The sequence below is a fragment of the Lipophrys pholis genome (genome assembly GCF_963383615.2).
Source record: "Lipophrys pholis genome assembly, chromosome: 2".
NCBI classification, from domain to species: domain Eukaryota; kingdom Metazoa; phylum Chordata; class Actinopteri; order Blenniiformes; family Blenniidae; genus Lipophrys; species Lipophrys pholis.
In genome coordinates, this window is record NC_137636.1 from 3,966,719 (window position 1) to 4,038,656 (window position 71,938).

Below are 71,938 nucleotides of genomic sequence, written 5' to 3' on the forward strand. Positions count from 1 at the left end.
AAAATGTTTTAAATCAAATTAATTAGTGAAAATGTATAAATATAATGATATTTATTTTATATTCAAAATAATAATAGTAATAATAATAACAGTAATACTTGGGGAAAGCCACCCCACACCATTAGAATCACGGGGGAACTTTTGATGACTTTATACTCGCCAATAAAAGTAGTGACATTTTGAAGTATATATATTTGAACAGGCATTTCACGTGTATTTCTTTTTCCTGACGTGGCTTCATTCTTGTTCATCTGAAGTCTGTTTGAGTCTCAATGTGTTTGATTTCAAAGTCCCACCTGAGCAAACTGATGAAGGTGAGGATGAGGATTAGCCATTAAGACACTCCTCCTGTCACATCAGACATTAACCCGGGCGGCTCGATCCAAAGTTACTCTTTAATCAATTCTCTGCAGCATTAAAACTTCTTTTACTGACTTTACTAAACGACGAGTTCTGACTGAACTGAAGCGACAGAGAAAGACAGTTTTAAGGAGCTTAATATTTACAGCTTACGGCTTTCTGCGTGCATACAGACGTGGTTTTATTACAGAAAAACAGCTCCCGCTAGTGGCCCCGCAGCAAAACTACATCGTTTTCAAATCTTTTCTGTGTAAAAGCGAAAATAATGTGACTGAAATGACACAATGGTACAAACATGTCAAGTATGCGCCACATCCCACTGTTCCACTGTGTCACCTGTTGCGTGTGCCCTTGGTAGTTCCTTCTTTAAATACTGTAGTAGTGGAGTAACTTCACTCGTTCCTCTCTCTCTCTTCTCTGACTCGATTGTTGTGTTGTGATTGAGTCTCGGCTCCACGGCAGCGGGCGTGACTTTCACATCCCAGCTGGAAAAACTCGTCCTCCAGCGGCAGCAGGTATGTGAGCGTGAGACAACACCTGAGTGGAGGAAGAGGAAGAGGAGGAGGAGGAGGAGGAGGAGGAGGAGGAGGGGCACAGGTAGGTATTCTCTCTGGGTATGAAGGAGGGAGGAGATCGAGGGGAGGAACCTGGAGGACGGCATGGCAACACAAAGCCAATAAAGAGCGAGGCACACCCGGCCTCACACCAGATCTGCTCCTCACACCTCTTCTCAGCTCCCCTCAGCTCTCCTCAGCTCTCCTCAGCTCTCCTCAGCTCCCCTCAGCTCTCCTCAGCTCTCCTCAGCTCCCCTCAGCTCTCCTCAGCTCCCCTCAGCTCCTCAGCTCTCCTCAGCTCCCCTCAGCTCTCCTCAGCTCTCCTCAGCTCCCCTCAGCTCTCCTCAGCTCTCCTCAGCTCCCCTCAGCTCTCCTCAGCTCCCCTCAGCTCCCCAGCTCTTCTCAGCTCCTCAGCTCCCCTCAGCTCTCCTCAGCTCTCCTCAGCTCTCCTCAGCTCCTCTCAGAAGAGCCATGCTCAGCCTCTTCCGACTGCCTCGAGGCTTCACCATCAACCAGGTTCCCAAAGTAAGTTCACTCTCACACGTGGGATTTATCGAGAAAAGTACAGATTCCCAGAAATCCTGATAGAAACCAAATGACTGAACGGTAAAAGTGATTATCGCTTTATTAAAACGCAGATTTTTCTTAACTGAATTTATTGAAAAATGCTCGGTCTCCATGGAAACAAGGAAAATTGCAACTTCTCTGAAACGCTGCTACGGCACATGCACACCTCTGCCGTAGTAAATACTTGTTCTGCACATGCTCAGTAGATGGACGATAACAAGTGTCATGACTCCCAGTCCAGATTCTCTTGGGACTTGATACTTTTATTTTGAAAGTCACTATAATAACAATCCAACTTGGTCATCTGTCCACTAGAATGACTGTGTTCTCCCATTGTTAATGCTTAAAGCTTATTATTCTCTGCACTCTTGTGTGTGTAGCTTCATTACAAAAACAACAAACAGCGCCATCTCGTGGCCCAACATGCTAACTACATCATCGTGTAAACGGATATCATTTTCAAAACGTTTCCATGTCACGGCTAAACTTTCTTGAAGTTAAAACACAAAAACATCTTCATGTATTCGGGGCCTAAATGTAAAGATTTAGAGGGGATTTGTTTTGTCTGTGGATCAGAACACTTTGGAACGTTTTTTAACGTTATAAAATATTCTTCTTTAAAAGTCAAATACGATGTTGGCGAAACGTTTTGGCAAAGTTTCAGTGAAACGTTCAAAGGATCAGAATGAAGTTCATCCGACCGTCATTGGATCAGGCGCTTTCAGTTTTCATCATTTTTAAATGAAAATGTTTCTCAAAAGTCTTTAAAGGCTGAAGTTAAAACGTTTCGTTTCACACGGATGTAGATCCCAGGACGGTTTGCAGTTTTCTTGTTTTGAACCCGTTTCTGGCTCGGCCTTCTCGCGTTGGAAAAAAAACGTTCCCTGAACGCTGACGGCGAGTTCTTCCGTTCTCTCCAGGTTTTCCACGAGGACAGCATCATGTCTGGGTACCGACACCCGCGCAGCTCGGCCACGGACTGCATCCTCAGCCTCTTCCAGCTCACCAACGAGACGCTCAACATCTGGACGCACTTCCTGCCCACCTGGTACCACTGCTGCACACTCAGTACTGTGGAGAGTTTTCAGTTCAGCTCTTCAGAACCTTCTAGATGGCAGGAGATGATAAATGTCACTTTTATGTGTTCAAACCTTTCGTTGCCTTTTTTGGTGTCTGTTTAAAGTTTTGGTAGCCAAGATTAACTGTTTAGATTAATCACAGACAAATTACACATAGAAAGTAGAGCGACACTCGGTAGAGCGCATGACCTCCGTTGACGCCACATTTGTCACCATGGAAACCAATGGATACAAATCCACCACTCCTTCCAGCATTTGTTGTGGTCGTTTGAGTTGCTTCATGTTTTCAGTGTTTTCACAGATTTACACACATTTTACAATTTCAATCAGACCCCCACACTGACCTTTGACCCCCCAACCACTAACCAGGGTAATGACGTCACTATGCAGTGATGTCATTATCACTGCATCATGTGGCATATCAGAGGATTGGGAATTGAAAACTGAAGATGTTGGCTCTGGTTTGACGTCAATCAAATGAAAACTGACGGCATTGTGACGGAAATATATTTGTGACCCTATTGTGACCTTTGGCCTTTGACCTTTGACCCAACTGCTCTCAGTAGTCAATGGAACCATTCTTTGATGAAGACAAATCATCAATCATGCAATTTGAATCAATAGTTGTTGAAAAAAGTTGGTAAATACATACAGCAATATGTAAACACAAACCAATAAATAAACAGATGAACAAATACACATGGCAAAAAACATAACCTTCAACTTTCACTGGCCAAAGTAATAATTTTGAGTCGAAAACCACAAGTGTAAGATGCATTCCTTAATTCTTCATGTGGCAAGAAGACCAGTTTTTCTTGTTTCTATAAAACTCACTGTTGTAGGTTGTTAAGTCACTTTTCAGATAAAAACACACGTAGTGATCAGGAACGCTTTTTGAAGACATCCATTCTTATTTACTTTTTTTTGACCAATTTAGATTTTTTTTTTAAGTAGAAGGTGCAAACATGCAAAGACTAGTTTCTTATGCACTTCCTTTATTTTGGACGGGGAAATGGCAGATTTCTTTCTTCTTTTTATTTCAACACATTTTCTAATTATTATGCACACAGACCCCCCCCCCCCCCCTCCCATCAGACAGCAAGTTATCCATTAAAACATGAAGAAATGCTAAATATAGTCCACGTAACCACTGTTACACACTTATTTTTCTTTAAGTTACTTCAAGTTAATGTAATTTGAGGAAGGACTGGTTTAGTGCGCTCTATTAGTAAAGTGATAAATCTAACTCCTTTGTGGGTTTCGATTCACTTTAGAAACCTTTTTTAACAGAAATGCGCAGTTTCAAGAACTGTTCTGTTTCTACTTTTACCAGATTGGTTTGTTAGAGTTTACCAGCTCTCCTCCTACAGACTGAACGTTCACTCCCGTTTACCACAACATCATCTGCATAGAGGGATACCATTCCTCACAAACTGATACTGAGTGGAGCGATACACGACAGTTTAAAGGAGTTTGAATATTTCCATTGTGTTGTTCTTTGTGTGCATGTGTGTGGCTGTATTACAAAGTCACAGCACCAACTAGTGGCCTGACACGACCAAATTTTGCCGTCTTAAACAAAAATGTAGAAATCGCCCAGGATGGATTCTGTAAACGGCTCCTGATCAACAGGCTTTTATTTGTCTTACGGCTTCTTCTGACTGCAAACTTCATGTTGTGCGTGAAGGTTTTTTACATTTGTGTCGTACAATCTATCTGCAAGATTGCACAGCGTGTAGGAGTTTGTGAGTTTACACACCAAAAATACACACTCGCATAACAACAAGACATATTTCTTTGTAAGTGGGATGTTTTACTGTGGCCAGACGGAGCCCGGAAGCAGCTTCATGAAGCAGGAATCCTGCAGAGCTTGAAAATCGTGTTTTTGGACATTTGATGTTAAGAGACGCAGGATTGAATAGACAGTTATAAGCATGTGACGCTCTGAGGAGTCGGCGGCTCTCAGGTGAGACTTGGAAAGTTGACCTTCAGTCAGTTTGTCTTTTATCATCCCTTATTTAAAGAGAAGTTTTCATTCAGTAAAATTCAACTAAAAGCAGCTTTGCATGATAAAACCAGAGCTTGACCCTTCACCCACTGACCTACAACAGCTGGACTCAGTCCTGATCTTGGTCTTGGTCTTGGTCCTGGTCTTGGTCTTGGTCCTGGTTTCTGTCTGGTCTCCTGTTTGATGTTTGTGTGTTTTGTGTCTCAGGTTTAAAGTGACACTGAAGGTTTGTGTTTCCTCCCTGAGAGCAGGTTGCTCTGGCTGCAGGGTGTGTGTGTGTGTGTGTGTGTGTGTGTGTGTGTGTGTGTGTGTGTGTGTGTGTGTGTGTGTGTATGTGTGTGTGTGTGTGTGTGTGTGTGTGTGTGTGTGTGTGTGTGTGTGTGTGTGTGTGTGTGTGTGTGTGTGTGTGTGTGTGTGTGTGTGTGTGTGTGTGTGTGTGTTAGCTGCTGCCTCCTGGGTGTGTGTGTCGGGGGGTTGCTCCTAATGAGCTCATCTCTCCTTCAGGCTTCCGCCTCCATGTAAAGCGACACTGAAAACACTGAATGAAGTTGATTTGGTTAATGAGGCGTAAAGACTCCCGTCACAATAAGCATCTTCCTCCCTCTATCTTTCAGATTATAGAGCATCTTCCTCCTCTAACAATCAGATTAAAGAGCATCTTCCTCTACTAACATCCAGATTATAGCGCATCTTCCTCCCTCTATTTTTCAGATTATAGAGCATCTTCCTCCTCTCACAATCAGATTAAAGAGCATCTTCCTCTATTAACATCCAGATTATAGAGCATCTTCCTCTCTCTATCAATCAGATTATTGAGCGTCTGTGGATGTGAAACATGCAGTCAGTGGCACAAGGCTAAACAAATGTTTTGGAATTAAGCCAAAGTTCTTTTCTACTGTTGAAACAGTGAAGCAGTGAATATCAAAGTATTAAACACAGTATTTAATCTGGAATATCGAGTTGATTTAATCCTTCGGCAAACAGAAGAGTACAAACAAGTTGTTGTGTGTTGTTTTTTGTGTGTGTGTGTGTTTGGACTTTCCCTCCGTCAGCGCTGCAGTGTGAAGCTGACGGAGGTTTACTCTGAACTCACACGTGTTTGGTGAACAAATATTTCACACTAAACGTTCAGATTATTCCTTCGTGAACCGGCGTCTGTGCAAACGGCAGTGAAGACGAGGAGCGACGCAGCAACAGCAGCTGGATGTAATCCCTCTGACTGCATGTGTTTTACTGAGAACACCAAATCTGAGCTGCCGAAATGTGACGCCATGTGAGTCAATACTTGCAATCGGAATCAGAGAGAGACGACAGAGGGGACGTGAGGACGGGTCAGCGCTCTGGAGTCTGAGTCACAAAATGTCCAAGAGAACCACAATCACACACTTTGAACTTTGACACTCTTATTTATGATAAATCACAGTTCTGAAAGGGGTTAAAAACTGGGAGGAATGTCCTCTTGTCTAAAATTGGCTTGTCCTTTCTTGGTGTTCCTTATCTGGTCTTGTTTTGTCTAGTCTGATCCGGTCTTTATGGTCTTGTATGCTCTCATCTGGTCTTATCTTCTCTGGTTTGAGTGACTCATGTTATGCAGTTGCTTCTCTGGCCTCTTTCTTGTCTGGCCTGGTCATGTCTACCTTGCCTGGTATGGACTGATCTTGCCTTGCCTGGTATTATGTTGTCTTGTCTTGTATGGTCTTGTTTGATTTGATTTTGTAAGGTCTTTCGTCATATTTGTGTGTCTAACCTTGTCTTATCAGAACTGGTCTTGTCAACCTTTTCTTGTATGCTCTTGTTCAATTTTGTCTTGCCTTGCTTGTTCTGATCTTGTCTGGTCTCATCCGGTCTGAATCCATATCTTCTAATCTAGTCTTTTCTGGTCTTATTGGATCTTTGGTAAAGTTTTCTGCTCTACTTTTGTCTTGTGTCGTCTTGTCCGTCCCGTCCGGTCCTGTCCCAACTGGTCTCGTCTCATCTTGTCTTGTCTCATCTTGTCTTCTTTCGTCTCGTCTCGTCTCGTCTCGTCCCGTCTCGTCTCGTCTCGTCTAGTCTCTTCTCGTCTGAGCAGGGACTTCTACACTCGGTCCAGGTTGCTGGCTTGACAGATACCCCTCCCTGCTGCCAGGTACTTCCTGTGGAAGCTGATGACGGTGGTGCTCATGCAGACGGCATGGCAGGACCCCTTCACCTGGCCTCTGGTGGTCTTCCTGCTGTCCTGCTGCGTCTATCCGCTGGCGTCCAGCTGTGCTCACACCTTCAGCACCATGTCGGCTCGAGCGCGACACATCGGCTTCTTCTTTGACTACGCGGCTCTCAGTTTCTACAGTCTGGGTAAGAAACAAAAACCGATTTGCTGGAGCGTCTCTTTGGGGTCTTCCATTAATTTCTTGAGGCCTTAAAACCTTGAAAAAAGTTGAGTCAAAGCAAATCTTTGTTGGTGACTGTTAGTTTCTTCAGCTCCGTTTTAATCATGAAGTAAAAAAGTGTATTGTTTTCGCATTTTTGTTTCAAGTTCACACAGCGACGTATTGAAAACCATCAATCAACTTTATTTGTATAGCACATTTAAAAAAAAAAAAACAACCACAGTTGAACAAAGTATTTCACAGTAAGAAATAGTAATAACAAAACATCTTGATGTCTGTTCACACGAAATTGGCAGAAATGCTGAAAATGGTGTAGTTAGTATATTGGACCACTAGTGGGCACTATTGTTTTGTTTTTGTAATGAAACCACACACAGAGAGCAAAACGCTATAAACATTCAATGGAAGTAGACAGACAGTCGTATGGACAGACGACTAAGCGGGACTGTTATTACGGTGACTGTCAAAATAAAACCGACCTCTCTGTTTTATTATCGTTGGGTTTCATGTGACTCGTGTTGTTTGTTGCTCTACGGGATGTCATCACATCATCAGGTTTCGTAACACATTGCCTAACCTGAGTGTCCAAAACGTTTCAATCTGAAATGAGATTAAGATTAAAGTGTGCTCGCTCCCGCAGGCTCGGCCGTCGTCTACTCGGCGTACGTTTTCCCTGATAAGTGGGTGGGCGGGTCCTTCCACCGGAGCTTCGTCGTCATGGCCGTGGTCAACACGGTGGTCTGCACCGTCCTGTCCTGCTCCTCCAGGTGGGACATTTTCTCCATACAAAGAAAAATCTGAATCATCTCACATCACGAGTTTGAATCCCAATCAAACTTGAAGTATTACCGTAATTTCCGGAGTATAAGCCGCTGCTTTTTGCACACGAGTTGAACTCCGCGGCTGAAACGATGACGCTACTAATTTATGAATTTTTACAGGTTAATGAGCTTCATGCTTCCGATACATGGGTGATGAGTTCAGGTGCATCACGTAACTCCGAACATTCTTTTTTTCTTTTCAAATTTGGAGGGCGTGGCTTAATATTCAGGTGCGCTCACTGTCTGGAAATTACGGTATGGTTATATTGTGCATGAAATAATAGAAGGTAACCTTAGTTTAATACAGTAATGTGGACATAATAATCTTTTTTTCCACACAAGTTCAGTTAATCACAGTTGTGCTTTTAAAATAAATCCACTTTATGAAAATGTTAAAATGAAAAACACTCAAAAGTCATAATTTCTTGCAGTTTAAACCACAAACATGCTCAAGGAACTGTTTTGATGCTTGAAAAAATTAAAATAGTTTCTAAATGTGTAAATTTGTGGTTAAAACATACTAAAACTACATACGATTTACATACTTCCAGGAAGTTTCTATTAAAAATGTTTATCAAAAACTTTCACCAGAGTTTTTACCAGAGGAATGTCTGGAAAAAGCTCTCAGGGGCATCGTGCCGACATGAAGCTCAATATAACGACGTGCCGCTCGGCCCATGACCTCTGCTTCCACTTCCTGACAAAGTTTTACTGAATTATTCACACATGACTTCCCTCCACATGAGCAGATCTCTCCCATCTCGGCTGCACATTTACCAGAGTGAATGTGTGACGCACCACCTCAACGCCGTCTCACCCTAATCTGAATTATTTCCAATAAACTGAGTTTGTGTAATCCCCCGGGGAGTATCGAACACTTTCACGAGTTGTGTCCCATTGATGATCATCGTTCTCTCCTCTTCTCTCCTCGCTGCTCAGGCTGGGATTCCCATTCCTCCAGTACGACCACGACATCGTGAAGAAGTAAGTAAATAAATCCGTCGCAGGCTGTCGGTTGTGGTTTGATGGCAGCCCGGCCGCCACGCCTCTACGGCCTGAAACTTTTACACAGTTTGTTGAGTAACTGGTTGCGAAAGGCGGCGGGTGTGACCTGCCCGACCTGCCCCAGCCGTTTAGGGAGCGGGACAAAGGTGTTCTGGAACAAACCAACCTCATTCCACCTGAATCCCTGAAACGCTCCCGGGCTTTACACTGGGATCGGGAACGTTTCAACTGGCGTCCCTGCAGCCGATTGGATTGTGTTGGTGGAACGTGAGGGAAGTGTTATTCGTTTCTTGTCCCGCGCACACGTACAACTGGGAAACGGGATTTTTCCAAGTCGTAACTTTAGTTTAGATTAGATGATTTGTTCAAATTCTGTTAAGTTGTTAAAAAAAAATTTTTTATCTATATTATTATGTTTATTTGTTTATTTCGTTTATTTTTCAGGGACCATGTACAAAAACATTAATGTTGGAAGAAAAAAATGCTTCGCACCAGATTTTAGCTGTTGCTAGTTTCCATCTGCAGCCCCCGGGCAGGAACACATCATAATAATACATATTTACTAATATAACATACAGTAAACATTTATAACAGTAGCTGTAACATTAATATGTAATACCTGCTTTCATAAAAATTCCTAGAGATATTAAAAATCTTATGTAACACATAATACAGAAAATACAACGAGCAGGGACACATTATAATAAACATTATAAATATAAACTACAGTAAATACAGTAACATCATTATGAGCATCAACAATAATCATTAAAATTCAACACCTGAATTCTTAAAATTCATACAAAATACTAAAATACATTATACAATACAGTGGACAATTAAAATAGTGTGTGTGTGTGTGTGTGTGTGTGTGTGTGTGTGTGTGTGTGTGTGTGTGTGTGTGTGTGTGTGTGTGTGTACTTTGAAGCTCATGTAACTAATGTGTGAAAAAAACTACTTTTTGAGAACGACTCCCGAGGTGGGATGTTTTGAAAAACGAGCGAAAACGCAACTTTCTGAAAATACGTCGAGTTAAATTACTGACGTGTGTTTTTGGATTAAATTATGAGTCATAATCCACAAAAATCATCATGGTGGATGAGCTGGGTCATAATCTGGATTTCGGATGAAGTTTCTAAGATGCTGTAATAATAATGGACGACACATCGCTCTGGTCCTGGTCCTGGTCCTGGTCCTGGTCCTGGTCCTGGTCCTGGTCCTGGTCTTGGTCCTGGTCGAGTGCCGATGATTTAATTTGATGTCCTTTTGTGTCATTTTCAGATTTCCTGAGTGTCAGAGTCCAAGGCTCAGCAAAATGCTCCGTGTTGTTGCTTTTGCCTTCCCCTACCTGTTCGACAGCATTCCGCTCTTCTACAGGGTGAGGATTCCCCCGTTTCTCCTGCTCTTCACCTTCAACCAGGCGCCAGCCACCAAGTATTTGGACTCAGTTACTGTCCTTTATCAAATAAAATAAACAGCCGTCAGACACAGTCGGCTGGGATCAGATCCAACACATCGGTGATGGATGAAGGAGCATGAAGGATGGAAGTCAAACCAAAGCACTGATACAATCTCTCTGGATTATCATCTGTGTGGTGGAAAACCAACCTGTGCTGGGATGAAGAACTGATTGTGTTTCTTCTTCTCAGGTGTTTCTGTGTGTGGGAGACGGCTGCACGGACAACGACGCCAACGTCCTGCACTACTACCACATCTCGCTGGCTTTCCTCACCGGATTCCTGTTCGCCACACATCTACCTGAGCGCCTGGCGCCCGGCAGCTTCGACTACATCGGTGAGGCCACGGAGGAGGAGGAGGCGGCGGTGGCGGCGGCGGGGTGTTTCTCTGCGGCGGACCGGTTTCCGGTCACATCAGGAGGTCGATACGTAGGGTTAAAAAAAACAAACAAACAAAAAACAAACAAACACACAACTCAGGTAGACTAATGCAGCATCCAAAGGCTGCTGGTAGAGCGGAGGAAAGGTTCTCTACTGCCCCCAAGTGGCTGAAAGGTAAAACGTTGAGAAACACAGACAGTAGACAGACAGTCATATTTAGATGATCTACAAGACACACACACACACACACACACGCACGCACGCACGCACGCACACACACACACACACACACACACACACACACACACACACACACACACACACACACACACGCACAGAGAACATACAACCTCGAAGTTGTTTTCTAGTTCATGTATTACTTTTTTATGTCAGCTTCTCAGTGGGATTGTTCTCTTTAATGCCGTTAATTATTATAATCAGATTTAATCATGTTGTAATAATGAAGGATAATCAGCTTGAGTGGCTCTTCAAAACAAGTATGGTCAAATCAAGAACTGAATTAATAATATTGAAATCAATTGATTATTCAGCCCAGAGGAGTCATCATCCTCCGTTTGGTCGTTTCTTTGTTCGTTATAATGTTATTTTGTTTTTATTCTGTGGTTGTTTGTGTGGAGATGTGTATTATATTCTACTGTGTAAACATCTCTATTTGTTTTATGTCTTTCTGGTGCCATGTTGTGTCTCTGAAGTTATTTTGAGTTCCTCGTGTTGTCTCTTGTCTCCCTGAGGTTTACCCGTTCACAATGAGTAGTGACTTAGTGAATGATCTGCTTTCTCTTGTTTCCCCTCCTTTCCGCTTGCTGTTCCCTCGACTGGCCTCTCCCTGCAGGCCACAGCCATCAGCTCTTCCACGTGTGCGGCGTCCTCGGCACCCACTTCCAGATGAAGGCCGTGGAGCAGGACATGGTGACGCGCCGCCGGTGGCTCTCCGAGAACTCCGTCCCGGTCACATTTTCCAACTCCCTGGGTCCGGCTCTGCTCTGTGTGGTGATCAGTGTGAGCGTCGTCGTCCTCTTCAGCCTCCCGCTCCTCTCGGCATCCGTCTGCATGAAGAAGAAGAAGAAGAAGAAGAAGAAGAAGCACCCTGAAGGTCAAAGGCGGTCGTCGGACTGAAACTCTGAGCCCTGCTGAGCGGCTGCTGCTGTGTGGCATGTGGAGGAGGAGGGCGTCACGGGGACGCAATACATTTTTTGTATGAAGAGACTGCAGGGAACAGAAAATGTTTAGATTTCAATTTCACCCCAATTTTTTTTTAAACATTTAAGGCCGCGTGTCCATGAGAACATTTTCAAGAGAAAACACAAAAACTTTCACTGCTTTTTGGTTTTCCGTTCACATGACAACGGTACTCGCAATCACTGCAAACAGACTTTATGAAAACGTTCCAACTCCGTGTAAAAGGTAGAAACTTTCCTGGGACACTGGAACTGCTCATGAATACCAAGACCGGAGTAAATAATCTTTCTGCACATGATCAGTTGATGGACGATAAGAACGTTTTCCTCCAGAGAGTCGTGACTCCCAGTTCATGTTCTCCGGGGACTCGGTGGTTTTATATTCGTGAGTCACTGTAATAACAATCCAACTTGGTCGTCCGTCCATACGAATGTTCCTGTACCCCTGCTGTTAATGTTTAGAGCGTGTTTTTTTCTGCGTGCATGTATGTGTTTAATTAAAAAAACCAAAAACAGCATTAACTAGATGCCTAGTAGCTAACTACGTTGTTTTCAGCAATTCTCCCTTTTCCGTATAAACAGACATCGTTTTCAATATGTTGCCGTGTGAGCGCGAAACTTTTCTCAAATGAAATCAAGAAAACAAAAATGTTTTCAACTTGTCAGGTGAAAACCTTGTGAAGTTGCTGGCCCTGAAATGTGTGTGCTTGTGTGTGGCCGATTGCGCTTAGACAAAGAAAGAGTTCTGATGGGGAAAGATGTTCTGAGCTTCTGGCAAAGCAGCAGTGTCGTATTAGTAAGAAAAGCAGGGCGAGGTTTGCTTTGCTGAACTGGATGGGATTTATTTAATTTACTGTTTTGCTATTAATTCATTCCAGACATGTCAAAACATACACACACACACACACACACACACACACACACACACACACACACACACACACTCCCCCGTCTTCATGATTAGAAGGCTCAGCTGATGATGAATTGAATTCCCTACTTGATGAATGTTTTTCTCTTTTATTTTATTTCATTTTTTTTAAATATGTTGCTACGTTGTTTTTCTTAACGCAAAACTGAAAGTATTTAAGTACAAAGCTATTTATTATAAACTTTTTCAAATAAACTGTAACTCAGACCTGACTGTGCCATCCTGTGTTTTGGGTCCAGCCACCATGAGAGAATTGATTTATTTGGGATAATTGCAGCTTTGTTAGAATGCTGCCTTAACAAAGGTAATTATAGGATTGGAATTCAATTATTCATCATTTACGTAAATAGGTTTTTAACAAGCACTAATGCAGATTGAAATGTTTGCTTTTGATTCACAACGAAATAAAAAAAGAATGAACTATAACATGATTAACAAGCAGAGGAATACCTAATTCCTTTATTTGTTTCGGCTGTGGCTCGGTTCGTAGAGTGGTCGTCTGTCTGCCGCAGTGTTGCAGGTTCAATTCCCCATATCCCTCTGAGCACATGTCAGCGTCCTTGAGCAAGATAGCGAACCCCAAATTACTCCCAATAGAGGATGGATCACCTTGCATGGCTTCATTAGTGTTTGAATGGATGAATGTGATTAACACTTTGGGGACTGTTCAAGCAGTGGGAAAACGCTATAAGTATAATATATTCAGCATTTACGGTATAAGTTGCTTTGTTTAATTATCTATTTATATAGATGGAGATATGTAGATCGATTGAGAGATTCCTAACAGTGTAAAGAGATTTTTGTTTCCTTTATTGTATGTCTCATAAATTGAACTCCGCAACCAAAGGGTTAATAGTTTATTCGTATGGGCGGGACTTCCGGTCGGGCCGGATATGCCTTCTGATTGGTAGATTCGTTCCAGTTAACGTTTGAAAAGAAGTGGCGCCGCAGTGAGCAGCTCGCGACACAAAACATGCACCGATACGGGTATGTATCCGCTTTTTTAATTCACTTTTACACCTTTAAACTGCCTCGAAACTCATCCTGAAGGGGACTCATAGTGACCGTTTGTAGTTTATCTGACTAAACTAGCCCAGCGCCGCTGCTGGTGCTAACAGCTCTCACAAGCTAACTGGAGCTAATAACATGCTAACTGTTTACCTGCTCATTTCAACAAAGTCCAGAAGACAAATTCTTTTATTTTTTTTTTTTAAACCAACAACGGAGCTTCAGATATCTCACTATAGCACAGTTTAGCTCTTCGGTTTTTCTTTTTTAGTAAGCCAGTTAGTTTAGCTCGTTAGAGTTGATTAATCAGTTATGGTGTCATAACATTGGAACCCAGGAAACACATTTTCTTTAGTTTGACAACATCAGAAGCATCTTTTGATCCATTTGGTGACTGTTTGGCACACAAAGAGAAAGGTTCATTGTTTTTACTGGGAGGTGGTTCCTTTGAACTACATTGCACACAATAAGAACATAATACAGAATTACAGGATGATAAAAATGAAAATAAAAAAGGATGAAGGAACAACTGGCAGTAAACTAAAGACCCCCACCACCACCACCACAGATGAACATGAACACCTTTCAATCATAAGGCCCGTGGGCCAGATCCAGCCAGCAACAGCCTCCAATCCGGCCAATACACAAAGCAAATGGTAAAAAATTAGAAGAAAACATTTTGTTTTAAAACACATATTTTAAGAGTAGCGACACGACGCTGAGACCCGGACTGAGATCAGTGATGCTGACAAGATAACGAACTAGAATTGGCCTCAAAGTCGTGTTGTCAGGATGAAGCCAGTTTCATCTTGAGTGAACCAGACTGGTAAAATATGCCATAATAACCTCGAAATTGAAACTTTAAAGTTTCCCTTTGCTATGATGCAGACTCAGGAGGCTTCAGCCCACGAACTTCGGTTCCATTGTCGGAGATCCTGGAGCGAGGGAGAGGGAGAGGGAGAGAACAGAACAGACTGGGAGAGAGGCAAATGTTGGTGATATGTAATAGTGACACATGGTGAGGGAGAGACGAAAGCTCAGTCTGAACCTGCGGCAGCTTCACTGGGAAATGGTCCAGGGTGTCCTGAACCAGCTCTGACTCAGATTTATTAAAAAGACTCAAGCCTGACTCAAGCCAGTCTCTACTTAAAAGTAGAGACTGTATCAGCCTCTTTAACTGAAACTGGGAGCTGGTTCCACATGAGGAGAGCCTGACAGCTGAAAGCTCTGCCACCCATAAAAATAACTAATTATTTCCTTGGTCATTATAAAATGAAACATTTATGTTGATGTTTGCAATGTCTATGTGTTGACCCATGTCCACAAATAAATGATTTATTCCTTCAAGTATCAGACATTACAGGGCTCTCAATTTCATATTTAACCGTTTAGCTTTTTGTCTTGCAGTAAAGGGAGGACTCCTCGGAGGCCGGGCCCGAGGAGGGTCAACAACACTGAGAAGGATCCGGTGGGAGTAAGTGAACAAGTTTCCTTCGTCATCTGTCAAAGCTTTCACTAGGGGTGTTCAACCTGCAGCTCTGGAGCCACATGTGGCTCTTCAGCTCCTCTGTAGCGGCTCCATGAAGCGTTCAAATATTATTTGTACATAAATATTGTGTCTTCAGGTTTGATTTATTTGCATTCCACGCTGACCCCTCCAGGCTGGAACAGCTCAATAAGGTCAAACAGCTAGAGCAGTCAGGATTGATCAAATTAATCAATTTTGTAGCTGAAATTTTTTTTATTTTGAGTTTTTCTTTTCCCCACACAGTTTGTCAGCATTTTTCACATTCCGTTCTACCATTGCTTGTGGGTTTTTGTAGTTTTTGTTGCACTTTTGCTTAAACCTGGTTAAAGCTTGAATTTATTGAATGACCGCCTCATTTACTTTTTATTTTGGGATTATTTATATGCATTTTACCTCTGAGGACAATCACAGCAGTAAACTTGCACTTGTGACAATATATCTGATGTCTGCAGTCATTTTTAAGTATATAGAGAGAGAAAAAATCTATTCAAAATTGAAAAATAAATAAATCTGAGCTTCTTTTTTTTTCAGGCCAAATTGCCCAGCCCTACTGGAAACAGAAAAACATAGGGAAACATACTCAGTGAAATTATAGAGGAAGAATGGTCGAGCTACGATGTTTAAAATTGCTATTACGGCTTTTTCTCTCCTACGAAAAAAAGATTGCTCGTATCGTTCAAATTGCTCTTAAAGCGAACAATTGGGAAAATCCATGTTAAAAAATGATTAAAAGGATGAAAATGTAATAAAGTATTTCTAAAATTGTATCTGGGGCACTTCATCAGTGCAACCTGTTTTAGTGTGTATTTTATTTTATTTATTTATATATTTTTAGATGTTTTTCATGATTTTTGGCTCCAGACAAATTTTATTTGGTCTAAAATTCAGGAAATGGCTCTTTTGGTCATAAAGGTTGCAGACCCCTGTCCATTAATACATTATCAGGACTGAACTTGGCAGATTTCTGGAGGTCTTATTGATTAATAAAAATGTTCTTGTTCTCTGTTCCTAATCCAAAGTTGAATTGTACAGATTCACAACTGGTCTGTCAATAGATCTCTGACTTTACGTGTGCTTCCTGCAGGTTTACTGCCGAATCCGCCCGCTGGGAGCAGAAGATGAAGAATGCTGTGTGGAGATGATCAGCAGCTCCACCATCCAGCTGCACGCTCCTGACGGCCTCAAAGCCAACCGCAACGGGGAATACAAGGAGGTGAGCGGGTTTACAAGGAGCCGGAATTGATTCAGTATTAAATGGTAGTTTGTCTGGTTGGGACCTGAAAGGAACTTTCTCAACTGACAAACGTTTCGTCTTTAAGTCTACAAATAAAACATGATTTAATAAGGTTGTGTTCCCGCAGCTCATCAGAATGAATCCCTTAAAGTCTCACCATTTTGGAGAACTGTATCGATGTGATCCACTTCTGGGTGTTGGAGCTGTTGGTTGTTGGATTATGGCCTGGGAGTCATGACACTCTGAATGCAAACATTGTTCTTACTGTTCGCCTACTGAGCATGTGCAGAAAATCTATTTACTACGGCCGTGGTGCAAATGACCAGTAGCAGCAGTACAGAAAAGTTTTGTTTTCCTCCGTTTGCATCGCTTTTAAAAAGTTGCGGTTTCCCTGTGTCGGCGCACCGTTGTCATGGAAACAGTTTAAGAATGACAGGGACTTTATTACAGAGCTGGTCTGGTGATCCAAGTTAAATTCCATTTTTTTCCAGGTCGTGTGTGTGTGTGTGTGAGCTTTAGTAGTAGTTTTCAATTATTTCCCTTTTGGTGGATTACTTTGTTCTTCCAAAATACTCAAATTGTCTTTTGCATGGCCGTGTTTAATCAATGAAAAATTAACCCAAAAAGACCCCACCCCCCCCCCCCCCCACCCCACCCCCCCGACTTCTCAATTCAGTGATTTAGTTTCTGCACTATACTGTCACCATATTGATATTCCAGTGCAAAATGTCCTCCAGCGTGTGCCGTTTGTCGTTCTTTTAGACGCAGTACTCCTTTAAAAAGGTGTTTGGTATCAACACCAGTCAGAAGGAACTGTTTGAGGACGTCGCCAAGCCGCTCATCGAGGATCTCATTCACTGCGAGAATGGTGAGGAAACTTTCCACACTGACATGCAGCTCAGATCGCTCTGGTTTCAGGGTTTGTGTTTCAGTGGGCTTGGGATCGGGTTAGAATCCCACAGGTGACGGGTCAGTACTGGAGGTCCCCGAGCAAGACCTTTGAGTGCCTCAATGTGGTCGCATCTCCTCTTTCTAAAACTATCAGTGCTAATTATTCATGTGGTTCTTTGGGAAAACGATTTTTCCACCTCTGTGTAGATGATAAACTAGTCTGATAACGGTGCTTCAGTAGAGTAAGATCCAGGACTGATCCTCCCCCTGGGTTCTGGGTTTTTGTGTTGACAGGCCTGCTCTTCACATACGGAGTGACGGGAAGCGGGAAAACGTTCACCATGACCGGCTCTCCCGGTGAAGGAGGGCTCCTGCCCCGATCTCTGGACATGCTCTTCAACAGCATCGGCCCCTACCAGGCCGACAGATTTGTACGATTCGTTCCTTTGCGTCTTCTGTCTCCTGAAGTTTCTATTGAGTGAAATCCATTTTTCATGTTCATTTCTGCTTAAAGGTTTTCAAGCCAAATGACAAGAACGGGATGGAGATCCAGAGCCCGGTGGACGCTGTCCTGGAGAGGCAGAGGAAAGACAGCCAGCAGGCGGTTCCCAGAACGCCGTCGTCCAGGTTGATAGGAGTGATTTTTAGGGAGCGTTCCAGTTGTGTCGCAGTCCGTAATTTCAAGTTTAAAAGAAGAAAATGTCACTGTAAGAGACGAGGTTGTTGTTTTTGAAGAGGTTCTAGAAGCTCTCAAAGTCGGGGATGCACTGTGGGTTGAAGGCTGCGTGACTGAACTGGATGCAAAGCATCTTCAACCGTTCAAATGAAAATGCATTATGTTTGCGTTTTCGTTGCTGAAAAATTATGAGTTTAAACTCGAAGGTTTTGATCTAGTGTTGTGAGCATGATGGGCCACTAGTTGGTGCTGTTGTTTGTCTTTGTAATGAAACCACACGCCAAACTTTTTGAGACCGTCTCCGTAGTAATGATCTAACTTGTCAGTGTACTCCCATTGCTAATGTTTCTACAGTATTGTTCTCTGCTGCTTGTGGTTTCATTACAAAAACAACCAACAGCACCAACTTGTGGCCTGGCATGCCAACTACACCATCTTCAGTAATTCTACTGTTTTCGGGGAAACAAACATAGTTTTCAAAATGTTTCCATGGAAACGTGAAACTTTTCTCAAACGAAATGTGTAAACGGGGTGAAAAGAGAGAAAAAAGACATTTCTTTGTTGAATTGTTGTGATGACCTGCAATCCTGTGGCATCACAGGCATCTGGAAAGGTGTCGACACATTTCATGTTCCTGTTTAAAGCGGTTCTCTTTCCCTTTCAGGCAGAAGGCCGACCCAGAGTTTGCAGACATGATCAGCTCAGACGAGTCGTGTAAATCCAACAACGTGGATGAAGACTGCTGCTACAGCGTGTTCGTGTCCTACATCGAGATCTACAACAACTACATCTACGACCTCCTGGAAGACGCTCCGTTCGACCCCATCAAACCAAAGTAAGGACACACGGAGGAAGTCTGCACGCTGCAAATCTTTCGACTGTAATTCTGGATCACAGACGTTACGACTGGGTGTCGCGTTCGTGCTGAAGAAGTTAACAAAGTCCTGTTTTCATCAGGTGGCAGGGCGGCGGCACGCAGCAATGATTACATGTATGTGGACTGAAGAACAGTGTATTCGTCACATGGTTATCGCCATGTGCGTTTCAAAATGAGGGAGGAGTTAGAAGAGCAGCGTTAAATTCATTTTAATTCAGAGGCTACAGACACCTCCAGAGTGGTAAAATAGTGGCATATTAACCTTTAATTTTAAACTTTAAAGTTTTTCTTTGTTGTGGTGCAGAGTATACAATATGGAATTGTTTATATTTTCACAAAACCAAACGATTACTACAGAAAATTACTACAATCTCAACATAAAGCCAATTTCAATGAAACCTGCTGGTGTGAAATGCTCCCAAAAGTCTCATTTAGCTGTTGCATTCTGCATGTTTTTACAAACCCTTCCTAAAAGCGTGGCTTTGAGGCTAGTTTGACAGCAACAAGGTTGCTCGCTTTCATGGCAGCACTACAAGATCTCAGCTCGGCTCTGTGTTGTCTGCTACTAATAAGAAATTTGTGAAATAAATCATGTTATTTGAAATTTGTACCATTTACTTGGTTTGTCCGGATTGGAGTCTCTTGTGGGTCAGTTTTGTCCCACGGGCCTTATGTTTGACACCCTTGATATTGACAGATTGATGCTTTAAATTTGAGATAATTGGTAATTATTCACAGTCTGCAACTTCACGGCTCGTAAATTACTTCACCATGACGCTGTCTGCTCGGAGTTAAATGTTGGCAGCTCAGATTGGGGTGTGTTTGTCTGCGCTTCAGTGCATCACTTCTTAAATGAAGCTGAGTGTCGTTGACGCACAGGCAGTGTTTGAATATACAAGTAAAATAACATGATTAATCACAATCAAAACAGTTCTGCAATTAACTAAATTAAACATTTCAGTGGATTGAGGTTACATTAATTCATGTATTGCTCTTTAAATTGGTTCAATTAAAAAATAATGTGTTTTTAAAATTGATTAAAAAAAAAAGAAAGTATCCTGAAAAAGAGAAATCTAATGAATAATTCTGTGAAAAAGCTTCCTTCTGCCTCATTAGCCCTGCTGCTGAGGCTCTGTGGCGCCCCCCTGTGGTCAGGAGGTCGACCACACTATTTGCTCAGTTTGTTTCTGGCTCATTAATCCAGAGCCTCAGACTTTGACGTAGGTGTTGCTTCCTGCTCTGTGGGCAGCTGATGTGATTCAGGCTTGTTGATGTAGAGACGCCTGCTGCCCCTGAATGTTAACCCGGCTTGCACGACTCCGTGCAACAATAACGCTTTAGCTTCTGCTGCTTGACTCGCCACATAACGACAATGCTGCGACGTGTTGACGGTTCGTTTTCCCTTTTCAGACCGCCACAGTCGAAGATCCTCAGAGAAGATCAGAATCACAACATGTATGTGGCCGGCTGCACAGAGGTGGAGGTCAAATCCACCGTGGAGGCTTTCGAAGTCTTCTGGAAGGGTGAGTGGCGATGATTTAACCTTTACTCTTTAGTCTGTTTTCTTAAGGTTGATGAATGAATCTCCTCTGTGGATGGAAGGAATTGGGACTTTGTTTACAAGTGAAAATGCATCATTTCTGCGTTTTCATTTCAGAAAATGTTTGCATTTACACAGCAACATTTAAAAAAAAAAAAAAAAAAAAAGACGCCTGTTTTCACAGAGACGGTAGAAACCATGAAAACGGTGTGGTTAGCACGCCAGGCCATGAGTTGCTGTTGTTTGGAGCATTGTCCCAAAGTTTTCTGTGGTTTTGAGCACCGTTGTCATGTAAACGGACCCCAAAACGCTACGGAAGGTTTCGCGTTTTCACTTTAAAAAATTGCATAAATGGGGCCTAACTTGGGTCATGTAGTTACTGATCACTGCTTCCAGAACATACTGCAGCTTGCATGCTGCTCGGTCCCTGCGGGCCCGCCATTTTCTCCCCCAGCTTTGATTGAGTCAATGATCTGTTCTGTCACAGGGCAAAAGAAAAGGAGGATCGGCAACACTCAGCTGAACCAGGAATCCAGCCGCTCCCACAGCGTGTTCACGCTGAAGCTGGTCCAGGCTCCGCTCGATGCCGACGGGGATCAAATCCTGCAGGTAAGAGACGGAGGAACGACTTTCTACTGGCCAGCCGCCTCCTGATAAGTCCACTTTAATTTAGTATGAGAGAGGAAGGAGTCTGGATCAGTGGTGATCATTGTGAACTGCAAAAATCCTCTTTTGTCAAACTTTTTTATAGGTTGGTTACCTTTCCAGGATTACTGTATTTTCTCGGCAAATAAAAAAAGATTAAAAGTCACATGTGGCAAAAAACTGATTTATTTACCAACTTAAGAGATTGTCTTGCTGGGAAAAGACATTGGCCTGACCTGCAGATGTTTTTTTTTTCCGGTTGTTATGCGAGACCTCCACCCACCCAGGGGAAGCCCACCCTCACACTTTGTTCTCCACTGACGTGTTAGAGAGTGACAGGATGTCTTTACCAACAGGACAAGAACCAGGTGAACGTGACTCAGCTGTGTCTGGTCGACCTGGCGGGCAGCGAACGTACCAACAGAAGCCGAGCTGAGGGGAACCGACTCCGAGAAGCAGGTCAACACTCGCACACTGTTGCCGGTCATTTGTCCATTAACCTAAAGATATAAAACACAACATTCCAAACATGAACTATGAGTGAATCATAAGCGGAGTGTATTTTTACGAATAAATAATTAAATCAAACTTTCTTTCACTAAGTGCTCCACAGATCAGAAGATAAAACTTTTCAACCATCCCATAATTTACTCCAAAAACGTGTAGCGTGTTAGGAGCTGAAGACGACTGAAGAAACACTATTATTATTTCATAAGGAGGACGTGTGTGACGTCGTGTTAATTCGATCTGTTCATTTTAGTTTAGATTAAATAAAATATCCCAAACAAAGAATAGCTACCAAATTTTCCGGAGTATAAATCAGTTTACTTTTTTTTTTCTTCGGCTGGGGATGTGTACGAGTATATTTTGATATATTAGCAGCAGCATCTGTGAAAACTAGATGTCATCGTATCCTGCTGCAGTAAAACAGAAAAAGACGTTTCAAGTGAAAACGTGCTTGAGGAAAGTTTCGCATTTACATTCGACAAAAGTCACATTCAGATCTTTTTCCATCATTTTAACGCAAAGAAAAATCTCCAGTTCTTTCAGCAGAGCTGCACAATATAACACGAACATGCAATGATCATTTCAATAACAATACAATTTGCTTCATGTCTTTTGCACTTTGAGAATTGTACCTTCCAAATACTTCTTTCTCTCACCTCATAATTTACACCATTTCTAACCATCATGTGTGTCTCGGGTTCCCACCACCATTTCATCAGTTTTTTCAGTATTTCTGATTTCCACTAGGTAACACATACTCTGCTTTTTAACCAAATGTATAATAGTTTTCTGAATTGAATTAGCGGAGCATGACGGCACAGTTCTTATAGTGATGATAATCCAGAAGTGACCAAACATCTCCGTCTCCCTCACAGGAAACATTAACCAGTCCCTGATGACTCTGCGTACGTGTATGGAAGTCCTGCGTGAAAACCAAATGTGTGGAACCAACAGGGTTGGTCTTTCTTCCTCTTCTTTCTTCAATTCCCTCACGGTTTAACATTCTTACCGTGCACGTTCACAGTCTTTGTTCCTGTCTTCCAGATGGTTCCATACAGGGACTCTAAAGTCACACATCTCTTTAAGAACTACTTCGACGGGGAGGGAAGAGTCAGGATGGTCGTGTGCGTCAACCCAAAGGCTGATGACTATGAAGAGACTATGGTGAAATAGAGCTTTTAATGAAATAAATGAATGATATTCTGTCGGATGTAGACTTTAAAGCAGAAACGTTGTTCCTGAGCGTGTTGTGTTGTGGTGCAGCTGGTGATGCGCTTCGCAGAGATGACCCAGGAGGTGGAGGTGGCCCGGCCCGTGGACCGGCCCATCTGTGGCCTGGCTCCAGGACGCAGGTACAGAAACCAGGCGTTCAGAGACGAGCTGGCCCGCCGCCTGGAGGAGAGAGGAGGTCCCAGTCACGCCGGTAAGCTTCCTGTTACACCGCAAGCTTTTACAAGTGAAAGCAGAAAACTGGCATAGCAGCTTAACCCAACTTTTTGAAAATATATATATATATGTTTTTTAATCCTTTTCTGATGGGGACCAGATCATTTGAGTTTGAGAACCCTGTCCCTGCGTTAACTCCCCTCTTGCGGTTTGACAGGGGACGACCTGGCTCTGCTGAACCTGCTCATAGAGAGCCTCCCCCCGCTGCCCCCCTCCCAGCTGGTGGACCCTGCAGACGACCAGACTCTGCCCCGCCTCATCGACGTCCTGGAGAGACGAGTTCAGATCCGACAGATGATTGCTGAACACTTCAACAAGACCGGTACAGGCTCGTTGGATCTTTCTTTTCATAAATGAATATTGTTTTTACCAGGAGGATTTAAGCCAGTTTAATGATTTTTTTTTAATTTTTCTTACATAATATTCAGTCCTCAGGTTTAACCAACAGATTACATGGACCTCAAATACATCAATTATATAAGTAATCTTAAGTTAAAAAATTATTTACTAATTAGTGCATGAAAAACACGAGTCATTTTCACATTCACACTTCTGTTCAACCCTCCTAAAACAGGGGTGTCGAACATAAAGGCCCTAAACTGTCCGCCTTTCTTTAATTCAACACTCTCAAACATTTTCCATCAGTCGTTATTTACGGTTTCAATCCTGAGACCAGCTCATTGGCCAGAGTGTTGACGGATGCGGCAGATTGAAGTGTGCCTCAAAAAGAATGAAGTATCTGATAGCGGAGCTTTCTCTTTGAAGCCGTAGCGTCACAGGGTTTTCTTCCTGCAGCCAACAGGATAACGTCCATGCTCCAGCAGTTTGACACTCAGCTCAACTCGAAAGAGACGTTCCTCCAGGACCAGCGAAGCAAACTGAGCGAGAAGGAGAGGGTCATCTCCGGCCAGAGGACCGAGATCGAGCGGCTGGAGAAGAAGTCCAAAACCCTCGAATACAAGGTGTGTCTTCGTTAGGGGTGCACCGTCCACTTAACGGACAAGTACGAGTACTAACCTTTAGCTGCTTGCCGGTACTGAGTACCGATGCCTCGGTCGTTTTCTGTGTTGCCGTGTTTCCGCGAAAACGATCTGAATCGAAAATGCAAAAACGATGCGTTTTCATTTGAAACGCTCTGGAAACAGGATCCAAATAATACAATTGAGTCTCTTGCAAAGTGGTGATCTGAAACGCTTATCAGCCGTCCTTCAGTTATTCTAGAAATGTGCTTCAGCCCCACTTTCAAGTTTCCTCTTGCATTTCCTGTCCTACAAGATCCAGTGACTTGAGGAAATCTTATTAAAATCTCTTAAAAGTGCCGCTTTCTGTCTGCTCTTCGTCGTCGTGCTCAGATGGACATCCTGCAGAAGACGACGGACATGTACGAGCAGGACAAACGGTCCCTGCAGCAGGAGCTGGAGACTCGGGAGCAGCGGCTCCACAAGGAGCTGACGGAGAGGAGGCGCATGGAGCAGCGCATGCACGGAGTCGTCACCGACACCCAGATGAAGTGGGAGAAGGAGTGTGTGAGTGGAGCTGTGGACGTAGATCCAACCCGACATTAACCCCCCAGAAATCCATAATAACAAGTACGAAGCAGTGCACAAAAAACACCAACAGGAGTATTTCTTTATGTGAACCAACATCCGATTAATTTAAGACGACAGAACTTAAAATGAACCTGTGCTACTCTGTTAATAAAATTCTAGTTTTTCTGAATTGAATTAGCCTAGGAGTTAAAATCAAAGTAGAATTTTATTAACAAACACAAAAATTCATAATATCTTTGTTATTAAGTTTGAATTCTTTCAGTCTGTCAATAGCAGCTTTCACAATCTTTTTTTTTTTTTTTGAAGTTGCGTCTCGATTTCTACATTTATTCCTTCGCGGGAGAAAAATAACCTCAGAGATCAATGTGTCTTTGGAAAGTTCCTCCAATGGTTCTTGTTGCGTTGGAACATTCCTGAGAGGATTCCTGGTGTATTTAGTGAGACTTCAGTGTTTTTAGTGAGTTTGTGGTTCCTCAATGGTTTTTTTTCTCTCCGTGTTGATCAGGAGAGGCGAGTGAACGCCAAGCAGCTGGAGCTGCAGAACAAGCTGTGGGTGAAGGACGAGAAGCTGAAGCAGCTCAAAGCCATTGTGACGGAGACCGGCAGCAGCAGCAGCAGCAGTAGCAGCGGTGCCGGCGGCTGCCCCCCCGAGAAGCCCGAGAGGCCCTCCAGGAGCCGGGACCGCAACGCCCCCCAGCAGAGGTCCCCCTCCCCCTCGCCAGCTCCTGTAAGTACTTTATTCTTTAACACAACTCACAATAATAAATAAATAATAATAAATATCTCATCTTTAATTAAAATCTGCATGCCACTGGTTGTTGTGATTCTGCTCACTGGACACTTCGGCTTCTTTTCCACTTAATCTGCACCCCCCCACCCCCCCCCCCATCACTTTTCAGGACTTCAGCCAAGCCCACCAGAAACAGTTCAGTGTTAGAGCAGTGCAGGACCCCCACCCCTCCTCCACTCCGTCCTACCCCTCAGTGGCCTCCTGCATCTCAGACTGGGAGCAGAGGCTCCCAGTAGACCAGACTATTGAGCAGGGCACCCCGCGGTACCGGAGCCGGACTCCCGGCCTCGTCAGCAGCAGCGTGGGCCGCAGGAGGGGCCAGCGCTGGGCCCCAGACTCTGAGGCCCCTCCTACCAGCCTGGTCTATGGGCTAGACCTGGAGGCCGGCACAAGGGTCAGTGTGTGTGTGTTTTAGAGACTAGATGCCCCTCGTAGATGTAGTTCCCCCTTACAAGCTTGCAGAGTTCAGCCTAGTCTTCACATAGATCCGCTCTGACTTTGCTTTGTTTGCTCGTGTAGAAATATTTCACTCTAGATCTGTTTCTGTTACGGCAGCGAACTCGTGCTTCCCCCTCGTGTGTTTTAAACTTCTGCTTCCCCCTCGTGTGTTTTAGATTCTGTTTACACAACGTTTCAGGTGGAAACACATCGTTTCTGTGTTTCATTTCAGAAAAAGTTATCATTTCCACAGCAAAAGTTTTTAAAACGATGTCCGACACAGCAGAAACACTGAAAACGATGTTAGTTAGCAGACATGGTGAGTTTTCAATAAGTTGTTTTTGACGGACTCGCATAAAATAGCGCTTTCCTCCGTTTCCGACAGAGTCCACCTGTTTTCAGAATGTCTGCGTTTCCCCGGAGTGGTAATATTTCCAAAAACTTCCACCATGGGAGCCATTTTTGGAAAGTTGCGTTTTCAGTGACTCCCAGCACTGTTGTCGTGTAAATAGACCCTCACAACACTACGGACGTTTTGTGTTTTCTCTTGAAAACGTTGTGTAAAGCGGGCCTCTGTTCTCCAGTAACAGTCACTGTCACAGCTAACCAACTAACTAAACTAACTGGTAACAGCGACGCCCCCCCCCACCACCTCCTCTAACCCCTCCCAGCTTGAACCTCCCTGACATGTGATTGACCTCTCGGTTTGTGTTTCTCACTCGGGGATCAGCAGGCGGCTCTTCCAGTTCACCACAGGCGCTCTCACTCGGCGGGTGGGGAGAAATGGGTAGACCACAATCCGCCCTCTAATTTGGACTTAGACACGGTCATGCAGCCAATCATCCCCAATGCAATCAAGGTGTCGACCCCCAGCGAGAAAGCTCTGTCTAAGTGCCACAAGTACGTGCTTAGGCATCAGGAGCTGACCTCGGACGGGGAGATCGAGACCAAACTCATCAAGGTAACGTTAATTCCAGACGTCCGACTGTGCATGCGATTGATTTCATGACATCGGGGCTCCTGGTTTACCCGCTACGGGGACACACCGATCAGTTTGTGGTATTAACACGTGGACGGGCGCTCTTCGGCGCGTGCGACGGTGTGTTGACTTTTCTCAAACTGCTTCAGGGAAATGTGCTGAAGACCAGAGCGGGAGGACAAGCTGTGCAGTTCACCGACATCGAGACACTAAGACAAGAATGTGCAACAGCTTCCTGGTACAGTAAAACTCTAGTTTCTATAGATGAGAAGGGAATAAGCCACTTCCAGTCGTCATACTTGGACGTTGTGTGTGGTGTCCCTCAGGGGTCAGTATTGGGACCAAATGTCTTTATTCTATTCATATATTACATATGTAAAATCTCAAATATACTCCAATTCACCTTGTTTGGAAAATATTTGCATCATCAGCAAACAATTTATGGAGGAAATCACCTGAGATTGGCTTCATATTAGTGAACTATTATTAAATCTAGACAAAACAAAGTTAATGTCTGCTAATCATAAGGGGGATATAGCCACACACACACACACACACTTGGACAGAGTGTTCCTTCAGGAATCAAGATCAGAGAGCTGTTTTTGCATTTTCTGTGTGATAAACGTCCAATAATGGAAGTATTTTCTTGGGTTTCTTCCAGTCGGAAGAGGCGTTCAGGTTCTGCAGAAGGAACTTCGAACATGCAGGACATTGAAAATCAGGTAAGTTCCTTAAAAAAAAAACCTGATCCGCCTTCATAATTTTAATCTGTAACAAACGGGACATTGATAAGTTTCCTTTAAGGTTTATTTAAGGTCATTTTTGTCAGAAGATTCTCTAAAAAACATTTTTCATTGCGTCGTGATGAATCCATCATCCCTTCTTTTTTAATTTTTTCTATTCAGGTTCCGCAAAGTTCAACGACAAACTATGGATACGGATATCAAAAGTAAGACACACACACACACACACACACACACACACACACACACACACACACACACACACAGAAAAAGTACACGTACTGAGATGTATTTCATTAATTTTTTATCCAACTCGTAACAAAGTGAAACTGCTCGTCGCCATGGATACGTCAGTTCAAAGCTCAAGGGATCATGATTTATAGTTTTAACTTGGAAGTTCACATGTATTTTGACTAAAACGTTGAGTTTCATTTCTCACCGGTCGACATGACGGATGCTTCAGTCCGTTTCTCTTTGGACTCTTTAAAATGTCTCTTTTATTACTTTGCTTTCTCCCCGCAGGCGCAGAAAACCTTGACTTGATGACTTGACGGGCGCTGGAAGGACTTTTTATATTTTTCCTGACTGACTTTCAGAACATTGAACCAAATTGCATTTTTCTACAAGTCAGTTTTCTACATTTATCCCGAGTAATCTTATTCTTAGAGTGCAGTCGTAACTGAATCCTTGCCCAAATCCGCTAGATAATTTTAACCTGCTGGATTCCTTCTTACATGCTGAACTAGAAACCTGCGAATTTATTTTGTAATAATAATAAAAAAAAAAAAAAACTGAACACGGCTTCGTAGCAAGTTTCCTCACATCTTTACAGAAGTATGTGGATTTAGTAGAAGTTCCTACCTGAACATTTAATGTAAGATATATTTTTTTTACTGTACTTTAGCATCATTCTGACTGTATTATGACAAACTATTGTTTTAGCTTCTATCAAGTGAATGAATACCAGAGGAAGTTTTCTATTAGTCCTTGTTTAAATTAGTTGAAGTTCAAAATGAAAGTTATAATGTCCAGTGATTCTTCTGAATGAAGAAATACATTCTGGTTAAATGTATAATGCAACAAATTAAATATTTATGGGGTGAAAAAACTCAGATTTTTGCAGTATAATTCAATTTTATTTAATTACAGGTGTTTTTTTTTAAACATTTTTATCAATCAATTTTAAGTTCTGTGTGAGTGAACATCGGCTAGAATCACATTACAATCCAATTCAAAAAGAAAATAAAAAACTTCAAACGCCTTGTTTTTCAAGTGTAAACAGTTTTTCAGATATTTTACTGTATTGAGCGCCAGAATGTTTCATTAAAATTGGCTATGTTCAGATCAGACTGTCGTCATTTCACGTATACTTTATAACCACAACAAAGAAAAACTTAAAAGTTTAAACGTTAAGGCCATTTTGGCTCTATTTTCCTGATCCACACCACCTTTAGTAGAGATTCGTCTTCATGTGGCCCCTGAACTAAAATGTCTGACATTCTTGTTTAAAGTGAAGTTTAATAAAGAAAAAAAGAGGCTGACATCAGAAAAGTAATCATTTATGTAATATACACGTACAAAAACGGGAATATTGAGGGGTCTCCAATCTCTGTCCATGTGCAGTACTCAAGTAAATGTATTTAGTTATTTTCACACTTGGTGGTTTGATCAGAGGAAAGGCCTGTAGTTCACGGTCTGACCAGCAGATGGCGCTAAAGACCTTCAGAAGGAACACAGAGGGACCAGTCACCCGTCAGAGGTGGAAGACATGAAGGAGGACATGGATTCACTGTGACGACCGAGAAGAAGATTTCAGTTCAGTCTGTTGATTGTGTCTCGATTCTTCACGGAAACAAACAGAAAAGACCGACAGTTTGAAATGTCTCACTGGACCTGCGGTCTTCTAGATCGAACCATTTTGACCATCGTGAGCTTCTGTCACCCCTCGTCACCCCTCGGCACCCCCTCCCCACCTCCACCACACTATGTGGAATTAAAAAGAAAAGTTAAAGAAACCTCATAACTCACGATAAGTCAAATCCAGTTTGATATTCTGTCATCAGGAGTTTGTTTCCTCAGAGGAGAAACTTTGGGTGTTTTATTGTTCTGGTGCTGCTTCAGCTGCAGTTTTTAAATTTCCATTCTTCAGTTTCTTTCCGCTGCTAAAGAAGCATTCAGCTCTGATTTTGTTCATTTCTTTAATGAAGCCATGTTCTATGAAGCACCTGGTACTTTTTTATTTTTTCTTTCTCCTTTTTATCCGATTTATGTCTTTATCCTGACGTTCTTCATGAGTACAGGTGCGAGTACTTATTAAATGCCAGGAGGTGAAAGACGGTTTGTAAAACACCAGCATCTTGATCAGCAGTGACATTTAGTTCACCTAATGAGCGACACCGGGTTAACGGCTCAGCTCACACCTGAACGGGGCTACACGCTGAAAAGTTTCGCGGCTCGCACCCCAGCGAGCGACTTGCTAAACATTAAAGAGACTGATCAGCAGCAGCGAGCGAGCGAGCGTCTACGGTAGTCATAGCGCAGTGCGTCGATGGACGCTGAGCACCGCTCCATGAGTAGATTATGAAGGCTCACACTCCAGCCGCGTCACTCGCTTTGTTTTAGTCTGATTTAGATTTACTTCTTGCTTCGTTTTCTTTGACCCTGGTCTCGTGTGAATCTGAAAACCTCCGAGTGAATCTGTGCCTCCTTCCCATGATGCTCTGCTGTCTCATCTGGATGGTTTCACTCTGCCTTGCCTTCGTGATGAGGTCAATGATTTGATGAACTTCTTACCTGCCGTTAACGTCTCCCAAATGATTGAAATCGCTGCGTTTTCACTCGGCGGCCAATTGAGCTGAGAAGTACGAGCGGCAACGTGGGGTTAGACAACGGAGGGTAATTTGGTTACTGAAACTGGCTCATGGAGTGTGAGCAGTTTTTTGTTTTTTCTATTTAAGGGACAGTTGAGCATGAAGTGCTCCGAGGACTGAAAGCTCATTTAAAATCGCCGCCGCCGGGTGTGTTGTTAGTTTACAGCTTTCCCTGCTCAGACATTTTATCAACTCCTCTACCTTTTTGCTTTTATTTTTTTGTCGCTGTGATGTTTTAATAAATTTTTCTTTTGTTTCCTCTTGTCGGTTGATGAAAAGCACTTTGCATCACTTCATTTTCTTGTGTTTAGTTTTCTGCAGCTGTGCGGATGCGCTTGTGCCCCATCCAAGATGGCGGCGGCGGCCCCACGGCTGACAGGAAGTTAATTAATTAGCGAAACATTTCGCCTAAAAACAAACAAAAAACACCCAAACTTTTTTTTTTTTCCGGAAGAAAATGACACACGGGGACACAAATAGCGTTATATACAGGAGTTTGTTCTTTGTGTTTGTCGCTGCTTTAGTAACATTTAACCCATCGGACATTAGCCAATTAGCTGCTAGCTATTAAACTCATAAAATGTTTAACATTTGTTAGTTAATCTAACACAGACTTCACTATTTTGGGTACTTTCTCAACACTTTCTCACATCTTCTGTACCAGAGAATACACACTATTTTTATAAACGCCGCTCCCCATTATTTCAGGGGTCACATATGAGCTAACTTCATCCTTAGTGATCCTGGTGAAATAGTGCCATAATTTACGCTGAAGTTTTGTTTTGTAATCTGCATATTAGCTGAAGTTAAATCAGTTAGTGGGGGGGAAGATGCTCTAGTGTGTGTGTGTGTCGTAGATCATTTAAATATGACTCTCTGTTTCTCAGTATTTTACCTTTCAGCCACTTGGTGTGTGTGTTTTGACAGTTAAAAGCAGGTTCTGTGTGCCGAGTAAAGCTATAACATCCTCTGCAGGTGATTGTCTCTGCTTGGCCTTGTTTACACGCTTTGCTAAAAGCCCCTCACACCCTCTTAAAACACACACACACACCAAACAGAAGTGTGTACCCAGTTTAAACACACATTAATAACGACTGTAATGCCATTCTCCGTTGAGTGCTTTTACAGGTTCAACATTGACCCCAGTGTTTAATCTTCCTGCACAAACGACCGTCACTCGATATGCAAACAAGCCTTTTGTCAGTGACGACCGACTCCCGGCAGTGAACACAAGGACACAGGCCGAGCGGAAACGCCACAGTCCCAACGCTCCGAAGGCAACGGCAGCCAACACCTGATGTTCGGATTAAAAAGTAGAGAAGGCAATTTTAAATAAAAAAAAAAAAAAACATTTTAACACGTCTTTGGGGCGTTTCTATCAAACACGTTGGCCTTGTTTTGACGTGACTTACTTTAGTCTTCAGCGGCGGCCTGAAAGTCACGTCAGCAGCTCCGCTTGTGTTTCCGTTGGCGTCCTGGCGGGAACTAATGTGTGTGTGTGATGTGAGAAAATGAGGTTTTGTTGGCGCAAAACCTTTTGTTGTACTTTGATCGTCTGTGCTCGGAGAAACTGAAAACGCAACCTTTTTGAAATCGGCTCCCAGGGTGGAAATTTTCGCAAAAGCTCAGACTCTGGCTCCGTGGAAACGAGGGGAACGCTGCTAATTGTTATGCGCACCATGATTGTGGTACGTGGTTCTTTTGCACCTGCGGGAATAGATGGACAATTACAACAACGTATGACTCCCAGTCCATATTCGTCTGGAATGGCGAGAGTGGATTAATTGGGGTGAATTGTAACATACGTTCCAAAAATAAGGCATTACTGTAATGGTAGTAGTTCCAATTCATTGATTGAAGAAGTAGTAAAATACATGGTATAACTAGCTTTAATGTCCGTGTAAGATTTATATTTAACTTCAACATAACTACTCAAGTACAGTTGTGTGAGTTTTTGTAGATTATCATTTCCACACAGCTTGATTTTAAAAGCAGCAGAGTAGCTACTGACAGTATTACATAGAAAAATACCCAACATTGTGATGGGAGTATCCTCTCCTGTCTTACCACCTGCTGCCACTAGATGTCACTGCGCTCAACTGATTCCGCCCCCCCCCCCCCCTCCGAACTGTTGATTCCCTCTCCAATAGGAAACAGATGGGAGACCTTTGCTGCGGGCTACTGCCAAATGGAGCAAATTCTCATTACAACGTCTGCAAGCTCTGTTTATTCTGCGCGAGCTTCACCTCCACCCCTCCGCGCCGCGCCGCTCCGCCATCTGACGTGCTCGACACTTGTTTCCCATGCAGACGTGTCACTTTAATGCGCCTCGTTTCGCTGATTGCAGGGTATTTATCATCTTTGGCGCAAAATGGGGAACAGACATCATTGTTCTGTGAGGCCGGGTGATGAAATGATCTCTAATTATGGCCCCCAAAAAAAAACCTCCTACAATAACAAGATGCGCGTTTCAGACTGCAGGAGGCGGCACACCTGTTAAAATGTAACCCCAACGGTACCACCGCAGTCGCGGGTCGCGGTTAGCGTCTCTAACCAAGAGCTGTTTGCATGATTTGCAGCTGCTTGCTGCAAGTCAGCAGACTTCCACTACGTTCAGTACAGAAGGTACTAGTAACAGTAGTAAGGAATATATTTTTAACAATTTGAACAAAATTTGAAATCACACACTGCTCGTGATGTATGCGTCGACTCAGCAGTTGGAATCTGATGTGCTGTTTTCACATTAATATAGTTTTCAGAGCCTCTTTTAAGTTTTGAAGTATGTTGCAGGTAAACCAAAAGTCTTATCAGCCAGATTTTAATCTGGGATGTTTGAATAGATTATGCAAAATTTTCGTCACAAACTCGGCGTATTCCATTAAACTTTCTAAAGCCTTCAAACCGTCTTTAAGTGGAAGCTGGTCGTACCCAGTGTCTCTGAGTAAATGATGACGAACTAGCCTGTGTGGCTAACATGGTTAGCATCAGCAGCTTGTATCAAGTGGAGTCATGACAGGACAGATTTTTTTATTTTTGTTGCTAAATTAAGAAGTCAGATTGACTCTTGAGCCCTGTTTACGCCATGTTTTCTCATGAAAATGGACATTTTTCGTAGGTTTACGTGACAAAGGTCCCTGGAGTCACTGAAAACACAACAAAAAAAAAAATGGCTCCCAAGGTGGAACTTCTTGAAAACGCTCCAATCTGTGGAAAACTGGTGAAAATGCAACTTTTCTGAATCACTGCTACTGTGCGTGCGCCTCATTGAGTTCTTCTGCACATGCTCAGTAGAGGAACAATACGATTGTTTGCTCCACAGCGTCATGACTCCCAGTCCATCTTCTCCTGGACTCGGTAGTATTTAGTTGACGGTCGCCGTATTAACAATCTAACTTGGTCGTTTGTTCGTACTAATGTTTTCACTTGAGAGGTTGTGTAAACGACGCCTGAGATGGTGGGAAAGGAGGGAATGAATAAAATACCATCTACTTCTTCCAGCTTGCAGAATCTTTTAGATTTACCCTGTGAGACCCAATAAAACAATCTGAGATGAGAAAATTGTTCCTAAACGTGACGGGTGACATTAGTTCATATTAAGTTATTAGAACCAGAGCAGAGTTTTTCAGCGACGCTAATTAGTTGGTTAATGTGAAATCTATTACAGTGCCGTTTCTGTACGTCACACACGTTCAGTAATAGTGCGACCGAGCATCTTCTGCTCTTCGTCTGCTCATCTTCGCACTCCTCCACTGCAAACTTTCTTTCCTCGCAGCGTTGCACTCCATCACGAACAAATCCCCAGCTCTGTTCCGAGTTTCCCCGGCTGGGAAACCAGCACCCGGACTGGAATATAAATGACATTATTACGTAATATTCAATCTGTTGCTGCAGTAATATCCTATTCCGCAGACAGCCCCCCCCCCCCCCCCCCCCCCACCCACCACCACCCGCCCCATATGCTCCCCGACTCGCCGGTCTCCTGTTCTTTTTCATCGGGAATATTAAAGAGTTATTAAATTAATCTGTGCTCGCTGGCGCATGTTATTGCAGTGCAGAGATTTGTGGGGTGAATGAAGCCGTTAGGCCGCACCCTAAGCTGATTTATTAAGGGTGCAGGGGAATCACCAAATAGACCTGATAACCTGTTTTATTTTGCATAAGTGAACACTTTGCTTCAAATCCGCTTATCCCTCCGTCCCTCCACCTGCCAACATCCACCTTTTTCACTCTTTAGCTTTTTCCTTGTATTTTGCCGCGACGCCGCATTGTTATCGTCTCTTTGTTAATTCCAGAGCTCATAATCACAACGGAACCTTTCTGATGATGTGATCTCGCTCTTCTGATGGACCCAGGATTTACTCCTAAAGCGTGACGGTTGATGAAGGGTCTTGGACTGAGTGTCGGGCAGATGTGTATTTAGTGCTGATTCAGGATTTCTCGTTTGAAGGACAATTTGTCAAGTGAATTTTTGTGGGTTTTTCCCGAAAAGCTTAACGTTGACACGGCAGCGTTTTGGGATTTCGTGCCGTTGGTTGTTTCTGTAATTAAACCCGACTCTGAGAATAAAACGCTATAAACATTAACAACGGAAGTGGAAAGACGACCAAGTTGGGTTGTTATTACGGTGACAGTCCATATTCTCCTGGGACTTGGTACTTATATTTTGACAGAGTCATGATACTCTGAAGGAAAACATTGTTCTTATTGTCCATCTACTGAGCATGTGCAGAACAACTACTTCTATCTGTTACTATTTATTTGGTGTTGACGCGGAGCAGGAGATTTTCGAAGCCATTTTGAAAATAGAATACTTTCATTCTCGCTGAACGTCGTCCGTGTGAATGGGCGAAGTGTGTCCTGTTGGTTCGATTCATTTTATAACGTATTTCAAGACTATAAGTCATACTTGGTTTAAGTGACTCTTAAACCATGTTGGACGACACGTCTCTGTATGACGGCAGGAAGCTGCTGCAGTGAACTGGGGTCGGTCAGAGATCAGGTATCGCTGCTTTTCACTGTGAGGAGGCGGAAATACAACCAACTGAAAGTGAAAATTCCAGAAATTAAGAAACTCTTGTTGTTTATGTTGTTTAGGATATTGTCGTCTTTCCAATGAAAAACTCTTGTCTTGTTCTCCAAGAAAGACACTGTCCTGTTCTACAGATAAATCTACCCTGTCTTCTTCTAGTTGGTGTGAAGCAATAGACTTCTTTATTTCTTTTTTCTTTCTTTCGCTCGTTCTTTCATATTTTCCTCTTGAGCATTTTTTTGACAGAACAAAAATGATGCTTTGAGTTTTTGTAACTCTGAGTGGAGGAGTGTAGCTCTGAATGGAGGAGTGTAACTCTGAATGGAGGAGTGTAACTCTGAGTGGAGGAGTGTAACTCTGAATGGAGGAGTGTAACTCTGAGTGGAGGAGTGTAACTCTGAGTGTGAAGCGGTATTTAGACGGAGATGTGGGATGAAGCTGTGGCATACGAGCGTCAGAATCAGCAGATTTAACACGGCAGGTTTTCTAACCTCATTTATCAGAGTGTGTGTTCGGCGGCAGTGTAGACATTTAATCCAGCGTGAGATTTTTGGGTTCCTTTGGGTCAATAGTTTAGCTGTTGCCCCCCCCCCCCACCCCACCCCCCCCCTCAAGCCTCCAGACAAAGTCTGCTTTCAATTATTTCAGCAAAATTGCTTTACAGGGTCCATGCATGATTAAATATTCATTATGTTAAACTAAGCACTTTCTTTGTATATAAATCCATATTAGATTTGGCTGGCAGGTTGCCTGAAGCCACATGAGAAGGAATCCTGAACCAAAAAAAAAAATAAAAAGCTCAGAAGCTCCTTTCTGCCGGGTTTGTTTCTGTTCTGATCTTTACATGACAACTTGTTGCTTTCCTCCCTTTTTTTTTTTTCCCACAAGTGTGTGAGTTGGTTTGTTGGCAGAAGACTTGCGCCGATCACTCCGCGAAAGAAAAACATTTGTCTGCGTAGAGTTCAGTGGGGGGGGGGGGGGGGGGGAGAGGGAAGCCTTTTCATTTCCAATAAGTCCAGCTTCCCTGTCAATATTGACCTAATATTTTTCTCTTTCCAAGCAAAACTGACCTCTTTGATTTGCCCCAAAGACCTCGTGGAAAGTAAAAGTGAGATTCCTGAGCGGCTTCGGCGGGGCCCAGCGTGCGTGAGCCCGTGTTTATTTGTTTTGCCGTGCGGGATGGATCGGGGGGCCGTGTTTGCTTTGTCTTCGGTTCCAGACATCGGCTCGGAGCTCTCACTGCAAGTGGTCAGACAATCAGACAAACCCCAAGCAGCTGTGCGCTCCCGTTTTTATTAGAAAGGAAAAGCTCCTTGTGGCTCCGCCAAGTAATATGTTCCAAAATTCGCTACTGTGATATTGTGTCTTATATGGCTTCTTTTTTTTCTTTTTTTTTCTCCAATCATTATTTCCACTAAAGCCGGGTCCACTTGGCGGGGGGTGCAGCCTTTGGCGGTGCAACCTGTCCCGCTTGGCTCAGAGCGGGATCGCTGCAACCATTCCGGAGGAATGCAGATCATTCCTGAGCGACTCGGACAGACCGCAGGACACACAACCCTGTAAAATAACAACATCTGAGGAAAAGGAACATTTAATAAAACTTTGATGCAAGGAAGGAGGCCCGGGGAGGAAGTGGTACAGGAGAAGAAGGGGAGGCCTGCTCCCCTCTCAGGTGTCCCTATCCACACTTCTGCAAACTGATTTTCAACTCGGATAAATTCTCTCCATTCCACAGTAGAGACGCACCGATAGAACTTGTCCTTTCAAAAAAAAAAGTCCTAACGTTTGGCTACTTACCAATTGATACGAGTACTTGTTAAAGGCTATCAAGTCTAATTCATACTGCAAACGTAAACAAGAGGTTGTGTGGAGATGTTTTGCGGCAACACGTAGCCTTAGTGTCGACGCTACGATGCCTCCAATATATCCAAAATACGACAGTACCTCTACTCTGTGTACTCTGTGTACTGGAGACTGAGGGACCGAGTTCATGAGGATCAGTCACACGTTAACCGTTGAGCATGGAGCAGGTGTGAGCCCTGAAACTCCGTAGCATGTAGCATGTAGCACCGCCCAGAGTAAAATCCTCATGGATGCACTGAGAAGTTAAACTAATGAGCGACATCGCGCTGCCAGTCCAAATCTCCTTGGTGATCAAGTTGCTGGACTTGTACGAACTGTCTTTGTCGTCCTCTTGATATTTTGGCAGAACCTCATTTACAGTCTCTTCGAGTTGTCATTCTCATTACTAATAAATAATCTCCAAACCGCGGACGTCGCTCGTGCTCTTGCGAACCTGCGGGCGACGTTGCTTACTCCCCATGAAACTTTTAGAAAACCGGGAGGGGGAAGGGGGCAACCTTTTGAAAACGCTGCAACTCAGTCTTCGTGGGAAATGCAACTTTTCTGAAACACTGCCACTGCACATAAACACCAAGCGCCATTGCGAATAATTCTTTTGAACATGCTCATTAGATGGACAACGACAGTGTTTACCTCCAGAGTGTCGTAACTCCATATCCTCCTGGGACTTGGTAGTTTTATAGTTGAGTCACTGTAATAACAATCCAATTTGTCCATATGAACGTCCATGTACTCCCATTGTTAACGCTTCTAAAATATTGTTCTTTGTGTGCACTTGTGTGATAGCGCCAACTCCTGGCCTGGCATGCCAACTACATCGTTTTTCACGGTGTCTGCCGTTTCCATGTTAACTGACATATTTTCTCAAAACTTTGCCGTATAAACACGAACCTTTCCCGAAACAAAGACGCATAAACGATTTCACTTGAATTCTTGTCGTGGAAACGGGGCCTCTGTGTTTGTGTTTTGCCGAGGATCTACCCTTCGTGTTCACTCTGACTCTGAGCTGCCCTTCAGCCCGTTTCTAATCACAGCGGCCCATCTCAGTCCGACATGAAACCCCATTCACAGGATATGACCGTCACCTGGAACAAAGAGGGCCAACGCAGAACAATGAAGCAGAAAGAGCTCCTCCATTATGTGAATTAATCTAATCGCCGCTGCGAGCTGCGGGCAGGCTCTGTTAATGGGGCTTGTACAGTCAATTATCTTAATTGTTTCATTCAGGGGCTTCCGCGTGTTTCAGGAGCGGCGCGGGAACTTGAGGGATGAGCTCAATCACTCCCCATTATTGTAATTGTCAATAGATTCACCTCTGAATGTCGTGGTCGTCCGTAAGGACAATAAGGGCAATCGCAGGTTATCCAGAGGTGGTGGATGATGAGTGGTTCTCCGATTGTGGGGCGGGACTCTTCTGAGGGCTGCCGGGGAGATTTACACAAGCAAAACATGCTTTCTTTGGAATGAAATGTAAGTGTAGTAGAGACAAAACTCTCAACTAATTTAGACTTGCAAGATATTTTTAACTTAAATGACATATTAATTAATGCAATTTGAACATGTCCGATAACACTATACAATTCTAAAAGCATTAAATTACTCTACAGTTTATGTGACAGCCTCATTCCAAAATAAATGTATTTTTTCCCCTTGACATCCTACGTGAAATACCACATAATGACATCGAGATTTTTTTTCATTGTTTGCAAATTCATTCGTTTTCGGTGTTGGGCTGGATGCACTGAATATATTTCAAAAGACTGAATAGTGATAAAGGTTCCATGCATTTTTAATTCAAACTCGATTCAAAATCCGAAAGAAAATTCACGAAAATGATGTGATTACATAAGTTGTACAGAAAGACGGCTGTTAGTTTTGGGAAAAAAACTAATCTGGAAGCACAAAGACATTAAAGCCCCGTTTACACAACATTTTCAAGTGAAACCAGAAAAGTCTTTGTGGAAATGGGATTGAGGGGGGGGGGGGCTGCTATTCTGAAGCGCTGCTACTGCTCATACGCACCACGACCGTAGTAAATTAGTTGTTTTGCACACGCTCAGTAGATAGACAGTAACAACAATGTTTGTCTCCAGAGTGTCGTGACTCCCAGTCCAGAGTCTCCTGGGACAGTCACTGGAATAACAATCTCACTTGGTGTGTGTACTCCCATTCTTAAAGGTTATAGTGTATTGGTTGCGCGCTTGCGTGTGGCGTCATTACAAAAACAACAGCGCCAACTAATGTCCTGGCATGTAAACTACATCGTTTTCAGTGCTATCGTTTCCGTGGAAACAGACATCGTTTTCAAACTGTGCGTATGTATATATATATATGTGTGTTTTTATAGTCCTCTTTTCTCTTAAGTGATTCACATATTCCGAATAAAGAAGAAGCGAAGCCTTTGTTCCGTGCGTAGCAGTGTAAATGTGTTAGAAAGAAGCAGAGGAGTTTCCAGGCTGAGCCGAAGCTCCTCTCCTCTGACCGACTGAACTCATCGCCCAGCCTAAGACGACAGTCCGACCCAATAATCACATCACCTCTGAGCACAACCCAAGACATTTTCACAAATAAGCAATCGGCACAGTGGCAAATTTAATTCCGAGCTTCATAATTAACCTTGGGAGAAAAACTCATTTAAGTCTCTTAAATCATCAAATGAGCTCAGGTAAGGCTAAACTCGATTACGCAGGGAGAAAATCAAAAATGCTGTTACAGTGTGTGAGGTGAAGAAATCCTATGGCAGCTCTCTGTTTGAGCTCTTTAATTGTGGCTCACACATCAATGCAGTTAAACTTGTCGGAGGAATACCGACTTTCTGGTTGAATTCACAATGTTAATTAGCCGGTTGGGATTTTTTGAAATAAGTTATTGCGAGGCTTATCTGGTGCCGTGGGTGAGTGATTCTCATAAAGACCCTTTCTCTGTGCCTTTCCTATCATATGCAACGTGTCGGGTGAAGTTGCAAAATAATTGCAAGGTAGTGCGCAACTAATGATTTCCACAAAGCTGCAGCACATAATGTGCTGCTGTTTAAAATGCTAATTTCTCCTCGTGTTTGTTTGTGGGCCGCGTTCAAACTCCAGTTTATAAACTGTGTACCGTTTCTCAGCTTAGATGTACTTCACTCTGCAGCGGCGTCACATCAGCCTTCTCCAGTCCGACAGTTCTTTCCTCTGGACATCAGATCTGTGTGGATCGGCTTCAGCCGAGAATCAATATGACCTTTTTTTTCCTTCTTCTTTCTTTTGTATTTGAGTATTTTACAGAACGTGGCTTCGTTTTGCTTTTCTACCTCCTTGTTCCTCCCAGATCCTGTCCCTCTGAGGAGTTCCAATAACTTTGCAGCACAATCTGATGACATTATTGATGCTGTTTTCTTTGTCCTCTGCAGACGGCCCATAGTACCAGCATGTAGAGGAAAAGGTTAAAGGCTTTCACTTACAGAATGGTAAAATTGTGTCACAGGCATTGAAAGAATTTAGCTTCCTCATTAAATTGTTTACCCTGTTTGGCAATCAGCTCCGTGTTTATATCTAATTTGAGCTGTGTGTCAAACACGGTGCCAACATATTTATAGGATTCTACAATTTCATCCTTTTGGTTGTGAACTTCTTGTGGCAGATCATCTCAGTTCAATGATTAGTTCCAAGGGTTTTAGCACATTTAAGTTCAGGAGGTTCTCTTTGCACCATTCCACAGAAGCAGGTAAGGCCTGACCGAGATCAGAGTCTTGACCTTGAAGAAGACCCAGGAGGACATTTGAGTTATTTTAATAACACCCTTTTTTTTGTTTTTTAATATTTTAGCATTTCAGGTTTAAAAATTTTTTTTGGGAAACATTCTGCTGTTTCATTTATTTATTTTTAGCATTTTAGCTGAAATGCTACACAAAAAAAATAAAGTAGTGTGGCTAAAACAGTTATTTGAGTTGGTTTAGCCAATTAAAGCTATTTTACAACTGTTTTAGTCGTTTTAGATTTTTTTGTTAACTATTTTTAGCCATATTTTTCCCTCTCATCTCAGCAAAGAAGCTGAACCAATCGAAGCTGTTAAGTTTTTTTTATCTACTTTAAGCCATTTTATTGTTTTTCAGCTCTTTTATCCACTTGTGTACTTTTATCGTTTTGAGCTGTTGTTAACAAAAATATGTGTTTGCTGAAGTATTCAATTTGGCTGTTTTCCTTAAATACAAATACAATAAATAAATGACTCAATTGTAAATTATTATACAAATGATTTGATTTGTTGTGAGCAGATTATAATTTTTAATCGAGACGAAAACTGTGCTCGCAGCTCTTTCTGCCACCGATTGAATAAAACAATCTAGAGTAAAATAATAGTAGAAATCACAACCAAGGGATTTTGTAGTTAAAACTTTAGTTTGTAAATCATTCACCCCGAGCCACAAATAGGACTTTTTGTTTCAACCGCACTCTCATATGTGAAGTTTGGAGCTCGCTGAGCCGTGTCTGCATTTTCAAACCCAATCCGAATGGTCACACGCGTTTCCTCTGAAGACCACGGAGGTGGTGGTGGCGGTGGTGGTGGCTGCCTCTGCAGTGCCCGTGACCTTTGGAGCTGCCACTGGTGGCCGGTTCTAATCCATCAAGATCTAAACTTTCCTCTCTGCGACTGGCCACTGACATTAAAGTCAATTAGCAGGGCTACGATCTCAATAATACATTAGCAAAGTGCAGAGTTCTTGAACTTCCTCCCAATATGTCAGAGCTACGACTGCCTGAGAAGACATGGAAACATTGAGACGCAAACATCCAGCGGTTAAAGGAGACGCAGGTTTACACAATGTTTTCATGTGAAAACACAAAACTTATTGCACTTTGGATGTCCATTTACACGACCGTGGTGCCACTGAAACCGACTCCATCGCGGTGTAAATGGGGGGAAAATGGAACTTTTTGAAAATGCTCAGTCTCTGTGTCCGTGTTCCCGACTGACGTTAACGTGATAACGAGATGTTGAGAGCTGCTGACTAAGAAAATCATCCCTGGAGTGGAAAGTCGAGGTCTGCGGATTTCAATGGAACTTTGCATGTGTCTTTTTATGAATTCGTACAGGTGTCCTTCTCAAAGGACAATATATGGGTATGGTCCAGGAGTGGTTGCCATAGCAACAGCAGTTCAACAGAATTCAATGCTTGTTGTTTTTTTGTTGTTTTATTTTACATTCTTCGCAATATTAAAAATACTGAACATTTCTTAATGTTGGCATTCCCTCTGAACATAGGATGAAGTCAAATTGTATTAACTGTATATGTAGTACAGGTGTCAATCTCTAAGTACAATATATGGGTATAGGCCAGTAGTGGGTGCTATAGTACCAGCAGCTTAATGACAATGGCCTTCATGAAGCAAAACTAACTTTTTCAGGGTAAAGAATGATATCCTGACATAAAGTAACCTACGTCTGAAAAGCACAAGAGTTGTACTTTCCAACGATATGTATAGTTTGTTCTTATTTTGAAAACCCTTTTGTATATGTTCCTGAGAAGATAGGTAATAATTCAGACTTCCCAGTTGCACGAGAGCCAAAATATGGCATACGTCATGGCAGCTTGTTTCCATGGCAACCAAGGTCATCACTCTGGGTCCCTGGTCGGTGTTGAGTTTGCATGTTCTCGCTGTGTGTGTGGGTTTCCTCCCACAGTCCCCCAAAAAACATGGAAGGAACTTCCCCCTCTAATAAAATAAATAAAAATAAAAAGCTAACTCCCAGAACTACAATACTTTTTGTTGTCAGGAGTTCCCAACCATTTGGTACGACGTGACCACAGACGGTCATCATCTGGTGCGAGGTGCAGATCCGGAAAAACACGGTCCAGATAATCAAGTTAGTACTGCATTAATACTAGTAAAAATAACCTGGATTTTTCTGTATTACTTGATGCTTTCATTTATATATATATATATATATATATTTTTTTTTTTTTTTAACACACCTTTTTGATGTCCTTTAATCCCCGACAAAGACAAACGATGACACACTATTCAAAACAACTCTTTAGTTTTCACTTAAACCAAGGACTTTAGCTCTTCTCTAAAATTTCCAATGGGTTTCCTTTGGCAGGCGGTGAAAGCTAAGAGCCCAATATGAGAAAAGTACTTTCAAACACAAAGAATATGTTTTTCTAGATTTGAGTCTTTGGTAGCCATAATCAGCAGAATGTGGTTGAGGCGCAACCAAACTGGCATCATGGCAGAATAGAAGCGTCTCAAAAATGTCTCCACTCATAATATCACGTCCATAACTTTGACGGTAGAAAATCCCATTCACAAATTCCCCCGCTGAGCCGGGCTACACCATCTGCCTCAGTGCAAACATAATTCAAACAAATACTATAAATAGATTACTGGAGGCCTCATCCTTTATCCACACAAAAAGATGCTCTCTGTATTGATTCAGTGGAAAGAAATGCGCTAATCTGGCTTTGTTTCACTTGGAGGCCTCGCAGCGCTCGGTCTGTAATGACTTTCTGGCTCCAAGGCAAACCAACTGTTAAAGTGGCTCATCGTAAGGCTCCGGGTCACCTGGGCTTCAGCCCGCTTTAGTCCAACCCCGTCAAAAGCATAAACGTGTACGACGGAGGTGGATTAATGGTCCCCGTGGGGATCCCGAACGACCGTCCGCAGCGACTCCATCCGTCGGAGCTGCAGCAGGCAGCAGGCCCGCCATCACGGGCAATAAAAGATAAATACATTTGCAAGCGATTGCCGTTAAGCCGGTTCCTCGTCAACACCAACCAGGATACGGAGGCCCGTGCCAAGAACAATGAACGCTCGGGGTTCTTCGCATCCGCAGAAAATGTTGGACGGCGTTGTCGGGGGATAAACACTCTCAGCCAAAGTGGGTTGGATGTTTTCCTCGTGTTGCTGGCGCGGCCTTCGCTCTCTGCAGCTGTCGGTGGTTTCACCGAGGCGCTGCGACTTTTCACCGGCTCTGCTCGCCTCTGATGACAGTGTTGAGCCTGATCCCACCCGCCCGCACTCATTAAAGGCTTCTCTACCGCGCTCTGCCATTCTGTTCTAAACTCCTTTTAGTGGGTCCAGGATGGAAGTCCCATCCAGGATTCCCCCGGCACACTTTCAGTCATCGCATAGTATTTCTATTAAAATAATAAAAAAAATAAAAAAAACAGGAATCATGCCCCACTTACATGACATTGGTGCTCGGACGCAACTTACTTAGCAGCTTGATAGTTGGCAGTTAGTGTACACACACACACACACACACACACACACACACACACACACACACACACACACACACACACACACACAACAGCTTCTACTCGTCTAAGAATCCCATTATTTGTTATTTAAAAAAAAATAAAAATGTATTCAGCACAACAAAGATTTCAGATTTTTGCATCAACCTACATCCGACATTAGAAACACAAAAATACTGTCAGTAATAAAATTATGAAGCAGTTTTTGATGACAAACTTCTTGATGGAAAATGGTTCTTTGAGTTGCCAAAGCTGACAGAACAGTTGTTGTATTTTAATTATTTTTAACTGCAGTGATACTGGCGAGTGATGGCACCAAAAACAGTAATTAAATATACTGACAGACGTGCACAAAGGCAATTCTGGTGCAGTTTGGAGTACTTTGATCTTGACATGTAGATTTGTAGGTTCTTGTAATTGACAGTTTTGTTCTACTTTTAAGTTGTTTGTTTGTTTTTTTTAAGGTGCCAAATCGCCTCACAGACAGTCCATAAATAGAAAAACAAATCTAGTCTGAATCTCAACTAACTAATTTTACTTCAGGAGTCTGATCTTAAAGTTCTCAGCAGCTCCCTGCAAACAGAATCATCTCTTGTTGCCAGAATTTTCATTTAAAAAATGTCAGTCTGCACACATTATATTCCACACTTATAGGCACCGTGTGCATATTGTTTCTATTATATTGTATTTTTATCTGCTTTTTTTTTAGTTCCTGCTATGTGTGCTTCTTTCTCTGTACTATCCTGCTGTACCGCTGCAAGTTTCTCCATGTGCGAGATAAATAAAGGGATATCTTATCTTATCTTATATCTTATTATACAATAATCAATAGCTTTGATATCTAATATTTAAATTGCTGGTGTGAAGATAAACCTATAAATAAGAGACTGAAATTTACCATCAGCATACTTTTTATGAAATGGTATAAGGTTTGTTTTAACATCGTGTCTCTCAGGTGAAATATCCCAAACTTACTTTTAATGTAACTGTACTTATTTTGAACACGTCGGCCTTCTCTTCCTTCACTGAGTTCCCTTTGCTTATCTTCATGCTGTAAAATGTCCCTGTTATCTTCAACAAGTGAGATTGTAGCCACTGAAAACTTTAAGTGTTTAAAAGAGCTTCGTCATGTGCAGGAAACGTCCGTCTAACGATCAAATAAGTCACGTATTTTATCATTTTACCAGCCTGATCTCACACTCAAGTCATTTAGATAATAAACTCCAGCTGATAGGCTCAAGGTCACCGGACTGGATCAGTCTCCGTTATCTAACATTGAATTGTAGTAGAAAGTACTACACGGTTACGCAAAGAATTACATGGTAAGCAAGGCACATTTCATTTTGGCCTCGCTAAGTTAAACTGCATCAGTTTTGCGTTTTTTGTTTCAGAAACATCTCGTGTTATAAAGAAAGAAAGATAAAAGAATTCATCAGCTAATCGTTTTTTGTTTTTTTTTAAGAAACGACACACGCACATGCGGTCAGAGAAGAATAAACTATAAACATTAATGTGAGAACACGGACACTCCGGTGGACAGACGATCAAGTTGGATTGTTATTACGGTGACTATCAAAATAAAAGTCCCAGGAGACTATGGACTCTGGAGGAAAACGTTGGTATTGTCCATCTACTGAGCATGTGCAGAAGAACTATTTTCTACGGCCGTGGTGCTCATGACCAGTAGTAGGATTTCTGTTTCCTACACGGAGACGGATCATTTTCAAAAAGTTGTGCTCACTGGTTTCCAGCCAGTTGTCACGTCAACGGTGGACACCCAAAAGGTTTTCTGTTTTCACTTGAAAACTTGTACGCGGGGCCTAAACGTACCGGCATAAAATATCTACATTCATAATTGTTTTATCTCAAACAAAAGCTGATTTAGAAAAGAGGAGTTTTCTCTTTTAAAATAAATAAAACATGAAGATTGAAAGCTCAAAGCATTAATTTACATTATGGACATATTGTGTAGTTACTTTCGGGTTTATTCTGATTGAAAATAGCGGTTTTACTTATAAACTCGTCAAAACTATTTAAATCAACGAGATGTTTCAGGTTTTATTTCAGACCCTTGTAAAAAGTAAAAAGCCTGAAAGTTCGTTTTTTTTCTTTCTCATTAAAGTTAATGTCTCCCATAGACTTACAATACAAGATAACCCATTAAATGACCGTTGTTAATGTTTAACGGGGCTCCGGATAAACTCCCTCTGCGTTTTTTCACCAGTGAGTCACATCATAAGAGAGACACGTCGCACACCTCCAGCCTCCTGAACGGCTGTTTGATCATCCAGCGAAACCACGGCTGTGCTAATCTGTAATCTGCTGCTCTCACCTTTGCGTTCCAATAACAGCGTTTACGCAACTGAACACACACGTACACATGAGGCCTTGCGGAACGTGTGAAACATCACAAACCTTATCAGCTCACTGTGAAAGGGCGAGGAACGGCATGAGTAATCTGCTGTATATACAAGGTTCGACAATCACAAAGTATGAATATGGACCCACTCGTATTTCTGGTGCTAACTCGCTGGTCGTCGGGCCTTTAATGGTTTAGTCGATGAATCGCATAACAGGACGAGTTAAAACTACCAAGTCCCAGGAGAATCTGGACTGGGAGTCGTGACCCTGTGGAGGAAACGTTGTTATTGTCCATCTACTGAGCATGTGCAGAACAACTGTTTACTATGGCCGTGGTGCTCATAAGCAGTAGCAGCGGTTCAGAAAAGTTGCGTTTTTCTCATTTCCAACAGAGGCGGAATCAAAATGTTTTCAAAAAGTCCCGCCTCGGAAGCTTTTTGCCAAAAAGTTGCGTCTTCAGTGGCTCCGATCACTGTTGTTGTGTAAACGGACTTTCAAAACGTTATGGAAGTTCACCATTTTCACTTGAAATAATTGTGTAAACGAGGCTTAAGCCTCTTTTATTTCTCCGTGTCTAAATGTAATTTTTGATAATCCGAGCCCGGAACCTTCGGTCCATTTGCGTTTAGTTTCAACACACTCTGAACTCTCTCATGCTCGCTTTCTATTTTTTGATGCAATCATTTACTGATGCACATGAATTTTGTATTTTTTCACTTGCAGTATTATTGGGAGTTTTTCTGTGGTACTGTAGCAGTATTCTGTTGCAATACAGTGACACCTGGTGGTCACAGATGGCATATTTTAATTTTATTGCTTCTTAATATGAGTTGTCAAACAACAACAAAAAAAAAATACTTATTATTGGGGAAAATACACTAATATGTAAATACAATTAAATATGCTTTTATATGATAGATCTGGTAAATTGTCATTTGTCGTCTGAACTTGTTTCTCTTCTACTACTTGGGCCTTTATCTTGAATCTGTCTGGCCGTGACCTCCGACTGAATTTCACGGGCTGTTGTTTGCGTCTGATTGAAACGCACGAGGCGGTTTTTAAGATGCAGAATCATCAAACATGTGGCTCTGAGGACCTCGGTCGACCTCAGATGGAGAAGATAAGAGGGTGGAGGAGCAGCTCGGGTATAATTGCACCAAAATCTGGCAGGAGCGGCAGAGTGTGGTGCATTTTTCAGTCACTGGATGAAAATGAGTAGAAATGAGTCATGTATGAGTGGGGCTACTCACAGGCTGCCACGAGAGCTGTCCAAGTGGCTTTTCAAAAGACACATAATTGCTTTTCTTTTCAGCCCAGCTCACATTGGTTTCTTGAAAATAGCCGACCAAGTCTTCTTTCTTCTTTTCTCCCCGTAGAGCCCCCCCACCCCCCCACCCCCCCACCCACCCCCCCGCTTTTTTTCAGGAAGCCGACGTTGTCACTTTGAATGTGATTATTAAAGATCACACAGTGCTCCCCTATTATTAGACTTTGACATGGCATTCACGTCAGATGCAACATTTTCTCAGACATCCCAATGTTTTACAGCCGAATTACAAGTGTATTCTCGGAGCTCAGCTGAGTGCGAATGGAATAGAATAGAAATACTTTATTAATCTCAGAGTGAAATTAAAAATAACAACAACAAAAAAATACACAACTATCAGGATCGTGCTTTTTTCCAGATATTAAAATTTTGGATTGTACATTTTGATATTCTAATAAAAAGAAATAAGTGAAGCTTTAGAGCATAAAAGTTTAATAGTTTAAGTACAGTGAGGTAAAGTTGGTTCCAGATGCTTCCTTGTAAATTATGATGGATATTTCTAGATTCTGCTGCGTAGCTTGATTTCCTCTTCATAATCAGCTTGGCTGGCTCCAAGCATTTCTTTTTTTTTTTTTATGTTTATTTTAACTGGTTTGAACATCTGCCTCATCTTGCCTGACGATGCCGCCAGTGGAGACGCGTAGAAATGTGGAAACAGAAGCTCTGTGATCGTAAATGTTCAGCTACCTGCAGCGTGATAAACCATCCATACTGTTTAATGCTCTGTACCGCCTTCATTTATTAAAACACCTCTAACCATACACCGTCTGTTTTCCGCTGCTTCAACTGAGTCTATAAACCGTTAAAGTAACCACTGACCTCACTGCTGCGACGGGCTGTAATGTCCTTCCAAAGCTAATATTTGTTGCGCTGTTTTATCGATAACAGAGGGTATAAACTCTGAGGTTACATCCTTTTCTTCATAAAAGGACTCCAGTTATCATTAAATAACTGGCACACTGAGCACCAACGTAGATTGATACTTGTCCCGGTTAATATGATTGAGAGATATTAAACTGATTTTATTACTACAGAATGGCTTTATTTGACGGCCATGTACACTGTGAGTACTCTTGGGCTTCACTGAAGTAAAACTGCACATGGACTCAGAATCCGGTTGCACTACAGCGATTTTAAGCGAAACGCAAACATTTCCGAGCATTTAGGGGGTCTGTTTACGCTATAATTCCGGTCTAGTGGTCAGAGCCACTGCAAACTTTTTGGTAACGGCTCCCAAAGTGGAACTTTCCAAAAACACTCGGGCTCCAATCTGCAAAAGCGGCACTTTCTGAGAAATTAGCTTTTTGAAATTATCATCCACAAGGTCCCATATTGTACAGTTCAACAATTTCACATCGTCGTCAGAGGTCAAACAGCGTATTCAGATTGTGTTTCCCCAAATACGGCCTTAGTCCTGAATTTCAGCCAGTCTAAAAGTCCCTCGAGTGAGTCTCCTGAGAACAGGCTGTTCTATGTGTCTCAGGCAGAAAAGCTTTTTGGTGTTTCAGATTAACGGCTTTCCCTGTTACACTAAAAGAAGTAGGCAACCATTTAACAGGGAAATCCGTTAATCCGAAACACTTGACTCGTATTAACACTTTTGTTCAACCAAACCAGTTTGAACCAGTACTTAAACTAGAAGGTGGTAACTTGAAAATATTTGGTTTGGTTGTACTCTGTGTTGGTAGATACAGTTAATAGGAGCTAGCCGTAGCTACTTTGTAGTAAGGGTAACGCTTGTGTTTTTTATTCAGTATACCGGAAAGGCAAAGCTCCACTACCAGAGGGAGTGGCTATTTCCCCTCATGATGTCATGAAGGGAAAACGTCTGATTCACCTGTATGAGCACACATTTGCTAAAAAGTGTAGCAACTCAGTGAAGGAGATGATAGTCTTTCGCCACCTCTGGGTCCTCACACACAGGCTATTGGGGACGCATATTATCGTTAGAAAACCATTAGAAAGGTAATTTAGCATGATATGGGACCTTTAAAGCACATTGTGTTTTCTATATTCTAATAAAGTAAATATTCCCTTTAAACTCTGGGTATTCATTTTTCCTTGTTATTTCTTGTAAAAGCTCATAGCAAATATGACATGCATGGAAAAGAAATACACATGTACAGTATGTGATTATGTTTTTGAGGAAAAACGCGCGATGAGGAGGTACAACCAGCCACCAACTTCACGGCGCCATCTGATGATGTCTTACGTCACGCTGCACTTTTATGTCTTGTTAGAATGTAATGATGTCATGTCAGATTATATATTTTTACTGATATTGTTTTACTTACTTTTTATGTATTGTTCTCATTCTTTTGTTTATCTCTTCTATTTACTTACTGTCCATTTCTACATTGTGGGACAAATAAAGGAATATCTAGCTATCTATAGCGATGAAAACCAAGATTAAACCTACTCATGAATCAAAGAAATGGGAAGTGGTCTGTTACAATGTCCAGATATTTCTATAGAAATATGAAGAACAAAAGTAAAGTCTTGGAAAAAAAACAAACTCAATAATTGCGCCCAATTAAAATTCAAAGCAGCATGCAATATTCCTACATTTGCAGACATTAAATAATCTTAATTATCAGTGTTTTAAAAGCATAATTATAAGGCTTAATTTTTCCTGCTTCCCTCTCACCATTAGATGGCACTACTGCCCATGGAAGATACCCTGGCTGGTGGCGCATGCTGTCCCCATCCTGCCCCATCCCCACCCCCACCCTCCACTCTGAAACACACACATTCATTCAAACCCTCACTTTTCTCTCATTCTTTCTATCATTCATCTCTTTTCCACCGAACACCTGCTGGTCAATGGAATCGAACCCGTGACCCGGCCGGCACACAAAACCAACATGAAGCAGGAAGTCAAGATTATGTTTGACAAGCGACACACACACACACACACACACACACACACACACACACACACACACACACACACACACACACACACACACACACACACACACACACACACACACACACACACACACACACACACACACACACACACACACACACATGCTTATGCAGGGCTGGATGTAATAGATTACAAATACTCAAATAGAAGGCTGTGGCTCGTGGTTGCTGGTTCAATTCCCCATTTCTTCCTGTTCACACGTCAGAGTGTCCTTGAGCAAAACGGTTAACCCCAAACTGCTCCCAGATTGAGCATCTTGCATGGCAGCATTCTCCACTGGTGTGTGAGTGTGTATGTGACTGGATGAATGTGATCAACAATGTAAAGCGCTTTAGGTACTGCTCAATCGGAGGAAACGTGCTATATAAGTGACATACTTTGAGTAATTTTGTCTGATAAAAGTACCTGTTTGAAAAGTATGTTTATTGATGATTAAATCCAGTGAGTTGTAGTTGTAGTTGAGTACAAATTTGGCAAAGATCCAACAGAATCAGTCCAACCAGCGTGCAAACACAACAACCGGTTCTTCATCCATTTGTTGGACTTCTGACTGAGGCCCGGTTTACGTGACGTTTTAAAGTGAAAAGGCAAAACTTGCTCGGAGCCACTGAAAAGGCAACTTTTTGAAAACAGCTCCCAAAGTGGAACGTTTAGAAAATTCTCCAATTCGGCCGTCTTGTAAACGACCAGAAAAAAACAACAAACTATTTGAAAACGCTCAGGCTCCATCTCCATCTAGACAGTGGAGTCACTGCTGCTGGTTATGCGCACCATGGACATAATAACTAGTTGTTCTGCACATGCTCAGTAGATGAACAATAACCACGTGTTCCTCCAGAGCGTCGTGACTCCACATTCTCCTGGGACTTGGTCATTGTGTAGTTGACAGTCACCGGCAATAACAATTCAACTTGGTCGTCCGTCCATACCAATGTTTGTGTTCTGCCATTGGTAATGTTTTTAGCGTATTGTTCTGTGTGTGTGTGTGTGTGTGTGTGTGTGTGTGTGTGTGTGTGTGTGTGTGTGTGTGTGTAGTTTCGTAACAAAAACAACCAGCAGCACCGGCTCATGGCCGAACATCCTAACTACATCGTTTTCTGCATTGCTGCTTTTTTGTAAATGCAAATCTTTTCTGAAACGATGTGCTTTCACTTGAAACGTCACGTAAACGGGACTATTTCTTTGTCACTTCACAAAAAAAAAAAAAAAACATTTTTAAAAAAAGGCTAATTTCTTTCAGAGGAAGAAAATTTCACAACGGCACAAAAACACACACACAGAGTCATGAGATGTTTAGCTTGCGTGAAAGGATTTTTTTTTCTTCTTTCTTTTCTCCTATCTGGGGCACAACCTGAGGGAGAGCGACCTTACTGCCCAGACAGTGTTCCTTCACTGTTGTTCTAATGCTAGTCAAACATTATTTTGAATGGCCAAACTCAATAGTGGCAGTGTTCAGGCTGGCAGGGTAAATATTAGCAGAGCACACAGAGGAGCTTGGAGGTTGTGTGTGTGTGTGTGTGTGTGTGTGTGTGTGTGTGTGTGTGTGTGTGTGTGTGTGTGTGTGTGTGTGTGTGTGTGTGTGTGTGTGTGTGTGTGTGTGTGTGTGTGTGTGTGTGTGTGTGTGTGTGTGTGTGTGTTAAACGTCCTCTCTTTGTCAGCTCTGTCTACACAGGCAGCCACAATAAAGTCGATGAAAATAAAGGAGAGGAGAAAACAAAGAGGCAGGAATTTGGACTGATTCTGACCCGAGGCGCTCTCTTGTTTGACAAAGACATTTTCTTCTATTATTAGCAGGTTTTTTTTTGTTTTTCTCTCTCCCGACGACAAATTCTTTCAATCACTTGAGTATTTATCTCTCTTTGTCTCAGTCAGCTGTTGAGGATTTAAGCCTTATGCTAAAATCTTTGACAGAATGAAGGTCTCCTGTTTGCCGAGCTGAGAAAAAGGGAATTTGTTCTGACAACAGTCTGTTCCTAGAAGTCACCTGGTAGCCTCCATAAACACGACCTGGGCGCTGCTGGGTAAATAGGAGCCGTCCACTGCAGCTTCGCACATCTGTTGGAGATTCTGTGCAGTGAGTTCATTGGCCGGCAGAGTTCCGGGACTCTCTGCTCACTGAGGGAACTTTTCCTCATTGATGACGGTTTGAGTTCAGACTGTCTCAGATCATCCAGGAACTTTTGTTTTTAGTTCAGCTGCTGTAGGTTTAGGCCCCGTTTACATGACAACCTTTTCAAGCGGAAACGCATTGTGTTTTGTCTGTATTTCATCAAAGTATTGCGTTTACATGGCAATGTTTTGAAGTCGATTTTGGTTTTAAACTGAAACGGCAGAAATGCTAAAAACGATGTAGTTAACATGCCTGGCCACGTGGTGGTGCTGTTGGTATTATTTTTATCATGAAACCACACACACACACATGCATGCAGAGAACAACACGCTATAAACATCAATAATCAATAGGAGAACGTGGACCTTTGTAGGGAAAGACGACCAAGTTGGATTGTTACAGTGACTGTCAACTATAAAACTACCAAGTTGTACCATGTGCAGAAGAACTATTACTGCCGTTGTGGTGCGCATACATACAGTATGGTGGCCCAGAAGGCCAAAAGCACATCACAACAGCAAAAAGTCAGAACACAACAGCAGAAAGCCACAACCACAAAATTCTACAATGGAAGTTTAATGAGACTTCAGTAACTGTTATTTAAATGTTGTCATGCGTATTAATTAATCGGCAATGCTGGTCACTGTGTTGATATTGTCATAACATTATGTATGTGCTCTGCCATCCATTGTTTGTGTGTTGTGCTGTTGCCCTTTCTGGGCCACCGTACATACACAGTAGCAGCATCTCAGCATTTTCCACGCAGACAAAGTTGTAGTGTTTTCTAAAACTTCTACTTTTGGATCTGTTATCAAAAAGTTTAATTTTTAAAGGCTCTGAGCACCAATGTCATGTAAACGGGCCATAAAACCGAACCAAAGTTTTGCGTATTCACTTGAAACGTTGTTGTGTAAACGGGCTGTAGGTTTACACACCTGGGAGAGCTTCTCTCCACGCCCCATGCTTTTTTCACTTAGATTATTCTATTCTAGCCATCGTCTGCATACATATGCACCTGTCTGTGTTTCGCAATACATACGTGTTGCTTTTAATGTCAGTTAAAAAGAACACACTTATTTGTGCTTTATTTTCTCTTCACAGTACAAATCAGAAAGTTCCTCTCAGCTCCTGACATCAGCAGCATCGCCACCATCTTGGATGAGGACATTGTTTCATCTCCACTTCCACTGAGGTAGGAAGGCTTTACATTGATTAGAAAAAATAAAAAACAACTCACAGATTATTCAGTTTTTATGCAGTTTAGTTTGTTGAAAGCAGCAGACATCTCGTCTTGGTTTCTCAACGAGAAAAGTCACTGTGGAAGAGTTGTGTTGTGACTTGAATTGCAAACATAACCAATCTCTATCCTAATTGAGCACTTGAGTATGAAAGCTCATATTCTTAACTTACCAAAGCCTGTTTGATTATAGCAACATTTACCTCAAGCCAAACATCGTGACCACCAACATGTAGCACCCAGCTAACGCTCAACATGTAGCACCCAGCTAACGCTCAACATATAGCACCCAGCTAACACTCAACATGTAGCACCCAGCTAACACTCAACGTGTAGCACCCAGCTGACGCTCAACATATAGCACCCAGCTAATGCTCAACATGTAGCACCCAGCTAACGCTCAACATGTAGCACCCAGCTAACGCTCAACATGTAGCACCCAGCTAACACTCAACATGTAGCACCCAGCTAACGCTCAACATATAGCACCCAGCTAATGCTCAACATGTAGCACCCAGCTAACGCTCAACATATAGCACCCAGCTAACACTCAACATGTAGCACTCAGCTAACGCTCAACATGTAGCACCCAGCTAACGCTCAACATGTAGCACCCAGCTAACGCTCAACATATAGCACCCAGCTAACGCTCAACATGTAGCACCCAGCTAACGCTCAACATGTAGCACCCAGCTAACGCTCAACATGTAGCACCCAGCTAACGCTCAACATATAGCACCCAGCTAACGCTCAACATGTAGCACCCAGCTAACGCTCAACATATAGCACCCAGCTAACGCAGACCCATTTAGCACCCAGCTAACGCTCAACATATAGCACCCAGCTAACACTCAACATGTAGCACCTAATAACAATAAACATGTAGACAACAGCTAGCTAAGGTGATTGACAATGTTGGATTTAACTTCCACACAGTTGTTGACGTTCATACATGCAAATAAATATTAAATTAGATTTTGTTGTAAATGCATGAACATGTTTTTTTCATTCCTTCATATATTTATGTATCTATGTCATTGTCACAGCATCTCAGTATTTGAGACTAGAATATGATGAATTGTGATTAGATGACACAAAAAAGGACTTTTGGTTACTGCTTGATTTTACTGGTCTTTGTGCTGCAAATCGTCTCCAACCATCTCTCCTGCCTCCTCCGCTGTTCCTCCGATCATCTTCATGTCCTCATTCACTCCATCCGTTAATCTTCAGTGAGATTTTCCTCATGTCTTCCGGCCTCTTGTCTTCCCAAACATCCTTTGTCCAACATGTACGTCTCTTGACAGCAATGACCACAAAAGCCTCTCCGAGACAAAGACTTTGAATTGGTTCCACTTTGCACCTTCATTACAACCTACCTATTCCATTTTTCTATATAATCGGACTGTGTTGCCGCCGTCAATTAATTTGTACTTTTATCATGATGGATACAAACAGCAGTAATTACTATGGATGCACAGACACCACTTTTTAAATACTGCCATAAATACTGTATTGGTATTGGTGCCCGCCTAGTAAATACCATTTCTTCATGCTCACGTCACGATAAGACAAATAAAACTGGGATTGGTATGTCAAGAGACACGAGTGGAATCTCTGCCTGTCTCCATGTTCTGTTCTTATACCTGCTCCCAAAGAAATGATGGAAATCACAGCGTGGCCGAACTTTGCTGTAACTCTCGGTGAGTGGAGATGGAAAGCGCAGCTGTGATATGTTTGTAGTGCGATCTCCAGTGGGGAGGAAGTGGGTAGGAAGTACAAGCGTCTTCAGCTGGTCGAGAAGCATTCTCTTGAAATCCTGTTTGTTCTGGGCACGGGCACAAAACACCAGTGTAAGTGATGGGCTTGGCAAGCAAATAAACAAACAGGCTAATGTTGACTGTAGCTTTGTGTTTGTTTGTGGGCCGTATGTGCCTGCTGTTCATGCCAAACAAGTCAAACAATAGTCATCTCTTTTACACTGAGGGTTTTTTTTTTTTTTTTCCAATCAAAATTCATTTAGAAAGCTTCTTCCATGCAGGTCAGTACGATTCAAAGAGTTTCACAGATGACAGAAGATACCGAGACAAAATTTATACAAAAACAAAATGAATGAAAATGGATGTTGATATTTAACTTGACAAAACTTGTAAAATATTCAGATAAAATACACAATAATCAAAAAGATTGAATTGAATACAAGTTTACAGACAAACTTTAATATTTACAGTACCAAAATACAGTTTCTTAATCTTTAAATGTAAGAAATGATGGATCTTTGCCATATTTTCACCACAGATAGATGTTAGGCCTTGGAAGTCGCCATTAAAATTATATACGCCTACAATTTCCTGATTGTTTTATTTATTTGCGTGAAATTGACAATTTTTTAAAATATTTTTTTTGTCTGAGTCCAGTTCAAATTTTGGCGGACTTAAGAAATCTCTGCTTGCTCTCGTATTTTATCAGTTTGTATTTAGCAGAGCCGATTGTGGGGAGTGTTTTCTCACCAGGTTTAACGGGTTTGGACCTGAAGAGCTGGGAGCATTTTGAGTGACAGGAAGTCTCAGCTACTTTGGTCTCCACACTGTGATGGATCTTGGGAGTAAAAGTATAAGGTGAAGAATATTCCCCCAGATCCATGAACACTCTCAGTAATGAAGTACTTCTTCACCTCTGACTTGCTTGCTGTTGATTTATTGAGCTTCTTCAGCCTCAGGAGTTTCCATCACTCAATGATTATTTGGCCTCGTATGTCAGTTAGCTGATCCAGGTATTTTGCTGTATTTCACCCTGAGGCTGCTGCCGAGATACCTCCCTGGTTGTGCTCGTGGCCACGGGGCCTCACCTGTCAGGTCCTCGCTTCCCTCTCTTTAAACCTCACACATTCGAGCTCCTCAGACATTTCCAGCAGGTCAGTTTCAAGGAGCCGACGCTGGAGGACGGTACTACCATACGACATCCCTCATGGTTTGTGCATCCATCACTCTGAGTGTTGACGTCCCGTGTGTGTGCGGTGTGTATCGCCAGACGTGGAGGCCCGGCCCCGGGCTCATTCTCATGCAGGCCCATGGCGTGGGGCTGAGGCGAGGAGATAATTGCTGCTCTGAGGAGCGAATGGCCTGGGAGCTTCCTTCATCTACCGCTGCCAGCCGCCGAGCTGTCCATCACATGGGCCTGACAAGCGACGTCCTCCGAGGAGAAACAAAGGCTATTAGCAGGCTATGTGCACAGCTGAGGCACGAGCATACAAAATTAACTTAACACAACTTGCTTGCATACAAAGTGAGACACTGCCACATACACCATCAACACCACCCCTGTTTTTCTTCCCATTATCATCCTCCCTCCCTCTTGCCTCCCTCCTCCTTCCTGTGCTTTCTAATCTCACTTCACACCTGCTGTCTCTGACATACATGTTTCCCCCGAGAGGAGAGACTGAAGCCTGACTGAAGGGCTGAGGCTTAGTGTGGGAGGTGGAGAGGGGGGTGGAGCATATTGAGCAGGTTTTATACCTCGCTGTGGCTCCACTTTAGGCTTCAAAGACGGGCTGTATCCACCCACAGGGCGACACCGGTGCGGGAAGAAGACCAAAGATGCTCCGATTATGGATGTGTAGTTAGCATGCCAGGCCATAGGTTGGCGCTGTTGGTTGTTTTTGTAATGAAACCACACACACATGTGCGCAAAGAACAATACGCTATAAACATTAACAATGGGAGTACGCAGACACTCGTATGGATAGACGACCAAGTTGGATTGTTATTACAGGGACTGTCAATCTGTTAACGATGTTTGCATCCAGAATGTTATGAGTCACATCTACTGAGCATGTGCAGAACAAACATTTACTACGGCTGGGGTGTGCATGTGCAGTAGCAGCGTTTCAGAAAAGTTGCGATTTCCACCGTTTCAATGGAGACAGAGACGACGTGTTTTCAAAAGATTCAACCCGAGAAGCTGTTCTCAAAAAGTTGCGTTTGCAGTGTCTCCAAGCACCGTTGTGGTGTGAACCGACCCCCTAAACACAACGGAAGTTTACGGCTGTTGCTCGGTTGGTAGAGCGGGTCGTCTCTCAATCAGAACGTTGCAGGTTTGATTCCCTATCTGTCCACATGTTGAAGTGTCCTTGAGCAAGACACTGATCTCCGAACTGCTCCCAATGGATGGACTAGGCGCCTTACATGGCAGCCGCCTCCATTGGCGTGCGACTGTGTGTGAAAAGGTTCATGTGTTTCAGTCCGCTGTGGAGCTCTTTGGAGCCTAACAACCTGCATTAAAGTGCAACATCAGTGGAGTCTGGTGGACTTCTCATCTTGAGATGTAAATGTACGTGAGTTGCACCTTTCGGTTGTTAAATTGTTTGATAAATAAATGACACAGTCATGTAAGAGCAGATGTATTCGGTGTCACAGCCTCCAGCAGAGTAATCGTACTCCCCCCCCCCCCCCCCCCCCCCCCCCCCGCCCCCCAACACCCCCCGGGGCTGATTGGCAGGATGTGGAGTATTTCAGGTCTCTCCACGGGGTATAGAGCTCTAATGAGGGGGAAATTTGTGCTTGCTAAGCATGGGCAGATTTATGAGGCTCTCCAGCTCTCCACTGACAACAGATATAAATATAAGGGCTCCTCAGGGGTCGGACCACTCGGGGGAATAGGAGCCTCCCGAATGTGGCAGAGGTGATTTCACTGTATGGAGCACTAACGACGTACTCCACAACTCACGCACGGCTTGTCCAGGTCATCTGTTTGCTGACATGGATCAGCGCTGCATTGAATCGGTGAAACGTGGTAGTGTTGTTGAGTATTACGGAAAGAGTATGATTTGTAAAATTATACAAACACTTACGTTGATGGTGTTAATGCTTTTGTGCTTCTGAATTCCGCGTTTTTGCCACCAGGTACGAAAATATAGAGGCAGTGATGAAGTGAAATCCAATCCAAATAGGTTGACATGCAGAGCATGAATGTGTGGAAACGTATTTTACTGCAAATCAGTCTTTTGCGGTATTCATTCATATGATGCGATTTTCACACAATGAAAAACATCCGTATAAACTTGAATTTGTTGTGTAAACACACACAAATCTATTTATTTATTCATTCATTTACTTAAATAAGTTTCAAGTGAAAAAACTGCGTATTGTATAAAATACTGAGACGTGATAAAATGTGATTGGATTAATCACAAAGCCCAGAATTGATTTGATGAATTCTATCAATGAAGTCCCACTACTAATCCAAATACATCTGGAAGCCAGTTTATGTTTTTTTGTGATAACAGTGATTTATATTTAAACCCCTGACGGTGTTTAGTGCTTTGTTTGGCGTAAACAGTCACTCTCAGGTCCCGTTTACAGGCAACGATTTCAAGCAAAAATGCAAAACTTTTGTTTCAAGGGTCCGTTCTCCTGGCGCCGCTGAATACACAACTTCTTGGAAACATGGTTCTCTGCATGCATGTGTGTGTGGTTTCATGGTAACCAACTGCACCAACTCGAACCTCGCACGCTAACTACAGAATTTTCAGTGTTTCTGTTGTTGCCGTGTGAACGAACGTCGTTTTTAAAAACGTTGCTGTGTAAATGTGAAACGTTTTCATTGCAAAAACAAACGGCGCCCACGAGCAGCACAACATGGAAACTACCTGGTTTTCACTGTGGCTGCCGTTGCTGGGTAAATGTGAAACTTGTCTGAAATTAAAACGCTAAATCGACGCGTTTTCACGTGAAATGTCGTCTTGTAAACGGGGCCTCTGTCACGCTCGAGGTTGTTTTTACGTGCCAACTTGGCACAATGATGACAGTAGTCCTTCCCAGTGACGACCCTCAGATTGCTTCACATCCTCCTCAGCATTTACGTGTGCTAATGGAAATCACATTGCATTGTACAGAAACGGTGAGGCAATCACACTTATGGTGTAATGTTTCCTTCCTCCTTCTGGGAGAGTGTGTTCGGTTTCATAATGAGTGAGAATCTTATGTGTTATTAGTGGTTTCCGCAGGAAGGGGATCATTAAACGCGTGTGTGTGTGTGTGTGTGTGTGTAATACCCTCACCTTGTTCCAACTCTTTCCTGGAGAGCTGCTCGTGTGTGTGTGGTGCGGCTCTCCCTGGGACTTCGCTCTTACTATTCTGTTTTGTTTGGACGACTCGACAGAACGTTAAAGAGAAACGACATGGAAACATATTTTCTTGGCAAATTGGGGTACATCATTAAAATGTCAGTGGTTTGTGTAGTTTTCTGTTTCGGCTGCTTTGACACAGTCTTGACACGCTCCTCGTGTTTCATAACACTCTTACCGATCCATTGAGATATCGTTTTGTTTTCCACCCGCTCTGGATTCGCTCCTTCTTCCAGATTTATTTAATTATTCAAGCTTTTCTCAGCCTCTTATCCCACTTCTCAACAGTGTGTGGTGGGAAGCCCTCTTGGTTATATAAACACTGTAAAAAGTGACATTTTCACAACTTTATGAAGTTAACGAGGGAACTGGGGCCGTGATGTGTTAATGGTCTCACTGTAACCCTATGCTTGTATTATGTGTGAAATATGGAAAAGGTCTCCCTCAGGTGTGAATAGCATTTTCTCTCTATGCATTTAAAACGAAAACTCTTGGTGTTTTGATGTTCTTTTAGTTTCATTAGATCATTTCCTGTTCATACGCTCATCCACCCACGTGGAGTCATGCTGGCAATATTAAGAGAGAAGAAGTCCAAACAGTTCGGCTCCTCGGGTGAGACTCCGAGCTGCGTCTAAACCAACCGAGAGATTAGGAGCATGGCAAGAACACGGACATTCGTATGGACAGACATGTTGTGTAGCTTCTCCATATTCTAAGGACTATCCTGGCAGCTGTGTTCGTTCCCACTTTTATTACAGTAAAATCACATTTTGATATATAAGGCAGTTTTGTTTGGTTGGACATAGGCCAGGTTTTACACATTACCGGGTGTTTCCCCCTTTATATTTTCAAAAATAACATTGTTCATTGACACAAACCTGCATGAAAACCTTGTTAAGTGCTACTATGAGCTTGCCAAACCTATAGGTGGCGTTGTAACACAGAAGCATAATGCCATGCTAGCCAATCAGAATCCTGGAATTAAACAACAACAAGGACAATGAATGGACGGTAGTGACAGTGGTAGTAAACTATTTTTATTCAAAATTTTGATCTTTTTCCTGTTTATCTGCTGCTCCAAGAAGATTGCAACCGACAACGTTTTGTTGTTTATGGTAATGACAATAAAGTTTTTCAGATTTCTGACAGTAGTAGCGACATTCTAAAGTTCTCACGCCATTTTCTCGGGAGAGTTTTCTCACCAGTGGGCAGTTTGCCCAGGTCGGATCCAAAACGGGCTGTTCTGCTCGTTTCCAGTGGTGCACCAGTCTTGTTATTTCGAATGCTGGATCTTAGATTGGGTAAAGCCATTCACCCCGTGTCCTGTGGAGACCACCTTTTTGTGATGTTAATTCTAGGTTGTTTTTTTCTTTTCTTTGTCCCACAGAAATTCCTCGACAATTCTATCACCTTGCTTAAACAGTTGTGGTACATTAAGAGGTAACATCAGGGACACATCATTGAATTGTGGAGCGACTACAGTTGGGTGGTATCCACATTTCCATACCGTTAAACCTTCCCTACATCTTCCCGGGTACACGGTTTTACCGTGACTAATTAAAAATGACTTGATGTCCACATCGGTTCCTCGTTCAAACATACGTCTCTCATTATAACAATATAAGTCATCACGTTATTAGGTTAATCGTTTCACAGTCTACCACAATAAACAGTATAATGCTTCACTGACTAATGAGTCTCTGGCTTTCTGATTATTTTTCTCTACGGTTTTAACAAATTGAAGTCCGCTTACCGTGATGAGACTTTGCTCTGATGGTCCCAATTCAGCTTTTTGTGACGTTCCTCTGCCAGCGGTGTGAAAATGCCCCGATAATATCATGCTATAGTTCAAGGGCACTCAGTTTTCTTTTTTTTTTTTTTTTGCCTTTGCTCCCGAACTGCATTGGTAAAAGTTTATTCTCATCCAGTTGCCAATCCTGAATCACGTCTCTGAGCGACGCAGCAAGGCTGTCCGCTGGACGGCTTTCAGGAAAAGAAATAGTCTGGAGCCAATTTGGATTCAAGTTTCCACTGAGGTGTAATGGTGTGATCAGTTACCAACATATATGGTGTCATGTTAACTGACGTCCACATATCAGTTGTGAGCGAATAACTGCCAGTCCCCAACAGCTGCATTTTGATCTCTTTTCTAACTCTATTATATAAATCTGGAATAGCGGTTTTGGAAAAGTATTTCAATCCAGGCAACTCTTAGTGGACATCTAGCATCTTTTTTAAGACCAACTGGCTTGCTGTCTTTCTCACTTCTGAGCAGATTTTTTTGATAAAACGGACACCATTGCTCTTTTTAATACAGTGGGATGCTTTATTATCGTATTATCACTCAACCTTAGGAGCGACTATTATCTTTATCATGTTGCGTATCTGTATTTCTATCCACGTGAGTACTTTTGCCACCTCTGCAGGTGTCTTTTGGTTATCAGTCGATCGCAGTTCATTTATAATTGACGAGAAATGAGATGTTGTGGTTTCCATGGGTCAGTGAAGCTGATCCTGGATGACTGATGGCTCTTTACTCAGGCCCGTGGGCTCAGGTGTTCAGTGGAAACAGCACGTCTTAAAAGCTCTCCAGTCGGTGTGAGCTGGAAGCTGGAACAGCCCTCGTGTCTTTATCCTGCCCTCTTCAGCCAGGACAGAACCATTAAGTGACACTCCGGCTGTCGGCTGGATGAAGTCGTCTTCCCCGCGTTTCTCTGACAGATTTGTTCTCTCACCGAGAGAATTGGTTTGAGTTTATAGTGCTATTGTCCCCGAGATGACAGTTTTTCTAACAGCTTGGCTTTAACCGGCACCTTGAACACCCGCCGACATCCAAGCCGGAGCGCTGCAGCCAACGAGCAGCTTGATGGAAGCTGTCGCAGAGCTGTAGATCTCTGCTGTCCTCTCTGAACACACAGAGCCAAGATGAACCGCTGTTGTCTCTTCACTCGCACTCCTCACAGAAAACCTCACTTCACTCTCCGATGTATCTGAATTAGTTCATTTTAAATGTATTTATTCTAAAAAAGAAGAACATTTACGATCTGCAAAGTAGGTGAAGTGGCTTGCTTGGTGCCTTGAGGGCCCCGTTGAACATACATTTCAAATGAAAATGCATTGGTTTTTGCATTTTCATCTCAGAAAAGTTTCGCGTTTACACAGCAACGTTTTGAAAATGATGTCCATTTACATAGAAACAGCAAAAACTCCCCCAGAAAGTTCCACTTTGAGAGCGGTTTTCATGAGGTTGCGTTTCCAGTGGCTCCGAGCACCGTTGTCATAGAAACGGACCTGCAAAACGCTTCGAAAGTCTTCAGTCCTCACTTGAACATGTTGTGTAAACGGGGTCCAAATGTCCTGTAGATGTCACTGTGTCGCCCTGTGCTTCTATGAGTCGGCAGTCCTCACTTGACCTGTTAAATATTCAATTTCACAATTCTGTATGGATACAGTTCATTTAAATGGCATTTGGGGGGGCAGAGTAATTTTCACAGGGACCAGTAAATGGAGTTTCACATGGATTAGCGTCAGTTAGTTCGGCTCATCATCATTAGGCAGCCAGCAGAGAGTCAACGTGTCGTTTTCTGTCCGTGAAGCAGACGAGGTCCAGTGTGTGAGCGGAGAGGAACGCGCACCGATGAAAGCCTCTCAGATATCTGCATCATGGTAAATCTTCCTCATAAAAGTTGTGTCTTTGGAGGTCACTGTCGCCTCTCTGAAAGATGACCTCGCTGGTTGTAGCTGTAGGTCTTTTTGTGAAGGCAGCCGTCGAGAGCTCAGACCGAAAGGCACTGGAGTGCGTGCCTCGATGAGTCACGGCTGATTTGGCTGAGAAACGAAGACTGACACAATATTACACAGAAGTTCATAATGTAATGACTGACTTGTGTATTTAAGACCTAAATTATACTCCATACGTAAATGATGCGCAAAGGTTACACACTGCCGTGAGACAACCGAAAACCCCCCAAAATTCTAGTTTTGTTGCCATCCATGAGGCTTTTGTAAACCTTCTGATAATATGGACGACACCCTGCACGAAGCTAGCTCGAAACTAAAATTTGCAGCGTCTCTATCAATCTTTGTGCCAAAATGTAATTATGACCGAAAGATAAACACAACTAAAGAGTTTCATGCCGTTTCTACCGATCCTGCTCAGCTTTCTATATTTACGGGTGTGAACTGCTTCATGTCTCATACAACCTCGACACAGAACTTCCATTAGGGAAGGACTGTCGAGGCTACGCACTGCCAGTTGATGCGGTGGTATAGATTTAGGCCTCAAACCCAGAATGTTGTGAGTGCAAATGAGAAAAAATTGTAACTTCCAGGCTCGAAAGTATATTTTCTTTTCAGTTGTTCAGTTGTTACTTTAATAGCAGAGCTCACAGTTAAAGCGGTCATATTAAACAGCTTTTCAACACTTTCACATGGCTTCATTGGTCCAAAAACATTGTATTCAAACTTTATTGCCCCAAATCCAGCTTTTCCTTGATTTTCCCCCATTTGAATTTTGGATCATAGAAGCTGCATTCAGAATCTGCTGTGTCTGTGTGAGCTGGACTGGCTCCGCCCACACATGCCCATCTTGGGAAGAGGAGGAAGTACTTCCTCTCGTGGTGCCATGTGCCAGAGCACAGCTGCCTAATTGTGTGAGGGTCAAAGGGAGGGCCTACCTTGATTGGGATTGGCTAAACCCCCGATGACACTATATAGGGTTTGATTTCTGATTGGCTGGTTGGAGCAACACACTTTTTAGAAAGTGAAACAAGCCAGGGACAGAGAGGACAGACTGTCTTCACTTCTGGGGCATCATTTCAAGGTATGGGAACATATATTGCTGTTGGAAAACCTTTAGAAAGTGAATTTTCCATAATGTGACGCCGTCAAGGAAACAAACTATCACAGCAGGTCGTCGATAAGTGCGGGCAGCGGCACTTGTTACTCACAGATTATGTTTTCCTGCAGGTGCAAGAGGAGTGAGAGACACTAATAGAAGCTACAAAGCCACAGAGGGTTACTGAGGTGAAAAGTGAGGACTCGCACCGAGCAGGTCAGCTGCAGCTCTACATTCAGTCCTGTCATGTTAGAAGCTCCAGAACAACATGTCGGCTCCAAACTGGAAACCTCCTTCCTGCTGCTTGTTTCTGTCCCGATCACACTGCATTGGCTTCAGACTACTGCAGGGGGGGGGGGCTTCTACCCCCCAGGCCTCACTGTGATTCATTACCCGCTCAATCATCACCAGGGCCTATACATGGGAAATGGATGATTTCAGTGAGAAGTTACCCTAAGATCACAAAATGCACGATTATATTTTGCAATCTATATGAAATTAAAAAAGGGGTTTAAATGGCAGGCATGGGAGATTTAGTCCTTAATCTCTCAAATATTTAATGTGATTTGACATACAAACTCATAATGCATCAAAGTCATAGTTTAGGTACATTTTAACATATCCAAGACTGATTAGGAAAGAAAACTCCCTGTTACCTGAAATATGTTATCTTGAAAATATCACATTTTGTGTTTTAGTGGAAGATGCTCTATAATCTGGATGTTAGCTGAAGGTCCATCATCTAGAACGGTGGTTCTCTTAGAACCACCTGAGAAAATATCCAGCTCCACCATTATTACTGAACATATAGCAGCAGAGGCTTATTACTTTTACACTTATTATAAATATGAATCTCATATGTTCTCATCAATTTATCATTTATCAATTATTTTATAAGATTTTAAATACATTCTATATAAAAAAATGATTTTTTTCCCCCCACAGTACCATCAGAGGGTATATAAAGTACAAATCACAGAGTTAGAGGGAGGAAGATGCTCTATAATCTAGATGTTAGCTCTTCTTAAAGAAACAGACTTGTGAACTTAACGACAACAAGAAGAAGCAGCAGCAATAAAACATCAGAGAAAAACTACCAACATGCAAAAATGTAAACAATACATCCAATAATTCGGCCAAATGGCATAAAGAGCAAAAGAGTTTTGTTTGTTGGGTTTCCACATTGGTAGACAGAACCTTTAATTGCACCGACTTCAGAGTAACATGATTCTTTATTACTATCGTTGGAAATAAAATCCAGGTTTTATTCTAGAACAACCGGCCTGTTATGGCTTTGATTCACCTGCGTGTTGCTGGTATTTTGCTTTTTGCTCGCTCTCCAGGCATGTTTGTGTGCACTTTCCCCAAAGCCCTTCATGCAGCGGATAAGAGCTCTCTTATTGATGTTTTGAGCACACGCACTAATGTGGGGGCACTCAGACAACAAGCTGAAAATCTTCAGAGAACACGAGGTCAAGAAAACAAAAAACAAAGGAGCCACGACATACGTGTCCAACGAGGTGAGCTGGTGACATCGCAGCAGGAGGGAAGGTGCTTAAAAAGGCTCTGAAAACTTAGTAACACACTTCGTAATACATTCCTTATAAAAAAAAAAATACACATGGCAAAAGGTGAGAATGAATTACTCTCAGTCCCTGCAGTGGTTTCGAGTGAAAACGCAAAACTTTTTTGGCGTTTTGGTTTCCCGTTTACACGGTGCTCGGAGCCACTGAAAACATAACTTTTTAAAAACGTCTTCGAACGTGAAACTTTTTGAAAATGGTCCATCTCCTTCGAAACGGGGTGAAATGCAACTTTTCAAAAACGTGCCCAGTCCATCTTTTTGGAAAGACTGAAAAACTTTTCTGAAGCTCTGCTCCTGCACATGCTCAGTCCGCTGGATATTAAGAATAAAGTTTGTCTCCAGAATCTTCACCGTAATAACAACCCAGCCTGTCCTGACGAATGTCCGTGTTCTCTCTTAGGTCATGTTTATTACATATTTTTCTGTGCCTGTATGTGTGTAGTTTCATCACAGAAGCAACCAACAGCACCAGCTAGTGGCCTATTTTCAGCGTTTCTGCCTTTTCCACATTATTTTCAAAATGTTGCCGTATAAACACAAAATTTTTAAGAAATGAAAACAAAAACTATGCGCTTTCACTTGAACATTCTTGTAACATGGCCTAAACATAACTCTATTTTTAATATTTGTTCTGTTCTAGAATGATGAAGGTATCAGGAGAGTTTATACAGTGTTGAAAGAGCTGTTTGGTTTTATTACAGTTTGACCTTTTATAATTACCATTTGTGATAAAGCACTTTTAGATATTCTCAGTGTTTCACTTGAAAGCTGCAACTCAAAAATAAAACATCTACGCGGTTTATTAGAAATCACATCTCATGGAGACAAGGGCGAAAGAATCACAGTTTTAAAAACTTTGAAAATTTGTTAGATTTTTAAAAATCAAAGAAACAGGGTGAGCTCCTTGCAGTTGGTTCCTCTTTTGACTCGGCAGCCTTTCAGTCCTGCTGTTTTTCTGCTTGAAGCTACCAGGCAGACGTATTGGGTCATTAGTGGCCGGTCAGTAGTAATTAATGACCAGCCAAACTGAGCTGATTGCAGCTGCTGATTGGAACGAGAAGTCCTCTTAACAGAGCTCTACAAATTCCTCTGATGGCTCAGGAATCCATTACTCTGCTCGATGTGCTTCCCTATCACTGCAGGAAAACTCATTAAGAACACTGTTCTCATCAACGTGCGTGTGTGTGGGGGGGGGGGGGGGGGGGGGGGGGGACGACACATAGGGGGCGCCAGACGGCTTCAGAGAAAGTCAAGGACAATATGATTTTAAATGTATAATCTAAATCTTGATTAAAACCAAACATGTGGAGGGTATTATAATATTTTTTCACATTCCAAAAGTGCATCTGAGAAGTTCGTACGTGTAGCCACCAGCTAACGCTAATCATGTGGCCACAATTTATTAAATTATACTAATTATTATTTAAATCGAATGCAGGAACGACTGCGGCTCCTATAGCAACAACTACAACAGTTTTAATAATCAAAGGCATCACTTACTGCAGGTCAAATCTTAAAATGTGAGTGAAATTACAATGTTTTTCATTAGGCATGCACCGAGTCCAGTATCGGGTATCGAGTTCGATCCTGTATGGAGTACTCCTGAAAAAGCTCCCCGATACAGTACACAACACAGTGCATAGAGAGACGCTCTGCACTGCTCTATGCGTACTGTAAATGCAGTAGTGTACTGGAGTACTGGTATCACTACTCCGTATTGGCAAGTAGCTAAAGGTTGGTACTTCAAAAAGTGGTATCCCTACTTTTTAATGTTTTCTTTTCCTCCGCAACACCTTGTACATAGAGCTTTCCCCCTCCCGTCACCCGAAAAATGAAACCAAGTCGAAACCTCAGGGCGTGCCCGGCTGTACGGGAGTTCATGATTTTGATCCCTTCATTTCTGCTCCCTGTTTTTAATCCCCCCCACCCCCCACCCCCCTCTGCCCTGCAGCGCCGCTCCCTGAGCCCATCGCAGCTTGTCACATCATTTTGGGGTCACTTCATTCAGAGGCCTGCAGCGGGAGACCTCTGCAGCTTCTAAAAACAGATGTGACAGGCCTATTAAAATGAGTGATCTCCGCCGCCCCGCTCTCCTCTGCTGCAGCCGGAGTGGGCACTAAGCTGTCTTCCTCCCCGGGGTACGGACCGAGGCGGCGGGGCGCAAAAGGCCCGGGAGATAAAGTGACAGGAGCACATAGCTGGCATTGTGGCAGCTCCCAGAATTATCTCCTGATGAGCTTTTCAATTTTGGGGAGGGCAGTGGAACCTGAGCTCTCATGCCTGAAGGCTACGAGGCGCATGGCGAGAGATAAACATAGTCCGGGAGAGCTTGATCGCTGCACGTAGACGTACAAACACTGGCTCATGCGGCAGCGTCTCAACAACACTGAGTATATCCAGAGTCAGTCAAACACACAAACACTCAACCGCAGTAAATTATTGCACAATAACTACAAACAAAACCTGTTTTCTAATTAATTCTTCTCTCAACATGACGGCGTTAAAACTGGAAATTTAAAGCCATAGCATGTCAGGTTTAGGTGATACCACTTTTATGCACTGGGTGGCAGCATTGAGTCACCGTTTCAGAGTTTAAGCTGTTAATCGCTGCCAAAGCTTCAGCACTTGTCAATTTCCTGTTTCGATTCTCCTGTGTGCTCATGAGAAACTTCCCAGTTGCAGCTATGCATGAACTGGGAAAGTGGAAGAGCTCACAGAAACCAGGCTAATGTCGCTCATAGCAGCAGAATTCATGAACTTAAGAAATGCACGGCGCATTAGTATTTTCTGCGTATAATGATGAATTAGGATGTGCACCACTCCAGTAAAACTAACTATAATGCTGTAAAACAAAATTCATTCCCACTGTTATATATATAAACCGCTTTACACTCAATGCGTATAAATGTAGCGTGAAAATAAATTCCAGCTCCTGAGTTCAACTTAATCACCAGTGACGATGTTGATCACCAGTTTAACTGCTCAGCCATGCCACATGCTATACGGTTGACAGATTCGGGGCTTACACACCTGCGATGATGCTACATGCTAAAAATAATCAAAGTATGTAAGATACACTCAAGTACTCATATCAGTATTCGGTAAATTGGCAAGTAGCTAAAGGTTTGTACTCGTACTAGTACTGGTCCTTTAAAAAAAAGTGGCTTAATGTAAGTTGATACACTAATAAATGTAAAAGAGTTTGATTTGTTTGAAATACGGGGAAAATTCATTTTGGTTTTTTTTTCTAATAAGGCATCATATAGATATTAATATCCTCATCCTCATATTTAACTTGAATAATGCACAGCAAGGTTGGAATAGGTGTTATAAAATCAAGCAAAATGTCTACTTTTGCAATTAATGAAGTGCTTGGCATAAAAAGTGCTTCGTATTCATCTCCTAATGATAAACTCCCACTGTTAGTAGTTTAATTAAAATCTTAAATAATATCCAATATAAATAACCATCTTTTAATTGTGCTCTGCTCACTTGACAGGATTTAAACCTGCGCTATGAATACAAGCTATAATGAAACTGTGGATAGACGCGGAGGGTAAAATATCAAGAACGTTGGTTTGAATTCACACTGTGGGCGCTTTTGTGTATGCGACCTCTGTCAGAGCTCCTATAAAAACAAATCAAAGTGTTTTCGATCAGCCCTCTTCAGCACCTCGTGCCATGTTTGAATTGTAAATGTGTTGGCACCAGGTGAAGTGGGGGAGCTGCTGCTCCAGAATTATCTATTCTGTTGGAAGGGCTGCCAGGACGTGAGCGAGGGTCTTCCTCCGAGGGCCGCAGCTCTGAGCGGCTGTCTCCTGCAATCCGCCATGATCAATGGCTCTCGCTCCGAGGAGCCAACGAAAGCAGGTGAATTTAGTTTCTTTTAAAAACTCTTCGACATGAGATCAAAAGATGTCGGAGAACCTGGTGAAACTTTTCATTTGAGGGCGTGTTTTACACAAACACTTTGATAACGTGCTCCCTTTGTCTAAGTTTTATCCAAACTTAGGTTCTTATACACACAAAGTCACCTGCATGTGTTTTAGGCCCCATTTACAATAACATTTTCAAGTGAAAATGCTAAACTTTCAGTCGCATTTTGGGGGTTCGTTTACACAACAACGATGCTACAAGTCACTGAAAACGGAAAGCTCCAACTCCATCTGCATGGAAATGGTGTGTGTGTGTGTGTGGGGGGGGCTTTTTCAAAACGCTCTGACTCTGTATGGGCGGAAATGCACTCAGTTGTAGTTGTCATGCACATGCTCAGTAGATGGACATTGTTAACATTTATAGCGTATTATTCTCTGCATGCATGTGTGTGTGGTTTCATTACAAAAACAACCAGAAGTACCAACTCATTACTGCCAACAGTGATACGTTGCCTCAATTAGGATAATTAGACAATTTACTCAGAGGCCGAGTCAAAACCAAGACCAAGAGCTTGGAAATGCCCACTAAGTACTACAACGTTACCAGAGACACTGTGATCCTTCCCAGTAACAAGTATATTTGACAAATGTGAATGAAGTATAAAGCTTGCGATACTTGGAGTAACAATACCTGAAAAAAAGATGTATATATAATAAATAGAAGAAATCAAATAAATACACATGTAATGTCCTGAAATGTTCTGCAAAGGGACAAAGAGCAGCAGATGAGAGAGGACAAGGACTGGTATCGGGGGGGGGGGGGGTTCAACGGGAGCTAAACTAGCATGAAACTGCCTTCCGTCACGGATTACCAAGGCAGCGCTTCTCATTACCTGCCTTTCATAACAAGATATTTATGGCAACAGGAGGTGTTGGAGAAGCGTGAGACACGCAGCCCATTTGCCTCGGAG

At 42.6% G+C, this 71,938-nt stretch overlaps 2 protein-coding genes across 6 annotated transcripts; both read left to right on the plus strand.

The window, feature by feature from the left end:
• Positions 1 to 1,041: 1,041 nt before the first annotated feature.
• Positions 1,042 to 12,936, plus strand: paqr5b (progestin and adipoQ receptor family member Vb). Its single transcript, XM_080489428.1, has 8 exons — positions 1,042 to 1,439; positions 2,402 to 2,529; positions 6,694 to 6,899; positions 7,575 to 7,701; positions 8,695 to 8,739; positions 10,042 to 10,138; positions 10,410 to 10,554; positions 11,452 to 12,936. Exons 1-8 carry the CDS (start codon positions 1,386 to 1,388, stop codon positions 11,733 to 11,735), a joined length of 1,086 nt encoding a protein of 361 aa, XP_080345554.1. The 5' UTR covers positions 1,042 to 1,385; the 3' UTR covers positions 11,736 to 12,936.
• A 704-nt stretch (positions 12,937 to 13,640) lies between these two features.
• LOC308106700 (kinesin-like protein KIF23) lies at positions 13,641 to 28,923 on the plus strand. 5 transcript variants are annotated; one of them, XM_080458589.1, is made up of 23 exons: positions 13,647 to 13,712; positions 15,141 to 15,207; positions 16,346 to 16,474; positions 17,258 to 17,363; positions 17,681 to 17,817; positions 17,901 to 18,013; positions 18,727 to 18,897; positions 20,350 to 20,462; positions 20,967 to 21,088; positions 21,481 to 21,583; positions 22,507 to 22,586; positions 22,676 to 22,795; positions 22,895 to 23,054; positions 23,235 to 23,399; positions 23,873 to 24,039; positions 24,430 to 24,603; positions 25,133 to 25,354; positions 25,527 to 25,811; positions 26,589 to 26,816; positions 26,984 to 27,072; positions 27,496 to 27,556; positions 27,740 to 27,783; positions 28,100 to 28,923. In XM_080458589.1, exons 1-23 carry the CDS (start codon positions 13,699 to 13,701, stop codon positions 28,113 to 28,115), a joined length of 2,886 nt encoding a protein of 961 aa, XP_080314715.1. In that variant the 5' UTR covers positions 13,647 to 13,698; the 3' UTR covers positions 28,116 to 28,923. The 5 variants fall into 5 exon arrangements, with proteins under 5 accessions (XP_080314717.1, XP_080314716.1, XP_080314718.1 ...); XM_080458591.1 differs by lacking the exon at positions 25,527 to 25,811 and having other exon boundaries at positions 13,641 to 13,712; positions 26,586 to 26,816; XM_080458590.1 differs by lacking the exon at positions 26,589 to 26,816 and having other exon boundaries at positions 13,641 to 13,712; positions 28,100 to 28,920.
• The last annotated feature ends 43,015 nt before the right edge of the window (positions 28,924 to 71,938 follow it).

What these genes read in the sequence shown, in the direction of transcription:
- paqr5b (XM_080489428.1), top strand. Translation starts at nt 1,386, where the DNA reads ATGCTCAGCCTCTTCCGACTGCCTCGAGGCTTCACCATCAACCAGGTT. An exon ending in CCATCAACCAGGTTCCCAAA is followed by an intron (nt 1,440 to 2,401) that starts GTAAGTTCACTC and finishes CGTTCTCTCCAG; the next exon opens with GTTTTCCACGAGGACAGCAT. An exon ending in GTCCTGTCCTGCTCCTCCAG is followed by an intron (nt 7,702 to 8,694) that starts GTGGGACATTTT and finishes CTCGCTGCTCAG; the next exon opens with GCTGGGATTCCCATTCCTCC.
- LOC308106700 (XM_080458589.1), top strand. An exon ending in GCAACGGGGAATACAAGGAG is followed by an intron (nt 16,475 to 17,257) that starts GTGAGCGGGTTT and finishes TCGTTCTTTTAG; the next exon opens with ACGCAGTACTCCTTTAAAAA. An exon ending in TCGAGACCAAACTCATCAAG is followed by an intron (nt 26,817 to 26,983) that starts GTAACGTTAATT and finishes AAACTGCTTCAG; the next exon opens with GGAAATGTGCTGAAGACCAG.